At 48.5% G+C, this 63012-nt stretch overlaps 1 protein-coding gene and 1 long non-coding RNA gene across 5 annotated transcripts; both read right to left on the bottom strand.

Moving 5' to 3' along the window:
- Positions 1 to 7930: 7930 nt before the first annotated feature.
- Positions 7931 to 9207, bottom strand: LOC121037517 (uncharacterized). Its single transcript, XR_005793802.1, has 2 exons — positions 8168 to 9207; positions 7931 to 8058 (listed from the first exon to the last, which is right to left on the bottom strand). It is a non-coding gene; the product is annotated as an uncharacterized LOC121037517 (long non-coding RNA).
- A 17663-nt stretch (positions 9208 to 26870) lies between these two features.
- On the bottom strand, positions 26871 to 47360 carry PRXL2A (peroxiredoxin like 2A). 4 transcript variants are annotated; one of them, XM_040485582.1, is made up of 7 exons: positions 47228 to 47360; positions 44788 to 44893; positions 37081 to 37260; positions 35231 to 35322; positions 32025 to 32165; positions 31214 to 31378; positions 26871 to 27633 (listed from the first exon to the last, which is right to left on the bottom strand). In XM_040485582.1, exons 3-7 carry the CDS (start codon positions 37256 to 37258, stop codon positions 27520 to 27522), a joined length of 690 nt encoding a protein of 229 aa, XP_040341516.1. In that variant the 5' UTR covers positions 37259 to 37260; positions 44788 to 44893; positions 47228 to 47360; the 3' UTR covers positions 26871 to 27519. The 4 variants fall into 4 exon arrangements, with proteins under 4 accessions (XP_040341516.1, XP_040341518.1, XP_040341515.1 ...); XM_040485584.1 differs by having other exon boundaries at positions 37081 to 37243; XM_040485581.1 differs by lacking the exons at positions 44788 to 44893; positions 47228 to 47360 and adding an exon at positions 41993 to 42117.
- Between the last annotated feature and the right edge of the window lie 15652 nt (positions 47361 to 63012).

Below are 63012 nucleotides of genomic sequence, written 5' to 3'. Positions count from 1 at the left end.
GGGGGCGCGGCGCCGGGCGGCAGCAGAGAAAAAAGCGCCGCTTCCCTGCGCGGTGCAGTGCCGCCCGCGCTCCTCGGGCCCGCCCTGGCTCCGCCCCGGCCCCCGGAGGGCCCCGCCCACAGCCCCGCCCCACGCGGCCCCCGCTCGCCCCTCCCCCAGGCCGCCCGGCCTTTCCGCCCGCGCTGCCCGAGCGGCGGTGGGGCCTGGTCACCCGACTTCCCCATTGTCCCATTTTGGGGCCACCGCGAGCGCCCCACCAAGGTGTGCTGCGTCGGCGCCCCCTGCCTTACCTCCTATTGGGCTGGCCCTGAGCTCGGGAGAAACCCGCGTGGTGGGGGCCGAGGGGAGGCAACATCTCTCAAGGGGGGTAGGGGGGTGACCGTGTAGGGGTGAGCGCAGGATTAAGAAAAATGGCCGTATTGAAAATAGGCGGGGCGCCTGGCTGGCTCAGTCCGCAGAGCATGCGACTCTTGATCTTGGGGTCGTGACTTCAAGCCCCACGTTGTGCATAGAGCTTACTTAAAAGAAAGAAAGAAAATAGGAGGCGCTCCTGCCTGGCTTGGGAGACTGCAGGGGGCGGGGAACTTGAAGAGAAGGGTAGTTAAGTTAACATTTTGCATTTCTTTGCACACTGGGCAGCAAAGACCTGCTCCTTCTAGTCTTGGTGCTAAAAATACCAAGCTTTCTTTGGACCGCTTGCTGAGATTTGTTACTAAGTTCTGTCCCGGGGAGATGGCTGAGCGCAGTCTTGAGGAAGGAGGCCGACTCCAGGGATGAATTGCAGGGGGGTGGTACTAGAAAGGCTGCCCTCCATGGTCTCCTCCCACCTCTCTGAAATGAGGCACAGGCACGCTAGTGATTCTTAAAGTCATCCAAATGGAAGAGGGCTAGGTGGGCAACAGGAAAGTCACATCTCTCAAAACTGGGCCAGGGAACTAGGTAAACCACATTTTAATACAAGCAAATCAACAGGTTGAGTCCTATTTAAGGAGGAGATCTTGCAACGGAGACGGTTCAGTCCATTCCAGGTTTTTTTATCAAGGGGGAGACAAGCCTGCTTATGACATCCCAGGCAGCTCAGGGACATCTTTGGGGAATCTGTCCATTCAGTTACCTTTAAGCAGATAGTGAGTGCCTAATCGAGTACCTGTGCAGACCCTATTTTGATGCTGAGGGTACAGCAGTAAAGAGACAGCTGAGGCCTCCTGCTCCATAAAGCTTACTTTTAGTGGGAAGGACAATTGCAAGTTGAGGTAAATGCTGAAACAAAAGCAAGGAGCTGGGATAGAGAATAGGAGTCACTTTGTGTCCTTGAGGAAGAATTGTTGAAGTCAAATGCGTGAGGGGACAGCCTGGGGAAAAGCCAGGCTGACACATTCCAGGTTGAGAGCAGTATGTACTGAGGCCCTGAAAAAGGGAAACTGTGGACAAAAGTAAGCTCTGGACATGTGAAGGAACTGAAAGAAAACCATATGGCCAGAACAGCAAGCCTGGGAAGGAGGATAGGAAATCGTCCTTCCCAGGCTTGCTATTCTGGCCGTATGGTTTTCCTTCACCCCCAAGTTGGGAGGTGGGCAGGGCATGTGAGGCTGTGTCTAGGGATGGAGGCCTTTTATTAAACCATTGAAGGGTTTTATGAGGAAGTCTAACACGGTCTGATTTACAGCTGCATGAAGAATACATTGGGTGGGTGGCAGGCAGAAATAAAAGCGCGGAGACAATGAGACTGTTGTGGCAGCCCAGGCCAAAGATAATGGTGGTTTGGACCGAATCGTGGCCACACTAAGATGAGTAGTTGAGAGAAGCTATTTTGGACGTGGACTCAACAGGATACGTTGGTAGGACTGATGGGGGCCGGGGGCAGGGGAGGAAAGGGAGAAACCAAAGATGACTTTTAAGTTTATGGCTGGAGTAAGCCAGTGGACAGTGTCTCATTGATTGGAGGTAGCCTGAAGGAAAGGACTACGGCTCAGGGAGAAGCATCAAGAATTCTGTTTTAGCCATGCTGGGTTTGAGATGCCGGTCAGAGATCAATTCATTGGTCAAGTCATTCGGAGGGAGGCCTGGGCCGGAGGTGGGGTTTGGGAGGCATCATCTTAAAGTCGATAAAGGCTGTGGGATCTGAGGAAGTCACCTAGAGTGAACAGGTAGTTGCAGAAGAGAGGGTTCAAGAGGCACCCAGAAGAGTCGAAAGAGCCAGAGCAGGAAAGAAGACAAAGAGAGGCTGAGGAGGCCAGAGGAGAACCAGGAGACTGCTACAGCCCAGAGACGAAGAAAGGAAAGAGTTTCTAGAACAGACTGGTCACCTATGTTAGACGCTACCTAGAACTCAGATAAGATGAGGACAGGGAAGGATCCACTGACTCTGGCAACACAAAGGTTATTGGTAAATGTGATAAGGAGAGTGTTCATGGAATGGTGGGATGGGAGCCAAACCACTATCATGTTTGGGCAGCTTGTCTAACAGGGAACAAGAGACCGAGGAGGGGTCTCGAAACGGGTGTGGAATCACAGGAGGCTTTGGCAGAGATTGCTAGATGACCCTAAGAGCCATTCTCCCCCTGGCTACATGGCTCCCCAGAATAAAAGCAAGTTTCTCGGACTCCTTTGCAGCTAGGTATGGCCACATGACTTAGTTCCGGCCCACAGTCAGTGAGTGGAGGCATCCATATGCAACACCTGAGAACCGGCTTTAAAAGGAAGTCGTGCTCCCTCCTCAGCCCTTGTTCTTTCCTGCTCAGTGGAATACCTAAATATCCCGCTGGAGCTCAAGCAACCATGCCAGACTTTGGAGTGGAAGGCACGTGCCGAGGATGTTAGTGCAACAAGATAGAATAAATCTGGGCTCCTCATGTTTATGGAGCCACCCTACTTTCTCTGGAATACCTGCCTCTTGACTTTGTCTATCAAAGAAAGAAATTTCTGTCCTGCTTAATCCTGTGTTTCCGGATGCTTGTAGCCATGTCTGGTTTTAACTTCTATTAGAATACAGAGGGGTTTGTTGAAATGTACAAGTTACCAGAGCACATTTACAGAGGGATAGGAGTGATCCAGGACAGAAGGCAGGCGCAAGGATTCTGAAGAAAGGGAGATGGGATGTGGGCACTGATGGAGAGGACACCCCTGATGGAGGGATACCTCCACCATTATTGAGTGGGGGCTGGAGGCAGAGATGTTTCCAGTAAAGTTGGTATTGGAAAGATAGTCATTCACACTGATGATACCTGCCGAGTTCTGGACGTGAAGGAGGCGTGAGCTTAGGACGAGGAGAAGGGGAGGGCAAAGCTACCATTATGTACCACGGACTGGTGGGGGTCCTGCCAGCCCAAGCAGCCTCCGGGAGACTGCTCTCTTGTGGACCAGTTGGTCACACTGCAGCAGGGTATGTATGAAGAGGGTGAAGGACATGTCCACAGAGCCACCGTGGCCTCCACCAACCCCCACTGGGCCTCGCTTGACAGTTACGTATGCCATTCCCAGCTGCCATGTGAAACCCACCAAGCTTTACCTGACCCATTTTTATAGCAATATGGGTAGCTTCAGCGCATCAGGGATACTCAAAGCAGAGCAGGCCCATTTTATCGTCCTTTTTTAAAAAATAAAAAGAAGGGGCACTTGGGTGGTTCAGTCGGTTGAACGTCTGGCTTCAGCTCAGGTCTTGATCTCACGGTTCATGAGTTCGAGCCCCTCATCGGACTTTTCTGCTGTCAGCACAGAGCCCGCTTCGGATCCTCTGCCCCCTCTCTCTCTGCCCCTCCCCCACTTGCATTCTGCCACTCAAAAATAAACATTTTTAAAAAGTCTTTTAGGGGCGCCTGGGTGGCGCAGTCGGTTAAGCGTCCGACTTCAGCCAGGTCACGATCTTGCGGTCTGTAAGTTCGAGCCCCGCGTCAGGCTCTGGGCTGATGGCTCGGAGCCTGGAGCCTGTTTCCGATTCTGTGTCTCCCTCTCTCTCTGCCCCTCCCCCGTTCATGCTCTGTCTCTCTCTGTCCCAAAAATAAATAAAACGTTGAAAAAAGAAAAAATTTAAAAAAGTCTTTTAAAAACTAAAACAAAATAAAAAATAAAGAGATGGACAGCCCCAACTCGTAAAAGGACTGGCTGTATTGTAGTCAGTGACTTCGTTTCCAGGCCAATCCCTGCAGCTGTAATTACCAAGTATACAGCTGAATTATAGTGCAGACTGCAAGCCTGGGGTATGGATTATGGGAACAAAAACCAGTACGGGGCGAAGGGGGTGGTTAGAAAAAGAAGCTGAGAGTTTCTTCCCCTTTTCCTGGAGCTGTAGTTGGCTGTAAGTAAAATTTTCAATGGCAGAGTGTGGTCTCTATTGTCCTCTGATGTCTTCCTCACCCTTCTGTTTGGTCCAGTTCCGATTTCGGTCCCAGTGCTGCGTTTGCTCATCCTGGGCTCCACGCTGCCATACCTCTGTGTACGGGCCAAAGGGTGGGTAATAGGGAGGAAGGAGCTCGAATAGAAGAGGGACTTGGTGGGGCATCTGGATGGCTCAGTTGGTTAAAGGTCTGGCTTTGGCTCAGGTGATGAGCCACGGTTTGTTGGTTTGAGCCCCATGTCAGGTTCTGAGCTGACCGCCTGGAGCCTGCTTCAGATTCTGTGTCTTCCTCTCTCTCTCTGCCCCTCCCCTACGTAAGCTCACTCTCACGCTCTCGCTCTCTCTCTCAAAAGTAAATAAACATTTAAACATTTTTTAAAACTTAAAAAAAAGAAGGGCTTGCTGTTTGAGCTCTCCCTATTCTCAGCCTCTTGATGTTGAGCAAAATGCATCTCCAAACCTTAGATTTCTTTTTTGCAAAGTCAAGAGAATTGTAAAACCCACCTCATGAGCTTATAGTAAGAATCAAATGAAATAATGTTTATAAAACATCTGTAGGCTGTAAGGAACTCTGTTAGCTGAAAATGATGTGTTATTAAGGCCAGACTACTGAGAATCTTCACGTTAGCATGTTTTTGATGGAAAGAAGAAAATCCCACTCGAACTAGCTTGGGCCTAAGGAGCAGAGATTACTGGGAGGATACTCAGGTTGCTCACAGAATCAAAAACAGAACTTGAAACCAGAGTGACTCTGGAAACTGGAGGCTGATCCTATGGGTTGTGCAGACTGGGAGCCCCTCCAACCCAGTCTGTTTCTCCTAGTGCTCAGTTTACATATCTCCAACACGACTCTACACCTAGAGGTTGGTATGAACTAATCCCCAGAAACTTTAACTAGTCCAGTTCTGGTCATATGCCCACTCCTGGACCCATCAGTGTAGTGAAGGAGGGAAGATTCCATACTTGGACCAGGTCTGGGTCAAATGCACATCCCTGTGGTCCGTGAAGCAACATCTATATGCCAAAGAAAAGATGGTGTGTGTGAGACGTACCTCACACAATGCCTGGCGGAGTTTTGTGTGGCTGGTATTCCTTAGGCCATAAGCAGTCCCCCCAGGTTTTACGCAGAATAGTAACATTGTTATACCTGAGCTTTAGGAGGGTCCCTCCGAAGGTAGGTGTTGGAAGAATGCATTGGAGAGAGCAAGATTGGAGCAAAGAACAGACGGGAAGGACACTATTACAGTGGTTCAGGAAGTTGACAATGTGGTAATGGGAAGAGGTGACCAGGTTGAAAGTACATGCAGGAGGTAGAACTGAGGGGTGACTGGATGGGAAGATGAGAAACAGACATCGTCTTCTGGCTTCATAGATAGGCATGCTGTTCACTGAGAAGGACCCTGCGTGTGTGTGGTGACAGGTGACGACCTGGACGTCTTCCCTTGAAGTGTCCCAGGACAGAGGCAAGAGGTCCAATTTGCTGTTTAGGGTTTAGGAGAGACATCTAAGCAGAAGCTGTAAATGTGGGCACTGTTTTGGGGTGTTTTTTTTTTAACGTTTTATTTATTTTTGAGACAGGGAGAGACAAAGCATGAACGGGGGAGGGTCAGAGAGAGAGGGAGACACAGAATCTGAAACAGGCTCCAGGTTCTGAGCAGTAAGCACAGAGCCCGACGCGGGGCTCGAACTCACGGACAGTGAGATCGTGACCTGAGCTGAAGTCGGATGCCTAACCGACTGAGCCACCCAGGCGCCCCTTGGGGTGTTTTTTAACACTTTTTTTTTTATCGTTTATTTATTTTGAGAGAGAGAGAGAGAGAGCACACAAGCAGGAGAGGGGCAGAGAGAGAGAATCCCAAGCAGGCTTTGTGCCGTTAGTACAGAGCCCGATGCAGGGCTTGAACTCACGAACCACGGCTGATCTTATGACGTAGGTCATGAGATCAGGACCTGAGCTAAAAACCAAGAGCAAGAGGCTCAACTGACTGAGCCACCCAGGCACCCCTTGGGTTTTAATTAGAGCCTGTGTTCAGCTCCTGTAACAGCAACCCAATTACATTGCTTTAACTGAGTGTGTTTTGTTGATGTTTGGTACTGTACTTGTTGAAAAACTCTGATGAAAAACGTAATGAAAAGTCTAAAGGTAAGCAGGGCGAGGCCGTTCAGAGTTCCACAGTGCCTTCAGGTCCCAGGTCCTCTCTGTACGTCTGCTCTAGCTCGCCTCCCTGAGGAAGCCATCATCCACAGCCTGTGGTCACACGTTGGCTGTTCCAGCTCTACTCCCCACACGCATTCCAGACAGGCAGAAGTTACAGCACCTTGTTAGAAAAGCAAAACTTTCCCAGAAATCCCCACAGACCCCTGCTGATGTGATGGCTCCTTGACCGAGTCTGGTCACGTGGCAAGCCTTAGCTCCAAGGGAGGCGGAGAAATGTAATTTTTAAAAATTAAGTTCCCAAGCCTGTTTGAAAGAAAGGAGAGGAGAATGGGTAGTGAGTGACAAAGCAGCACAGGGATGGTGGCTAAAACCATGGCGGTAGAGGAAATTATCCTGGGACTGGGAGATGAGAAGGGCAAAGACCAAGGCAGAATCCCCACGAACACAAATTTGGAAGAGATTAAGATGAAGAGGACAGGGATCAAGGAGACTGAAAGAGTGGCCGGTGGGGTAAGAGCAGTGTCAGAAGGGTGGTGTGTGTATGGGGCGCCGGGCGGCTCAGTCGGTTAAGTGCCAGACTTCAGCTCAGGTCATGATCTCACCATCCCAGAGTCTGAGCCCCGCATCCAGCTCTGTGCCGACAGCTCAGAGCCTGGAGCCTGCTTCGGGTTCTGTGTCTCCCTCTCCCTCTGCCCCTCCCCTGCTTGCACTCTGTCAGTTTCTCTCAAAAATAAATAAACATTAAAAAAGTTTAAAAAAAAAAGAAGGGGTGGTGTGTGGAAGTCAAGGGAAACGAATGTTTCAGGAAGGAAGGAGGGATCCCCAGTTTCGAGTGGTTGGCCTGTCACCCAATGCCTGCTGTGTTGGTTCCAGAACAATCTATTTTAAAGAATCTGCAAACTTCCAAGGGCCCTCTTGCTTCTATTTGCATCTGCAGCCTCAGCCATGGGCCCCCTGCCCTCCGATTGTGTCTCCTACAAGACTGTAGAGATTTGTGGTAGGAACTCACGTGTGAACATGAGGGTCTGACTTGTGTGGTGGAGCACACTTTAATGATTGAGGCTGAGGCCATGTTATCTGTGCTGGCGATTGGCTTTCTCACCTCGTTCATCCCATCCATAAACTGAGGGTAGGAGAGAGGGGAAGGTTGTTCAGTAGATGACCTCCCAGTACCCTTCCAGCCCTGCCTGTGTGCCACCCATACTGTAATTACTTCAGATGGGAGAAGATAATTTTGCCAAAGAGGAAGTCCCCAGATGTGGCCAGATGAGACATCGGCAGGGGGGGACAGATCCGAGAGGTTAGGACAAGGACCCGTAAGACTGCCTTGGCTCAACCCACAGCTCTGTCCCTGAAAGCATGGAAATAAGGGATAGACACAGAAGTGAAAGTCACCTGACGGTGTAGAAGCATTCCTTCTGGAATAATCTCATGTGAACTGGTCTTCATGAAGGTGCGCATTTATAAAACGAATGTGCAAAGTAGTCTCAGCGAGTCACTTCAGCCCGTAAGTGGTCGAACCAGAACCACTGGCTTTATGTCCAATCTTCCACCCAAGACTGTGCCCCTGGAGAGTCATAAACATGGGGATTTGGGGAGGGGGGGGCTGTGCTCAGGCCCTGCCCACCCCGCTCCCCACAGAGGACAGGGAGAGAGAGGCACCCACACACACACACCTGCAGCAAAGCAGAGCATAGGTGGATGCAGCAGGCATCATGGGTGCCTCTCCTGGTCCCTCTCACAGCCCTGGTGAGCTTCTGCTGGTCCCATGGGAGACCCTTGCTGTCCCTGGGGAGTTTTGCTGGGCAGCTCCTGCTATGTGCGTACACTGCCATCTAGGGGCAGCCGGCTGAACTCAGTTTACCAAGCCACTGCTTGAGTGTGCATGTGTTGGGGGAGGAAAGGAGGGCTTTTGGGTCTGTGATGTCACCTTCCTCCCTGGAGCTTTCGTTCTCTTGGCTCTCCAATTTACCCACCCAGGAAAGACCATGTATTGCACTATTGCACACCCAACTCCTTGGAGTATCCTGATCTCCCTGCCCTGTAAGTGTCGCCGCTCTCCCCAGACTCTGTGCTAAGCTCCGCCCCCCCCCTTACCTCCCCAGGCTCTGTGAGGTCCTAGCCACTCCTGTGTCCTTAGACATCTTCTGTGCACTGGCCACACTTCATGTTTCTCATCAGTCTTGCTCTCTCTCCTGAGCTCCCACAGCAATCTAGAATGAAAATCTGATCCTGTCAGCTCTCTCCCCTAAACCATGAGAGGCTCTTTTCACTGAATGTTCTACAGAGGCTGGCCAGGTCTGGTCACTGACCAGACCACATCTCAGACCACAGGCCAACCTCACGCTCATTGACCAGCCTGCCACCTCTAGTATAATGGTGGCCACACAGGCTACCCTTCAGGATCAGGTGTTGAAATCTGAGAGCTCAGGAAGGAATTGCCCCTGGCACAAGGAAGGTGCCTCACGCGGGGATCTAGGACCCAAGGCTCTCCAAAGTCCCCTTGCCTCATTTCCGGACAACTGATGAGTGACTCCAGCCCCTGCCTCCCCATGGGGTCCGTTGAGGCCTCCCTTGGAATGGCCTCCCAGTTCGTTTTCTTCCGGCACCGCATCCTGCTTCCCCTCACTTTCTGCACACAAATCTCTGAATCCACTTCTGTGTCCTGTGTGCTTGGCCTCCACACATGCCATCACGTCAGCTCAGGAGATCTTCCGCCCATTCCCTTCACCTGTGTGAAGAACATGTGGGGGGGTGGGGGCGGGGGGGTGGGGGGAGGAGAAAACCACTCGGGCCAGTCCCCTAGCCAGGTTCTTCAGGACAGGCCTGCGGGTGTATCCACATCACCGACTCCCAGAGCATCATTCCCACTCTGACACTGTTGTCCACCGCTGCAGCTGCTTCTGGCCAGCTGGTCCCCAATTTGCTCAGGGCTCCTGGCCCGGCTTCTGCCCTCTGCCTCCTCTGTGAGTCTTTGGTGTTTGCCCCCACATTCGGGTGCCCCGGCGCGTTGCTGATCGCTTGGCTCAGATGCCACCACCCACAACCTTCCTTGGGCAGAACTTTTGTGCCAGTCTTGTAGGTATGCCTGGCCGGCCCGTGAGGTCCTGACTTAGAGTCTGGGACCCACCCCAGGTCCAGTCAGTGTGCCCAGGATGGACGGTTTGTGGCACAGAGATGTGGCGAGGCGCCTCCCACAGGAGGGTAGCATGCCAGCTCTCTGAGATGCCCAGGAGAGGGCAGTGATGGGTGGCACACAGGATGTCTACTCCGTCTGCTGCTGGGAGTGCTGACTACAGATAATAAAGTAAAACAAATTTAGCTCCATGCATTAGCATTTTGTAACCAGTCTTAGTATGAGGATGCAGATCCGGTTTTTGTGACTGCTGTATCCTTACTCGTTGATATTTAAAGGCAGTTGAAACATTTATGAGACTCTGAATCGTTAGAATTAGGAAGGGTATATAATTGATTACATGCAATGTTTAAGTATTCGGGGAAATCTATCTTGTTGAAGTGATAAAAATTCAGCGTATTAATTGTAGGGAGAATACAGGCATACCTCGGCTCAGGCTTTGCTCTGTGATGTTTTGTAGATGTCGCACTTTTTACAGACTGAAGGTTTGCATCAGCCCTGCACCGAGCAAGTCTGTCACTGGCATTTTCCGACAGCCTTTGTGCCCTCGGGTCTCTGTGTTACATTTGGTAATTCTCACAGTATTTCAGACTTTTCCATTATTATCCTATTTGTTATACGGATCTGTGATCAGCGATCTTCGACATCCCAATGTAATTGTGTGGGGCGCCACGAAGCAAGCCCATACACGACCACGAAATCAGTTGATACATGTTGTGTGGCTTCTAACTGCTCCACTGACTGGACGTCCCCCCGTCTCTCTGCCTCTCCTCAGGTCTCCCTGTTCCCTGAGACACAACAATACTGAAATTAGGCCAATTAATAAACCCTACAGTGGCCCCTACCTGTTCAAATGAAAGGAAGGGTTTGTCGATGCAACAAATTGCATTGTTGTCTTATTTTAAGAAATCGCCACAGGGGCACCTGGGTGGCTCAGTCAGTTAAGGGACTGACTTCAGCTCAGGTCATGATCTCACAGTTGGTGAGTTTGAGCCCTGCATCGGGCTCTGTCCTGAGAGTTCAGAGTCTGGAGCCTGCTTCGGATTCTGTCTCTGGCTCTCTCTGCTCCTCCCCTACTCTCTCTCTCTCTCTCTCTCTCTCAAATATAAATAAACATTAAAAAAAAAAGATTGGGGCAAAAAAAAAAAAAAAAAAAAGAAATCGCCATCGCCCCAGGCTTCAGCAACCACCACCCTAATCAGCTGAGCCATTAACACAGAGGCGGCCCTCAACCAGCAAGATTACAACTAGCTGGAAGCTCAAATGATAATAAAGTATTTTTTAAAATAATTGTTTTAATTCTCAATAAAATGAGGATCTTTTCAATTCCATGCATTCTTTGTTTTTATGTTTATTTATTTATTTTGAGAGAGAGAGATTGAGAGAGAGAGAGAGAGACAATGCAAGTCGAAGAGGGACAGAGAGAGAGGAGAGAGAGAGAATCCCAAGCAGACTCCACCCTGTCAGTGCAGAGCCCAACGTGGGGCTCGAACCCACAAAGCCGTGAGATCATGACCCGAACCGAAACAAAGAGTCAGAAGCTTAACTGACTGAGCCACCCAGGCACGCCATAAAGTATTTTTTGATTAAAGTACATACATTGTTTTTTTTAGACGTAATGTTATTACACCCCTAATAGACTTAAATAATAGACTATAGTGTAAACGTAACTTTTATACGGGAAACCAAAAAATTCTTTTGACTTGCTTTGTTGTGATGTTAGCTTTACTGCAGTAGTATGGAACCAAACCCACAGCATCTCTGAGCTGAGCCTACATGTCAGCATTTAGAGAAATGCTGTGGCAATTTTCCTACATTGCACATTAGACAGGTGTAGAGTTAGACATGTTTCTCTTTGTGCACAGAGCCCCTTGGGCATTAAAGAACCGCTGTGGGGAGCCCCAGGGGGTGCTGGGACCCAGTCAAGGGAGCCAGACCTGCACTGTCTATGCACCAGGGGATGGGAGGGTGTCTGTCCTGTGCTGTGCCACCTGGTCCACCTGGGGCCAGTGGGAGGGGGTGGCCCCACGCACTTGGTGGAGGGGTTGACCACCCCTGCAGCCCTCACCCCATGCAAGCCTGAAGTTTGCTCCAATGTTCTCTTGAGTCATGAAGGCTGAGGGGGAGATGAGAGCCAGATAAAGGCAGCTGTGACCTGTGCCTGGCAGAAGGTTCAAAAGCTCCTTGCTTCAAAGGGCAAGTGGCCCCGCCTACCCTAGAAGCTGGCTGTGTCTCTGGGCCCAGCTCCCCAACCCCTCCAGTTCAAAGGGTGCTGGTCTCCTCCTCCTTCTGTGTAAGAGCAGCTCTGAGGAAGAGCTTGGCAGCAGAATTGGCCTTCTCTCCCCCAAGCAAGCCTAGCACCATCATAAGGAAGGCTTGATGCCAACTGGGTCTGCTGGCAAAAGAGCAGCTCTCACACGTGTTTATCTGAATTTGCATTCCTCCCCAGGCCTCTGCCCATGCAAACCAATGGGCTTCCCCTGCTCCTCAAACCATACGAATTCTGTACAGTTTGATGTGGCCCGAGTTTCACACCACATCTAGAACCCTCTCTGAGTGGGTGAGGGTGAGGGTGCAAAAACTTCTGGTCACTGAGCCAGCTGTTGAGATTTACCAAGTACATAGGGTAGTGCTGTTTTGAGTACTTTGTTTAAAACGTTTACATGCATTTACATGGAACAAATCAGCATTTAAAGGGGATATTTTCCTGCCATCTGTATCCCCAGCCACCAGTACCCTGTTCCTAGAGAAATACTCTTACCAGTTTTTCAAGTCTTTTCCTGTCAATATGTTATGGCAGACACTGCTAGTTGAACCCTCAAATCCATTACATTTTCTTTTTTTAGAGATAGAATCACCAATGTTTAACAGGGTATAAAGCCATCCATGAGAAAGGCTACATTTCCCAGCCACCCTTGTAGTTATGTGTGGCCCTAAGACCTGGCCAATGGGATGTAAGCAAAAGTGATGTGTGCCTCTCTCAGGTTATATCTTTTTTTTTTCTAAGTTTTATGTATTTAAGTAATCTCTGAACCCAACATGGGGCTCGAACTCATGACCCCAAGATCGAGATTTGCATGTTCCTCTGAATGAGCCAGCCAGGCGCCCCCTTCCAGATTATATCTTATTGGAAAGAAGTATGTTTAGCATTTGACAAAATTCAACATTCCTTCATGATTAAAAACTCTCAACAAATTAGGTTTAGAAGGACTGTTCCTCAACGTAATAAAGGCCATATATGACAAGCTTACAGCTAACGTCATACTCAATGGTGTAAAGTTAAAGGCCTTTCCTCTAAGATCAGGAACAAGACAAGGATGCCACTCTCACCATTTCTTTTTTTTTTTTTAATTAAAAAAAATTTTTTTAACGTTTATTTATTTTTGAGACAGAGAGAGACAGAGCATGAATGGGGGAGGGGCAGAGAGAGAGGGAGACACAGAATCGGAAGCAGGCTCCAGGCTCTGAGCCATCACCCAGAGCCCGACGCGGGGCTCGAACTCACGGACCGCGAGATCGTGACCTGAGCTGAAGTCGGAGGCTTAACCGACTGAGCCACCCAGGCGCCCCTGACCATTTCTATTCAGCATAGTACTGGAAGCCCTAGCCATAACAATTAGGTAAGAAAAAGAAATAAAACACATGCAAATCAGAAAGGAAGAAGTAAAATTATCTTTGCAGATGACGTGATATAAAAAAACAGAGACTCCACCAAAAACTACAAGGACTAGGGGCGCCTGGGTGGCGCAGTCGGTTAAGCGTCCGACTTCAGCCAGGTCACGATCTCGCGGTCCGTGAGTTCGAGCCCCGCGTCGGGCTCTGGGCTGATGGCTCAGAGCCTCGAACCTGTTTCCGATTCTGTGTCTCCCTCTCTCTCTGCCCCTCCCCCGTTCATGCTCTGTCTCTCTCTGTCCCAAAAATAAATAAACGTTGGAAAAAAAAAAAAATTAAAAAAAAAAAAAAACAAACTACAAGGACTAATAAATGAATTTAGTAACCCCGCAGATACAATATCATGCAGAAAAGGGAAAAAAAGCCACTCAGATTATCAGAATCATGAATAAAATAAGAGCCATTATTATAAACTTTTCAGACATAAAGTGATGATAATAGAAAAAAAGAAAGCAATCCCATTTATAGTGGCATCAAAAAACAATAAAATATTTAAGAATAAATTTAACCAAGGAGGCAAAAGACCTGTACACTGAAAACTATAAGACACTGATGAAAGATTGAAGACACAAATAAACGGAAAGGTATCCCATGTTCTTATATTGGGAGAATAAATATTGTGAAAATGTCCATGCTACCCAAAGCGATCTACAGGTTCATTGAAATCCCTACCAAAACTCCAATGATATTTTTCACAGATATAGATAAAACTATCCTAAAACGTGTATGAAACCACAAAAGACCCTGAATAGCCAAAGCAATCCTAAGGAAAAAAGAACAAGGCTGGAGGCATCACACTTCTTGATTTCAAGCTATATTACAAAGATATAGTGATCAAAATAGAATAGTACTGACATGAAAAACAGGCATATAGACAAGTATAACAGAATGGAGAGCATATGACATGCTGATCTATTTGGGAGTTTTTTTTAATAGATTTTTTTTTTTCTGTCAAATTGAGGAAGTTCCCTTCTATGACTATTTACTGAGGGTTTTTATCATGAGTGGGTTTTGGATTTTGTCGAGTGCCTTTTCTCTATCTATTGATATGATTATGTAAATTTTTTTCTTTAACCTGTTGTGATGGATTACATGAACTGATTTTTGAATGTTGAACCACCTTATATACCCAGGATAAATCCCACTTGTCTGTGGTGTATACTTCTTTGTATACATTGTTGGATTGAATTTGCTCATTTTTAAGCATTTTTGCATTTATGTTCATGAGAGATACTCATTTATCCTTTTCTTTTCTTTCTTTCTTTCTTTCTTTCTTTCTTTCTTTCTTTCTTTCTTTAACATTTATTTATTTTTGAGACAGAGAGAGACAGAGCATGAACGGGGGAGGGTCAGACAGAGAGGGAGACACAGAAACTGAAACAGGCTCCAGGCTCTGAGCAGTCAGCACAGAGCCTGACGCGAGGCTCGAACCCACGGACTGCGAGACCATGACCTGAGCCAAAGTCGGACGCTTAACTCACTGAGCCACCCAGGCGCCCCCATTTATCCTTTTCTTGTACTGTATTTATCTGGTTTTGGTATTAGGATAATGCTGGCCTCATAGAACGAATTAGGAAGTATTCACTCTGTTTCTATCTTCTGAAAGAGATTTTAGAGTTGGTATATTTCTTCTTTAAATGTTTGGTAAAAATCACCAGTGAACCCATCTGAACCTTGTGTGTTTTAGAAGACTATTAACTATCAAATCAGTTTCTGTAACAGACATAGGCCTATTCAAATGGTCTATTTTTTTCTCATGTGTCTCTTATGGAAATTGTTCATTTTGTGTAGGTTATCACATTTGCAGGTACAGAGTTGTTCACAGTATTCCCTTATTATCCTCTTCACGTCTGAGGGGCCAGTATTGATGTCCAGTCTTTCATTTCTGATGTTACTAATTTGTGTCCTCTCTCTTTTCTTCTTAGTTAGCCTGACTAGAAGCTTACCAGCTTTAGTGATCTTTTCAAAGAATCACCTTGTTGGTTTAGTTGATTTTCTCTATTCATTTTCTGTTTTCAATTTCCTGATTTACACTCTAACTTTCATTTCTTTTCTTCTGCTTACTTTGGATTTAATTTGTTCTTCTTTTTCTAGTTTCCTAAAATAGAAGCTTAGATTATTGATTTTAGATCTTTCTTCTTTTCTAATATATGCATTCAATGCTAGAAATTTCCTCTAATCACTGCTTCCACTGCATCCCACTAATTTTGCTCAGTTTTGTTTTCACTTTCACTTAACTAAAAATATTTTCATATTTCTCTTGAGACTTCTTCGTTGACCCATATGTTAATTAGAAAAGCACTGTTCAATCTCCAAGCATTGTGGGATTTCCAGCTTTGTGTTGTTGATTTCTAGTTTAATTCCACTATGGTCTGAGGGCAGACATTGTATAATTTCTATTCTCTTAAATTTGTGAGGTTGTGTTTTATGCCCTTGGCTGTTTGTCTCGGTGACTGCTCTGTGTGAGCTGGGGGGGGGGGGGGGGAATGTGTATTTGCTGCTGTTGGATGAAGCAGTCTATAGATGTCCATTGTATCCAGTTGATGGATCTCTGATAACTTTCCTTGCTCTGAAGTTGGCTCTGTCTGAAAGTAACACAGCTACTTTTGTTTTCTTTGGATTCATGTTAGCCTGGTATAGCTTTCTTCACCTATTTACTTTTAATGTATACATGTCTTTATATATAAAGTGGGTGTCTTGTAGATAACATATGGTTGGGTCTTGCCTTTTAATCCACTGTGACAATATCTGTTTAATTGTTTAATGTTTATTTATTTTTGAGAGAGACAGAGACAGAGAGCGAGCTGGGGAGGGCCAGAGAGAGAGGGAGACACAGAATCAGAAGCAGGTTCCAGGCTCTGAGCTGTCAGCACAGAGCCCAACGTGGAGCTCAAACCCACAAACTGTGAGATCATGACCTGAGCCAAAGTTGGACGCCCAACCAACCGAGCCACCCAGGCGCCCCTGTGACAATATCTTTTCTTGGCGTATTTCGACCATCGTATTTAAAGTGGCTATTGATATGGTTGGATTAATATCTATTATATTTGTTGCCTTTTTTGTTATTGTTCCTATTTTTGTCTTCCACTTGTTTTTGTCTTTTGTGGTTTTAACTGAGCATTTTATGATTCCATTTTCTCTTTCTTAGTAGATGAGTTATCCTTCCTTTTTTACTTTTTTTAATGATTGTCTTAGAGTTTGAAGTATACATTTGCAACTAATACAAGTCCAGTTTCAAATAATTCTTTACTACTTCATGAGCAGCGTGAGTTCCTTATGATAACAAAATAATCCTAATTCTTCCCTCCCATCTACTACATGATTGGGGTCATTCATTTTACTTATACATGAGCATATATAACTGAATGTAATGTTACCATTTTTTTTGAACAAACCTATCTATTAGACCAATTAAGAATAAGAAAAATGTTTTTATTTTAACTTCACTTATTCCTTTGATGTTCTTCCTTTCTTCATATAAATCTGGGTTTCTGATCTATATCATTTTCCTTCTCTCTAGAGCAGATATACTTGCGAAAAGTCCCTCAATTTATGTTTGTCTTAGAAAATCTTAATTTCTCCTTCATTTTTGAAGGATAATTCACAGGATCCAGAATTTTATGCTGGTGGTGGTTTTCTCCCCCCCAACACTTGAAAAACTATACTCCACTCTCTTGTTGCATGGTTTCTGAGGAGAAGTCAGGTGTAATTCTTATCTTTGGTCTTTGATAGGTAAGGTATTTTTCCTGTGACGTACCAAGATTTTTTTCTTTACTTTTCCCTTTCTGCAATTTTAATATGATATACCCAGGTGTAGGGTTTTTATTGTTGTTGTTTTGTTGTGTGTGGTTTTTGTTTGTTTTTGTTTTCTATTTATCCTGCATGGTGTTCCCTGGGTTTCCTAGTTCTGTGGTTTGGTGCCTGACATTAATCTGGGGGAAATTCTCAGTCATTAGAGTTTCAAATATTTAGCTTGTTTCTTTCTTCTCCTTGTATTCGCATTATGCCTATGTTATACCTCATTTTTTGTGGTCGCACAGTTCGTGGATCTTCTGTTCCACTATTTTCAGTCTCTTTTCTTTGCTTTTCAGTTTGGAAAGTTTCTCCTGAGGAATCTTCACGCTCAGAGGTTCTTTCCCCGGCTGTGTCCAGTCTCCCAGTGAGCTCATCAGAAGCAGTCTCCATTTCTATTACAATGTTTTTTCTCTCCAGTTTTCCTTTTTTATACTTTCCTAGAGTTTCTATTTCTCTGCTTCCACTGTCTGTCTGTTCTTGCATGCAGTCTACTTTATCCATTAGGGTCCTTAGCATATCAATCGTCATCGTTTTAAATTCCCAATCTGATAATTCCAACATCCCTACCATATCTGAGTCTGATCCTCATGCTCATTTTGTCTCTTCAAACTTGGACTTTTCCCATTTAGCAGACCTTGTCATTTTTTCCTGATGGCTGGACATGATGGACTGGGTAAAAGGAATTGCTGTAACAGTCCTTTAGTAATATGGTGGTAGTAAAATTCAGTAATGTGTGTGTGTTGGCAGGGGACAGTGTTCTATAGTCCTATGATTAAGTATGATTCTTTTATTGAGCCTGTGCCTCTGGACTGTGGACTTCACAAGTGCTTCTTAGCACATCCCAACCCTCCCCAACCCCCATAGGTGGCACAGGATGGCGACAGTGGGTCGCAGTGAGGCATTTCCCTTCTCCCACATGGAAACTTAGAGCCTGCTGGAGTTAGGTAAGGTAGTCCCTCCTTTTTGGCAGGAGATATGTTCCAAGACCCCTGGTGGATACCTGAAACCATCATGGATAATACTGAACTCTATATATACTGTGTTTTTTCCAACACATACATACTTACGATAAAGTCTAATTTATAAATTAGGCACTGCAAGAGATGAACAATAATGACTAATAACAAAATAAGATGATTATAACACCATACTGTAATAAAAATGCTATGAGTGTGGTCTCTTTCTTTCAAAATATCTTACTGCACTGTACTCACCCTTCTGCTTCTGATGACGTAGGATGACAAAATACCTACGATGGGATGAAGTGAGGTCAGTGAGGTAGCGTGAGGTGTTCTCTTTTTTTTTTTTTTTAACGTCCATTTTTTTTTTTCAACGTTTATTTTTTATTTTTGGGACAGAGAGAGACAGAGCACGAACGGGGGAGGGGCAGAGAGAGAGGGAGACACAGAATCGGAAACAGGCTCCAGGCTCTGAGCCATCAGCCCAGAGCCCGACGCGGGGCTCGAACTCACGGACTGCGAGATCGTGACCTGGCTGAAGTCGGACGCTTAACCGACTGCCCCACCCAGGCGCCCCTCGTGAGGTGTTCTCTTGACTATCTGATGACATTTCAGGAGGATCATCCGCTCCTGGATTGTGGTTGACCATTGGTAAATGAAACTGCAGAAAGCAAAACCACAGATAAGGGGGACTACTGTATTTCTCTTCTGCTGTGTCAGTTAGGCTCTGATAAAACTGCATCAGGTTAGGCTCCCCAGTAGTTTGTTGGTCTTTTTTTTTTTTTAATTTTTTTTTTTTAACGTTTATTTATCTTTGAGACAGAGAGAGACAGAGAATGAACGGGGGAGGGTCAGAGAGAGAGGGAGACACAGAATCGGAAACAGGCTCCAGGCTCTGAGCCATCAGCACAGAGCCTGACGCGGGGCTTGAACTCACGAACCGCGAGATCATGACCTGAGCCGAAGTTGGACGCTTAACTGACTGAGCCACCCAGGCGCCCCAGTTTGTTGGTCTTTTAACTTTGCTTACAGTTGTCATGCCACCCAAGGTCTATTATTATTATTATTATTTTTTAAATATTTATTTTTGAGAGAGAGAGACAGAGTGTGAAATGGGGAAGAACAGAGGGAGAGAGAGGGAGACACAGAAGCCGAAGCAGGCTCGGAGATGTCAGCACAGAGCCTGACATGGGGCTCGAACTCATGAACCATGAGTTCGTGACCTGAGCCGAAGTCAGATGTTCAACCGACTGAGCCACCCAGGTGCCCCAAGGTCTATTATTTTTGAGTGCCAGGCATTGTCCTAGCTGCTGAGGAAACCAGAGTGAATGAGACCAACGTTTCTCTGCTTTCCTGGAATGTGCAATTCATTGATCCGATGGAGGATGGACTAACAACACAGAGATCTGGGCAGTGGGTTTGGTCCTGATGATGGAGCTATAGGGCCTGTGGCTACCGAGTCTAGAATAGTCTCTACATGGTAGAGTTGGAGAAACAGGCCCACAGAAGGAAGAGACCCGCCCAAGGTTTCGTGGCAAAGTAGTGGTCCAGCTCTGGAGGCTTACTTAGAGCTCTTTCCTGTAAGAAAGCTGCCCCTGACCAGTGTTGAGTCTTGTATTACAATCTCCCAAGAACTCTGGTTTCCTCCTATAGAGTGAGGGGAGGATCAAGAATTTAACTGATTTGATCTGTACTAAGGAGCATTTGGAGTAGGAAGCAGAACCAGGACACCTTGCTGGATGAAGAGTGTGGGTAGAAGCATCGTGTGCTGGAGGCAAAGCTCTGCAGACAGCTGTCCTACAGACGCATCCAGAGAGGCCTTTCCAGGGACTTGGTCTCTCCCACTCCCATTCTAATTAGGGCTGGACCAGCCCTGAGCGAGTACTTCCATAACGAGAAACGTTTCTCATCAAAGCTTTGGTTACTTTTTTTTTTTAATTTTTTCTTAATGTTTATTTTGGAGAGAGAGAGAGAGAGAGAGAGAGAGTGTGTGTGTGTAAGTGGTGAGGAGGCAGAAAGAGAGGGAGACATGACACAGAATCCAAAGCAGGCCCCAGGCTCCCAGCTGTCAGCACACAGCCCAACGCAGAGCTTGAACTCACAAACTGTGAGGTCATGACCTGAGCTGAAGTCAGACGCTCAACCGACTGAGCCACCCAGGCACCCCTAAACTTTTTTTTTTTTTTAATTTTTTTTTCAACTTTATTTATTTTTGGGACAGAGAGAGACAGAGCATGAACGGGGGAGGGGCAGAGAGAGAGGGAGACACAGAATCGGAAACAGGCTCCAGGCTCCGAGCCATCAGCCCAGAGCCTGACGCGGGGCTCGAACTCACGGACCGCGAGATCGTGACCTGGCCGAAGTCGGACGCTCAACCGACTGCGCCACCCAGGCGCCCCGCAGGCACCCCTAAACTTTTATAAAATAATAAAATAAAATAAAATAAAATAAAATAAAATAAAATAAATAAAATAAATAAAACAGATACTCTGTCCAAGGCTTAGGCATAAAAAAAGAAATTCCTTGTGCTTCTCAGATTTCACAATTGTTGCTCAGTTTAAGGCAGTGGTTTTCCACCTTACCACCATAGCGGAATCCCCAGGGAGCTTAAAGAAAAAAAAAAAAAAGATGCCCTGGGTCCATCCCCAGAGATTCTGGTTTAACTGGCAGAGGATTGGTCCTGAGCAATAGGATTTTTTAAAGGGTAAAGCAACCAGATGGTGCTCAACCCTGACTGCACACTCTTTAATCATTCCATGTGTGTTTTCACACTTTACTACATATGTATGGAGCTCAAAACAATACTGTTGAACATGTCTTAAAAATTTATGAAAATTGCATCCTTTTGAGTGTACCATTTGGAAGCCTGGTTTTCACCCTAGCGTTGTTTTGATGCATCCTGAGTTGATTTATACCTCTGGTTCATTCACTGTAACTGTTGTAGCACATGAAAGCCTTTCCTCTACCCCATCATTTTCTGTCCTCTCTACTGCAAAATTCACATGCAGTTAGTTGTTCAGGCCCCACATCGTGGAGTCATCTTTGACTGTCTCTTCCATCCCACATCCAGTTGTTCCCGACATCCTCTTAGCTCTGCCTTCAAATATATCTGATGTGTGGCAATTTCTCACCCCTCTACAGCTACCACCTGGCTCTACCCACCATTATCTCGCCTGGATTTTTGTGAATAGCATCCCAGTCTCCCCGGTGGAACCTTGGGTCTTCTGCAACCTATTGTCTCAAAGCAGTCAGGACAATATAAATCAGATCGTGTTACTCCACTTCTCAAAACCCTCCAATGGATTCCCATCTCTCTTGGTAGAATTCACCAATTCTCATCGTGACCTGCCAGAACGATGTGGCGTGCATTTCTATCATCTCTCCGCCTACCTCTCCGCACTTACTCGTGTTGCTCTAGCCACACCTGCTTTCTTATTGTCCCTTGAACATAACAATCCCATCCCCACTGCTGGGCCTTTGTATGTAGTTGCTGTTTCCTCTGCCTGGAATGTCCTTCCTCCAATATTCGTAAGACTGTGAAAATTAATAAAAGGAAACCTCACTAAGTAGAGTTAGCAGGCTAGAAGGAGGGGCGGACCGCTCAACATCAATTACAGGAAAAATGGTCAATTACAGACTCGCAACAGAATCCACAAGAGGAAAGAATCATCAATTTCAGTCCCCAACAGGAAAAGATGTATACCGCATCTCCTACAAGAAATTGACTACTTCTTGCAACTCAGCCAATGAGAAACATGGTCACTCTGAGCCCTTGCTTTTCTCCAAGGGACTTTACTTCAGAACAACCCCTCCTAACTTCCTCCTTCTTCTCCATAAAGTAACATTCCTTTCTCTTGTTTGTTGGGCTTGCCTATGGCTTTGCCACAGCTTGTGTGTCATGAGTTGCAAGTCTCTACTATTCCCGAATAAATCCATTTTTGCTGATAAAAACTTACTTTAAAGGTTAACAAGGCCTACTTTCTTACTTCTCCCAGGTGTCTGCCCAGATGTCACTTTATGAAAGAGGCCCTTCTGGCCAGCTGTCCCCAGTACTGCACCCACCCCACCACTCCTTGCGCTCATACTGAATTATGAGAAGAACTGACTCATACTTTCAAGGAGTTTGTTGGGTTGCCCTGGACCATCATTACGTAACCCAGGTATACCAGGGATAAAGCATGACCTTGAAAGGATTCCACCCCCCCCCCCCAAATCCTAGGATCCCTCCCACGATCATCCTTTATGGTCATTGCTTTAAATACAGACTAACCTCAAAAGAGACCCTTCTCATTTAAACCTAGAAAAGGATTTGAGGGATCAAACCAGAACAAGACAGGGGTGCCTGGGTGGCTCAGTCAGTTAAACAAGCAACTTCAGCTCATGTCATGATCTCACAGTTCATAAGTTTCAACCCTGCATCAGGCTCTGTGCTGACGGCTTAGACCCTGGAGCCTACTTCGGATTCTGTGTCTCCTTCTCTCTCTCTACCTCTCCCCTGCTTCCACTCTGTCTCTCTGTCTCAAAAATAAACATTAAAAAAAAAATCACACAGAACAAGACAACTTATCCTTCCCCTTCCCTCCCAAACATAAACTCACAAATATATACCTGCCTGCTTGCCCCATGGGACATAAGCAAATGAAAATGGAGGGAAGGTAGCCAGGGCTGAGGAGTGCTGCTCAGTCTGGACTTTCTGATTCAATCTACGCACTACACTCACAACCCCCTACAGCCTTTTCCTTGCAGCTCACCTTCCCTACCAGCCACCCCCCCTCCGAGCCGTCCATCACCCCAGTTATGCCTGGTTCTGGGAAAACAGGCACTGCTTTCCACGCGCCCCTCAACCCCCAGTGAAATAGTTTAATTTTAAAATAGTCATCCATGTAAAAAGAGCAGTGCTTTTGAGAAATCAGTGTATTGGGCAAGAAGACATTGAATCAGGTGAGCAAAACAGATCAGACGCCTCCCTGTCCTCCCACACCTACTATATTCACCTTTCCTCTGGTTACATCTTGGTTCAGAGACTTGATCCTCCCTGAAATGACCTCTTTATCCAAATTTCCACCTTGTGTGTGTGGGGAGCCAGAACCTCCCACATCCACGGCCAAAGAGTCCCTGATCCTTGCCACCTGAAGTCTACTTTCCAAACTCATCAGAGATTATCAAGAGCAGCCTAGTTCTGGGAAGTTCTCCTAAAAGTGTGAGTGCTGGTCTTTCAAACTTGACACTGAGCTCTTTGAGGATGGTTCTCGACCTTGACTACCATTTGGAATTGTAGCCGGATTCTCACACAGAGAGTCATGACACCGAGGCTTTTCTTTCCAGGAAGCAACTTTATTCCTGCTGGCACCACTCAGTTGGGTTCGTACCCAAAGAACTGAGCCCCAAAGCACTGAGCCCCAAACACCACGTGGTGTAGTTTTTTTTTTTTTTATATATATTTTCGACTTTGTCTCCCATATATGGTAACACACAAACATGTAGTCTGATTAAGTGGTCTCATGTTACAAGATCGTGAGGGATGTTGTCACTTATAGCCAGGTTGCCGTGAGTTTTTGTTTTCCTTTCCTTAGGGAGGGGACCCTACCACAGAATCATCCTGTACCTTTAAGAAATATTGTTGCCTGGGGGCGCCTGGGTGGCTCAGTCGGTTGGGCATCAGACTTCGGCTCAGGTCATGATCTCACAGCTTGTGAGTACGAGCCCCGCATCGGGCTCTATCCTGACAGCCCGGAGCCCGGAGCCCGGTGCCCGGAGCCTACTTTGGATTCTGTCTCCCATTCTCTCTCTGCTCCTCCCTTGCTCATGCTGTGTCCCCCTCCTTCAAAAAGAAATAAACATTAAAAAAAACCAAAAAGAAATATTGTTGCCTGGGTCCTAGCACAGAGATTCTGATGTAATGGACCTGGGGGGTGTGAACAGGCATCAGACTTTTTTTAAACCTCCCCAAGTGGCTTTACTGTGTATCCATATTGAGAACTATCAGCTTTCTAGCTGGGTAGATTTGGATTCTCTTGGGTAGTTTCTTGGATTCTCTTGGGTAGTTTGATTATGGGCTGTCAGTTCCTTTTCAAATAATGGAAAGGGAACTTGCTAATTAACACTTGCCAAAGGCTGCTGAAGCTTCAAAGCCCAAAGCCCTGAGATATTAATAACCTTTGATCTGTAGGGATTTTTAGATCCTTGCTTCTCAGAGTGTGAACCATGGACTCAGAGAACACCAAAACCATCAGGAGCTTGTTAGAAATGCAGAAACTCCAGGGGCACCTGGGTGGCGCACTCGGTTAAGCGTCCAATTCTTGATCTCAGCTCAGGTCATGATCTCATGGTTAGCGAGTTCAAGCCCCCCATCAGGCTCTGCACCGATGTGGCTGTGCCTGCTCTGGATTCTGTCTCTCCTTCTCTCTGACCCTCCCCCACTTGTGCGCTCATGCGCTCGCTCTGTCCCTCTCTCTCAAAATAAACTTTAAAAGAAAAAGAAAGTAATACAGGAACTCCAGCCTCAGCCCAGTCTTGAGAACTGTAAAACTTAGAGCACAAACGATTTTGTCCACCCGCCTCCCCCACTAGGAGACTTGAACAAACACTAGCGTAGTTTCTAGCAGCAGAAGACTGTTTCCCTAGGACAACCCAGCCCTCCCTTGAGTCCCTGCCTAGAAATGTTGAAGGCTGACAAAAGAATATACCATTTGTTTCAGCCAAACACTGACCATAGCCCTCTGCCCTCCCTTTTCTTAAAACCTTCACTTAAAAAAATTTACAACTGTAAATCCTTTCTCTGTCGCTTTGAGATGTCTGTGCATCTCCTGAAACCCAGGAGTGTCTGTTTCAAGGACCCGAGCGTCATCTCTTTGAAACATAACCATCAACACAGATAAGGCTCCGTCTCCCAGTCTCTGTGGGAGAGCAGAAGTCTAACTTGACGATAAGCTAGCCAGTCAGCAGACACAGATAGCCTAATCACATTGACCAATCCCCACCACCCACTTTCAGTAGCTTTCCACTTCTCTGACTCTGCTCAAGCCATTGTTTGTTTCCTGCCTCGCCTCCTCCCCACTACATCCCCCTTTAAAATTCCAGTCTCGGGGTGCCTGGGTGGCTCAGTTGGTTAAGCATCTGACTGAGGCTCAGGTCACGATCTCGTGGATTGTGAGTTCGAGCCCCACATCAGGCTCTGCACTGACAGCTCGGAGCCCAGAGCCTCCTTCAGATTCCGTGTCTCCCTCTCTCTTTGCCCCTCCCTTGCTTGTGCTCTCTCTCAAAAATAAACGTTAAAAAAATTTTTTTTAATAATAAAATAAAATAAAATTCCAGTCTCTGCTCTACCTCTGCACAGAGCCCAGTGGAGCTCAGTCCTACATGGAGGCCTCTCCCCTACTGCAGTGGTCACTGAATAAACCCGTCTTTCCTGCCTTTAACTAGCATCCGGCTTTTCTTTGTCTTCATTCTAACAAGACTCTTAGGTGATCTCCGTGTACATTAGGGTTGGAGAAGCACCGTTTTGCACACATCATCCCCTCAATGACTTCTAGGAACAGCCCTGAATGGCAGGCAGGAGACATGATGCGCACTGCACTAGTGAGGGGGCCAAAGGTCAGAGCTCTGCTCAGTCACCAAGGTCAAGCAGAACGGGAGCCGACTTGGTGACTCAGTCATAAAGCCGCGCCGGTTCGACAGAAGAGCACACTGTACAGGAACACCCGGCAGCGAACAGTTGGGTGAAGGAGTAAGGTTTGTCCTCGTGCGCCCATCCCCGCCGTGTCCTTGCGGGTTCTACTCTTCTTTAGTTGCAAGAGAACTGTGTCAGAATCCTGTGTTTTCTAGACACTGGGGAATTCTCGTCTGAGTGACAGTCTGTGGCTGGGGTCCCAGGAGCACGGCTTCTGGGGGCTGAGTCACTATGCGGACCCTGGTCAAGTACTGAAGGTGTTATCTCGAAGTCTGCAGGAGCCCAGCCCTTCGCAGGCCGTGTGCACACCGTGCTGCCGCTGCTGCGTGAAGTCGGACCCAGGCACGGCCTCAGTCTCGAACCCACTACCTACTCTGCACTCACTGCTGATGCCCTCCTACTTCCCAGCCGCATCTCCGACCCTGTCTCCGTTCTTGCTCTCCTGGGTAAACACTGACTCCCCCCCTCCTGGCCGGTCTGCTCCCTGGTCCCTTCTTCTCTGGATTCCCATCCCCACCTTCCTACTCCAGAGCAGACTTGGTGCCTTGAGCAGCCACCCAGGGCAGAGCCCCCCTCCGGGCTTTTGCTGACCTCATACTTACGTAACAAAGTAATGAATTAAATTATATTTCGGGGCGCCTGGGTGGCTCAGTCGGTTGAGTGTCCAACTTCAGCTCAGGTCATGATCTCACACTCCGTGAGTTCGAGCCCCGCACTGGGCTCTGTGCTGACAGCTCGGAGCCTGGAGCCTGTTTCGGATTCTGTGTCTCCCTCTCTCTCTGCCCCTCCCCTGCTCATGCTCTCTCTCGTCTCAAAAATAAATACAAACATTAAAAATAAAATAAAATAAAATTAAATTAATTAGATTTCATCCTCTCTGGCCCTTCTCCTCTTCATTCACCAAATTAGGCTGAAAGACTATCAGTAGGAAAGCAGCTACCAATTTTAAATACCAAAGTTATTCCCCGAAGGACAGCAAAATCACTAACACGAAGGACAGAATGAATTTCTCTGGTGGTCTGCAAACCTCTTAAGAGCACCGGAACTCGAGGAGCTCCCCCCCCACCACCTTTACCCCCATATACATGGAGAATGCTGATTTTTCATGTTCCATGTTCCACTTGGCACAAATAATTTAAATTCAGCCATCATGACAGTGAATAATTTTATTGTTAGGTTTATCAGAAAGACTTGTATTACAGGCAATTTCTGATAGGTAATTTTATTAGAGCCAGAGATGATCATTTCTTCTAGAAAAACAAACCTCTCAGGTTAGAACGGAAGACAATGAAAAACATAGATTTCACTTTATAATTTACTTTTATCAAGCCACACAGAGCACTTCAATTCCTTTATATGAGTATTACTTTAATGGCGTATAACAGGTCATTAATGGAGAACACACAAGCCCAAAGCCTTTATATCCTGAATCTTTCAGTCAATCAACTTTTCTTAGAATTTTGAAGACATGAAAATAAAAACCACTGTAAATAACAGCACTCACATGCCAGGTACATTTGTGAGGAGGGGCAGCAGTCAACAGTAAGCCTCATATTTTCCAGGTTTCAGCTGAAGTAACTCTCACTGGTTTCTTGGATTTTTATCAATCCTGTTTGGGGGCTGTTTTGCCTTATTGGGCCTAAACGGAGCACAATAGTAAAATACATTAATGATCTCTACTGAGAACATGGCATGAGTGGGTTTCTAACTCTCTAGGGATGTGAGTAGAGCCATTAACACATCCCATGACACAGGTGAGTGCCCCTAGCTATCCCTGAGCTGGGCAATTTCATACAATCACTTTGTCTCTGAGGCCGAAGTCTGTGGTTGGATCTTCCTAGCAGCTTCCAGAACAGAAACCAGGTTTACTTTGTCTCCAAATTCTTTTTCTCGGTGCTCAAGAAGAAGGCCCTGAAAAGAAACAAGAGGAAACATCAGTCCTCACTGTGAGTCACTCGTTCATGACACAGACAACGAGCGGCAGCTTGGGCGGCAGGGACTAGAGATCCAAATCAGGCCTGGCTCTGTTCTTGAAGGGTTCCATTTTGGGGGCGAAGACAGACCAGGGAAGGCTACCTCACAACGGCTGGACTGTACAAGCAGCACAGTCAGGAGTGAAGGAGGGAGTCAGGAGTGATTAAACAGAGTGGGGTGACCAGGGAAGGCTCTACAGATAGAAGTGAAGTAAACGAACATGCCGGGAAAAGAGAGTTTCCACAGGATGAGCTTCCAGAGAAACAAAAAGCCTCAAGGTGTGGAGGTGGAGCTCTGAGGTCAGGCTTTGGCAGGGGTTGAATGAGCATCTGAAAAGGGAGACAGACCCTCTTTTCAGTTTTCCTAAGAAACCAGAGGCCACTCCCGATACTGTGAAGCAAAATGCTCTGAGACAGAGTATACCAAGGTACCCTAAAGTGGTAAAAAACATAAAACAGCGTGTTTGAGATCAGTATCGAGGAATCCTTGTTAACAAGTTCTTTGACCCATGACATCAGGGAACTCAACCAAAACAATGAATAAATAAACAAACAAATATGTTTGCTGTACCATTATTCATACAAACTTTTTTATTTTATTAAAAAAATTTTTTTAACATTTATTTATTTTTGAGAGAAAGAGACAGAGCATGAGGGGGAGAGGGGCAGAGAGAGAGGGAGACACAGAATCTGAAGCAGGCTCCAGGCTCTGAGCTGTCAGCACGGAGCCCGACGTGAGGCTCAAACTCACAAACCGTGAGATCGTGACCCGGGCTGAAGTCGGATGCTCAACCGACTGGGCCACCCAGGCGCCCTGGTACAGACTTTTTAAAAAAACAGAAAGTCCCACCACCCTGTGGTGACCACAGGGAAACAGATCGGGAAGCTCTATTTACATGTTTAATAAAGCGGTATGTGCAGACACTACAAATACTGAGGAAGAATATGTGAGGACGTGGAAAATGTTCATGATACACCATTAAATGAAAAAAAGAGTACCTCGTTTAGTAAGACACCATTTTCTAAACTAAACAGAATAAAAGGCCTCTCAGCTCAGCGCTGTGCCGTTCTAATGGGTTATGCATGGTGGCTGAGCTGACAGAATGGCTCTCCTCACTTTCTGTGGGGTTTTCAAATTTGCTATGTTGAAAACACATTACTTCTTTAAAGTAAGTGTGCTTTAAAGATTATTATTCCAAAGGAAATCCCCACTGAGTGGCTGCTGGCTCAGTGGGACCGCAAAAACTCTGCCCTCAAGAAACACAGAGGTAGGGGCGCCCGGGTGGCTCAGTCAGTTAAGTGTCTGACTCTTGATCTCAGCTCAGGTCTTGATCTCAGGGTCGTGAGTTCAAGCCCCACATTGGGCTCCGTGCTGGGCGTGAAGCCTACTTGAACAAAAAAGAAAAAGAAGGAAGAAGAAAGAAACACGGAGGCAAGTCCTGAAGCTCTGCCCGTCCAGGCCACCTTCCACCAGGAAGGAAGAAGGCAGGGCCTCGGGAAGCACCAACAAAGTCAAACAACACACCTAGCAACACAGGGAAGGTGCCGGCCAGGCTTGGGGAGCCTGTGAGCACCAGATGAGTCACTGCCAGGCAAGAGAAGGCTTCCAGGTGACCTAAGCCCTGCCCTGCAGGCTGAGGGAAGGTAGAGGCAAGGAGGAGGAAAGAATCCCAGAGCGCCAGAGCTGAAAGAAGCTGAGCGACTGAGCCTCTCAGCAAGTGGCCTGAGTGCAAGGGCATCTGGAAGGGGTCTTTGGAGCCACCTCTGAAGAGAGGCTATGGGCAGGGGACCAGTGGGGTCTCTGGAGCAGGACGCATCTGAGTTCCCGAGTTCCATTTCCATTGTACCACTAAGCAGCTGTGTAGCTCTCGGCTGAGTTATTTCAGATCATTCATATTTCACTTCCTTACGTGTAGATGGGAATAAAAATACCTAACATCCCAGATTGCTTGTGAGGAAGATATGAGATCATGTACACGAGGACCCAGAACTAGGAGGCACTTGCTGGCAGCCATGATCACTAAGACACTTTAATGTATTTACCAGAAAGGAAGCAAATAGGTTCATGTTAAATCAGACATCAACCCATGCTAGATTCTAATACAGACAAGCAATAGCAGTTACCAAGGTTTAAAAGAAAGAGATTAGAAGTAAAGCTTAAAAATTAAGAATTTCTATTCCCACTAGCTTTTATTCCTCCCATATTGAGAAAAATAAGAAATTATTAAAAAAAACATTTTTTTAATGCTTATTTGGTGGGGGGGGGGGGGGCACGTGCAACTGGGAGAGGAACAGAGAGAGGGAGACACAGAATCTGAAGCAGGCTCCAGGCTGAGCCCGATGCAGGGCTCGAACTCACCAACTGTGAGGTCATGACCTGAGTCAAAGTCAGAAGTTCGACTGACTGAGCCACCCAAGTGCCCAGAAATTATTTCTTATTTTTCTTTAAGTTTATTTATTTATTTGAGAGGCACAGAGAGACAAAGAGGGAGAGAGAGACTCTCAAGCAGGCTCCACACCATCAGGGGAGACCCTGACGTGGGGCTCAAACTCTCAAACTGTGAGATCATGACCTGAGCCGAAACCAAGAGCTGGAGGCTAAACCAACTGAGCCACCCGGGTGCCCTGAAGGGTACGCAATTATTAATGTTAGTAGTGAGATTCACCAATGCAGACAATGCCATCTTTTTACAGATGAGGCCAAGTGTTAATGTCATGCCCAAAGTTGGCAGAGACAGGACGTGAGGTCGGGCCACCAGTCAGGGCCCTGAAGCTGCACTCACCTCACCCCACCCCTGCTCTGCATCTGGCAGGCACCTGCTGGCACTGCCTTCCAGCACAGGGGGTCACCAGAGCTCGAGGCTGCCCGTAGTCTCTGCGGAGCACCCAACCACCTGCCTCCTGGGCGCACAGGGTCCCCGTGCTGCCTCTGGATCCTCGGAGCCAGGGCCCAGAGCAGCCTGTCTGCAGAGAAGCCTGTTACGTCTCCGGGGCGGCGCCCCACAGGGAAAAGTGCTGTCGCCTCCCACATTTTGCTACTCCCCCTAATTAGGCCGGTTTCTATTCCTTCTCTTCTCTTACTTTTTTCTACTGTCCATCCCCGATGGCCTGGGAAAACTGCAAGCGAATACATTCTTGACAGAATGAAAACTCTGCTTCTGTTCAAGTGCAGACGACAGAACTTGACATCAGAAAAGCCGGGTGCAGGCCCTGGCAGTGCTGATGAGCTATGCTCCTGCGGGTGCTCACCCGCCCCTCTCAGGCCAAGTTACTTGCCTGCGAAAGTTCCGGACCATCTCAGGAAATCACTGTGATGAGTGAGGAGATTCGAGGGTGAGGTGACTCAAGAACAGATGGGTGACAAATGCTAATTCCCCTCCCTCTCCCCTCCCATGCTCCCTGGTTTTCTGGACGGAAAACCCCAAGATTCCAAGTACAGGAAGTCACCACCCCCATCAGGGTCTGGTTCCCACAGACACAGACACCCACAGATCCATACGTGAACACGAGGAATTTACCTGCTTTCCTGGCCCCACCACAAAAACTCCCCCAAGGATGAAGCCTTCGCCTTCCAGGTTTCCAGAGAAGCCTCCGTTCCAGGCCCGGAAGAAGTTGTACCAGACACCCAGACGGACAAATCCCATGAACACCATCTTCCGCTTCTGGGGACCGTAGAACTTTTTCTGCAAGAGCGAGAAAGACAGAGCCCCTTTGAGCAGCCCGTATGCCTGCCGCCCCTCAGGAGAAAAGCTTCCCGACAGGACGTTCTCAAAGGCGCAAAGTCTGCTGCTTCACGTCCCCTCCCCGGCCCTAACACACACGCGGCTCCTGCCTGGCTGCCCAGGGAAAGACAACCCTGCCAGGGCCAGCTTCCAGCCGTGGGGTGGACCCACGCTCGACAAACTCGAGCCCGCTCTGACTCTGACCCCTTGCTAGACATGTGGAGGGCTCTTGTGTCCATAGGGTGGGAACAGTCCGACATCCTGCATGGGTGAGAGCAGAGACGGCGGAAACACGGCTGCAGTGAATTAAGGGGCTCGTGCCGGCCCTCACCTGCACGGTGCGAGAGCCCAGCAGGGCTGCGGCGATCTCCTAGGCTTCCATGCCCAGGTCACAATTCAGGAAGGGCTCAAGTATCACCCGAGAGGACACCCGTCAAGTGTCCCATCATGCTCTGCCCAGAGGGCTGGGCGAGCCTCTCTGAGTTCAGGGTGGCCGGAAGGGAGGCCAGCCTCCGGCTCCAGGCCAGACATACCCTGGGCCGATGAACTCCCCACACCTGAGCACAAGCCCCACCAGTCCATGTCCACAGACCCACAGCACACGGACCTTTTCATCCAGGAAGATTTCTCCTTTGAAGTAAGGCTGGAAGTCCTTCACTTCAGTCCTGATCTGCTCCTTCACCACTGCGTACAGGGGGACTCCCAGCTCGTCCAACTTGGGCTTCAGGGAGGACAGGTCAGCAGCCTCCTGCAGAAGACAGGGAACATCAGGGGCACAAATTCGGGTGGCTCTGCAGCCAACCGACACCCACTTCCCTACAGGCCCAGAGCGTGGCTGGCACTGAATGCAGAAGAACAAAAGCAACAATGCCCAAAACAATTGCGGCCTGTGGAGCCCAGCGTAAGCCTGTCCCAGCTGGGCACGAGGCCTCCATTGTAGGGTGTTAGGTCCCCTCCTCAGCCCAAGCTTCTGGTTTTCTCCATGGTGGGAAGGAGAGGCAAGCCTCCTGTTACAGGCGTCTAACCATGGCCTGGGGAGCAGCCGATAGCTAAGAGATTGCACCCAGACACGGTCCTCCACTTGTAGCAGCGATGCTTCTCCCCCACCTCATCTCCCAGCCCCTCCCCTGCACTAGACCAAACTAGCGCAGGGGCCTGACAGAAACTCCCCTCTGTCCGGGGGAACAGCTGTCTCCGTACCGTCGCTCAACGGGCTCCCCCGACTGCAACACCCTTCCTTTTTCTCCTGCTCCAATCACCACCCCCAGAAAGCCATCCCTGCACTGAAAGTTCTCCCTGGCTAGTGGAGCCTGGACTAGAGCCCCAGCTCTCTGTGGGTACCCAATCTCTCCTGCTTGCGGACTTCTTCAGAACTGAGTCTGTGTATATACCACCAAGTTGGGCACTGTCACTTAAGTTCCTCACTGTGTCTCATAGTTAGAAACTACATCTTCCGTTTCTTGTAGCCCTCCGTGCCCAGCACATGGCTGAAGACGCGGAAGGTACTAGGAACCAGGTGGAAAGATCCGACAGGGAAGGCAGATAGTGGGGAGAACACAGCTGAACTGGTAAGTACAGACATCCTGATTCTCACGAATTACATGCCGGATGAAGAAAGGAAACCACGTGCATCATGGAAAATCTTCACTGTTAACAACAAATCCTTCCCATTTGGTGTCAGAATTAAAGAACTAGCAGCCCACTTGCCTCCAATACAATACAAATGCGGTCCCGTATGGTGGCAACTACCTTTAATCTTTTGTTTTCTAGAACACACACACACATACACACACACACACACACACAGCTAATGAAGCAGAATTCACCATGATTTATCAAGAGCTTCAGTGAGTATTTTCTGCAAACCTTGCCCTACAGTAGAGAGGACTACAGGTCTGCTGTGGTCAAAGACCACCTGTGTGTGAGACGCAAGGGTTTACTCCTTCTTCCTGGGCCCTTTACTCCGGCGTGTCACTGCACGGAGCCAGGATGTGGAAACTCAGTCACACACCTTCCACACCTCCACTCTGGGCCACCCAAAAGAACCCAGGCTGCCACCCACCACATGTTTTCCACAAAGTGCTCTGCCAGGCGGAGACCGGGGCACAGGCAAGCAGGTGCTAACTAGGGAGGGCACTGGCTCTTGGCATCTTTTGGGTTTAACTTGCCTTGGGAAATCAAGTCACAACAGGTCTCCATGTTGGTATCTGAAGGCGTCACAGATTTTGAACCAAAAGCCCTGACTTTGGGTTTCACTTCCCATGGTAGGAGGAATGATACCCTCTCAGGATGTCCACATCCTAATCTCAGGAAGCTGTAAATCTGTTTTGTGACATGGCCAGGGGGGGTTAGGGCAGCAGATGGTTGCTAACCAGCTGATCATAAAGGAGACGATCTTGTGTTTTCTGGGTGGCCCCAACCCAGTCCTTAAAATGTGTTAGAGGAAAGCAGAGGTCAGTGTCACAGTGTCGCAATGCGAGAAAACCTGGTTGAGTCATCACTGGCTATAAAACGGAAGAAGGGGCCGGGAGCCAAGGAATGTAGATGGCCACTAGAAGCTGGGAAAGGAAAGGAAATGACTTCTCCCCTAGAGCCTCCAGAAGGAATGCAGCCCTGCTGACACCTTCATTTTGGCCCAAGGAGACCAATTTCAGAATTCTGACCTCTAGAACGGTGAGCTAATAGACTTGTGTTGTTTAAAGCCACCAAGTCTGTGATAATTTGTTACAGCAACAGGAAATGGACACGCCTCGCGCAGCAGCGTGACTTTGTCACCACCTCTGTCCCTCACTTTCTTCCTCTGGGAAACAAGCTGTATTTTCCAGGGATACCTGGAGGACACACTGAAGTGCCCCGAATGGGAGGAGATTCTGTTAGCCCAGCCACACGAGCAGGACAGAGATCGCAAGGCTGAAAGGAAAGCCTCAGGCTCGGGGAGAACAACTGGATGGAAGATGGCAACGTGGACAGGGCCACGGCCACCACGTGAGAAGCGATGCTGTCTCATTCCCAGTTCTCCCCCAGGCAGGGCCGGCCTCAGAACCTGGGTCTTCTATCACTGTGTGACCAGGACAGGTCACCAAAGCACTCTGGCCCTTGGTTTACCTACCTGTGAAGTGACAAAGCTGGGCCCTACCTCCCCACATCAAGCTTCCTCACTTACTGAGCGGGTTGACGATGGCCTCCCTGTGAAGGGCCAACCTGGAGACCACCCGCTCCGTGAGACCCAAATTTCACCAAACTCAGGCCAACCACACCCACACCGTCGGCATCACCGAAATCCCGCTGGGCTCCCCCCCATCCAGTGCCACGAGCACACAGTGAGGCGGCAGAGGAGCCATGGCTCTCAGCCGTCCACCAGGCACTCCACGTGGGCTTCCCAAGGAGAGGGGGATGGGTGGGTCCCTTCTAAAGGTGCGACCTTGTGCTTCCCACTGCAGGTGAGGGCTGACCGTGCCCGTACCAGTGAAAGTCCAGACGCCGCATTTCAATAAGCAAGTCCTGTGCTGAGCACTGGGAACACACAACTGGACCCAGTCCCCATCCCTGATTAAATGAGAAGATGGCCCCGGACACAGATTGTCCATAAAGGCTTGAGAGAGACAAAAGAGACTCAAGTGTGTTTGCCAACCCCAAGATATGGTGAATTTTCAAATGAACACAAACAGGGAATAAGTCAAAAGAAATACCTAGAGCAAATAACAGTGCTGATCGAAGGTCAGAGTGGGCCTACTGGCCCTTGGTCCTGTCTGGGAATGCACTGGTCCCGCTGGCTAGGGTGCTTTTCTCCGCACAGGGCCTCCGTGTACTCACCTCTCGACAGAGGAAGCAGCCTGGCCTGCGTACAGCCATAATCACCGCTCCGTTCTTTTCCCAGAGCTCCTTTGCTTTGAAAGTCCTTGGTTCTGAGGAGAAGAAAAGGCGCTTCAGCACCATCTCCTCCCGGCCCGGCCCCAACCGGAGGCCAGCTCATACATGGTACCAGCCCAGCAGATGACTTGGAAATACCAAACAGGAAACGGAGGAAATACTCACCCGTCAGAGGAAAATTAATACAGTGTAAGGGTCCTACTATACCCCCAAAAGGGCCCTCCCTCGTAAAAATCTGTTTGTACACTTGAACATTCCAGACAGGAACATTTCTGGAAAACTGGCAAATTCCTTTGCTGGTATCGGTAGATGCTGTCATGATCCTTTAGGACAGACACATGACCAAAACCTGAAAGAAATCTTGCACTTTGATCGAAAAACCCTAACTCTTTAAAAAAAAAAAAAAAAAAGAAAGTATTCAAAGGGATTAAGTCAACAGAAATTTCTACAAGAAAAAACATTTTTTTTTTTTTTTAAACGAAAAAACTGTTTGACCTAAATATGTTAACTGCAGTATTATTCACAGGACAGGGCAGAAGATGACCAACGAGGAAACGCCCCAGGGCAGCATGGTTCTGCGGCTCTGGCTGGTCCGTGGTCAGACAGGGCCTACATCTGGCCGTGTGGCCTCAGGCACGCGCCAGCTCCTCCCGAAACCCCGTCTCCTCATAAGTGTGGACACTCAGCGGCTACATGGAGGCTGCAGGGGGCATCAGAAGGTGGGTAGAAAAGTGCCCACCGTCGTGTCTGCTGACAGCGTTAGTGAGGGCTCAGCAAGCAGGAGCCCCTGTTGCAGGGGCTCCGAGAAACCTCAGAGGGAACCACGTGCCTCTGGGAGGTTATGTGAGGAAAAGGAGCGGGGTGGGTCTGCAGTCAAGTGAGACTGGGAAGCCTCGAGTTGAACGCAGCAAACGGGTGTCCCTCTGCAGGGCTTCTCGGCCCTCCTCCGAGGCGATCCCCCCCGCGACTATCTTCCTCACTTGCTGAGCGGGTTGACGATGGCCTCCCTGTGAAGGGCCAACCTGGAGACCACCCGCTCCGTGAGACCCAAATTTCACCAAACTCAGGCCAACTGCACCCACACCGTCAGCATCACCGAAATCCCGCTGGGCTCCCCATCCAGTGCCACGAGCACACGGTGAGGCGGCACAGGAGCCATGGCTCTCAGCTGTCCACCGGGCACTCCACGTGGGCTTCCCAAGGAGAGGGGGATGGGTGGGTCCCTTCTAAAGGTGCGACCTTGTGCTTCCCACCCCTCCATGTACTTCCCACCCCTCCATGTACGTCTGCACCGCAGGTGAGGGCTGACCGTGCCCGTATCGGTGACAGTCCAGACGCCGCATTTCAATAAGCAAGTCCTGTGCTGAGCATCAGAACAAGGAACTGCATACACAGTGTTTTTCAAATGTGTTTGACCCAGGAACTCCTTTTTTTGTGAAGCTCCAAGAGACTACAAGAGAAAGCGAAAAACACTCTTGGTAAGAAAAAGCTAAAATGTAAAATATCATGTCCAACAAGATCACAACGGCATACTGTGTACACAGGGGAAGGGATGTGCAAAAGTAAAAATGATTACTGTGTGGGGGCAATGGGATTATCGGTAAATTTTAAAATGCTTTAGAATGCTTTAGATTTTTCCTAATGTTGTTATAGTGCCTTTTCAATTAAAACAAAAACAAAACAAAACAAAAAAAAAGTGAGAGAGAGCCAGGGCCCTTTTATGAGAAAAAAATGAGGAAGCCTGCATCCCAGCACCTTGGAAAAGTACTGAGGCCAGTGGGGTCAGGGCTCACCCTTCTCCAGCGTTTTCAGGTCTATGTCCTCCAGATACTCCAGAGTCGCTCTCCGGGACTTGGGCAGAAACACGTCCGTGTTGGCCAGGAACAGTGCCAAGGCAGCCGCCCCCAGGGCCCCGGCGCCAATGGACCACATCCCCATGGTGAAGAAGCTCGGATCCTGGAGGAAAGACATTTCTGGAGATTGAGAGGAAGGAGATGTTACTGCTCTCACGTCGAGAGAGAGCTGGAACCTGCTTTCCGGACAAGCCTCCCTCGGGCAGCCAACCAGGAGGCCTGAAGCAGGGAGAGGGGTGCGGCCGTGTCAGAGTCGGGACCAGACCAGGGCTGCGGGGCACCTGCTGGCGCAAGAGCTTGGGGGATACAAGGGACACACGGAGGTCCCTGCCGCAGGGAGCTGGCTGGTGGGTCAGGCACGAGAACAGAGATAGGACAGCCCTCTAAGATGCCTCTCTGGCTGTTGCTTCTCCGAGGCCCAAGGCTGCAGCCTCCCGACTGTGTGGTGTGTCCGTGCTGGGTCCCCTGGCGGCAGCCTCCTTCCTCATTCCCCTCTGTGTCGGTGCCTGCTTTTCCCTCACAGTCTGGGAATCTGGGCTCCTATCTCCCTGGGGAGGGGCAGCCTTCTCTGCCTTGATCAAAGGATACTCAGTACACCAATCACACTGTTTTGTTATCTTATCCTTCTCCCCCTTTGGTTTGTGACTCCCTCAGAAACAGAGACCATACTATTCCTCCAGCCAGACAGTGCCCAGCAGGGCCTCACTCCTGGTAGGCAGGCGATCTCAGTGCATTTCTCTCAACGGCAAACAGCTTTATATTTCCTCCATTAAACAGATAAAACAGGCTCACGGTGAAAATAAAACAGAAATCAAAAAAGAATACATAAAACCATAGTCGGCAGCAAAGTAAATATCCCCTGAATATCTACCAGCTATGAAACGACACAGTTCAACGGAGAGGGCCACTACTGAACACCAGTGTCCAGCCTGACGTTCTCCACCCTGTGAACAGAGCTACACAGATGTCTGCTGAAGGAAGGGGAGTGGACCGAGAGAGCGGGCGTCGTGTAAGAAAGGGCATGGCGCCGGGCGTCTGCTTCAGAGGGGCTGCCAAAAGATGTCTGCGTGGGGCACGGGGCTCTGCGACTGAAATGGGAGTTCCACTCGGGTCCCGTAGAACCCAGCCTTGTTCCCAGCTCAGTCCCGGGTGCCTCCCTACGGCTTCCTCCGGGTGGGGAGCCCTGTGCTTCTGTGCGGGAGCCCCTGGAAGCAGCCCACCCCTTGGGTAGCAGGTACCCCAGCTGGCCTCCCTTCTCCTGACAACTGCTTAAAACACGTGTTCTCATGGTCCTCCTGCCAACCCAGGGTCTTATACTGGGGCCTTTCTCCCAAAGTGCCCCCATGATGTGTGCCGAGATCACCGGGTATAGACCGGTGGTGTGCGTGCGGCCCACCTAACCAAAGACTTGCGTCTCCCCTACAGTGCTTGGCTGGGGAGGAGATTTCTCCAAAGGACTGAGCGGAGTCCCAGAAATCCACATGCCACCGCCCAGGGGCAGGCTCTGAGGGGTCCACTGCCATGAGGTGGGGTTGGGAGTCATTTGGTGGTGATGACTGGGAAGACAGGGTAGGCCAGGCTTGTGTTAGGCCAATGTGAAAAGTTCAGATTTGAGTTAAAAAACAAAAGGGAACTTCCAGGCAGGGGGTGGGGGTGGAGGGTGGCGAGGAGGAATGACCAAATGAAAACAGCATTTCCGAAAGAGGAATTTGGAAGGGGAAAAAGAAGGGAGGCTGGTGTGTGTGCTGGGGGAGGGAGGCTGCTGAGGCACCTCTCTCACGAGGGACAGGAGCCCAGAGAGAGGAGTTTCTTCCCGCTTCACCACCCACTGTGGCCCCCTGGCTGGAAGCACTGGCGTCACACTGCAATGCAGACCTCACCCCTTAGTTCAGAACTAAGGAGTCATCAAGCGCATTTTCATCAGACCAGGCAGTGTTCACATGCACATGAAAGTTTGAGGAGCACTGTCTCAGAGCAAAGAACTCATGGTTTTGCACTTGGTTGGCAGGAAGCCATGGAATAAAGAACAGTGACAAGGGCAGGCTGGCTTGGGAGAGCTGCGCCCTCTGGTCTCTCAGCTCACTGTGGGGGACAGAGGGGCTCACCGGTGAGCACAAGTCCATGCCTCTGCCTGGAATGTCCTCCCTCATCTGTTCTGCCCCTCAGGACTTGGACGCCTCCTCAAGAAGGCTTCCTGGATGCTCTGCCTACCCTGGCTGCCACCCGCAAGAGATGCTCGGTCCCCCTCACCTCGCCTCTGTGACACTTCCGATGTGCTCCACCCAAGATATGGACCTACATACCTTTGACTCTGTCCCTCAGCTTGTGTCTGAAATGCCATGCCCAGCACGGTGCCTGCTTGGTACACAGCGGGCTCTCCATAATTGTGCGCTCGGATGAACTCAACGGAACCAAATGATGACGACAGCGACTTATGGAAAACCCAAGTTCTTGGGCCAAGCAGGAAAGAACCTTCCACAGGCCGGCTTCCAATTCTTTTATGAAGCAAAGTTACACATTACTCGATTATAATTCGCAGAACAATTGGGGGAATTCACGGAACAACCACAGCTCTCGCCTGCCTGCTGTAAACAGGAGACTCCCCAGAGCCTGGAACAATTTCTGCACCTTTACGTGCATCCCAAACATCCCTGGATTTCTGACATATGTGGATGACTCAGGAGCATATGGCATGGTTTCTGATCACAGATCTGATACCAGCTCTGAACAGTTCACAACCACCAGCTTACATCCCCCCTACAAGGGACTCGCTTCAACTCTTGAAACACTTCAGTGCACTGCAGGAAGTCCAGGGATCCTTACATTCAGCTCTACCTCCCCCCAACACACCCCTGCTGCTCTTAGAGGCCAACGGGCTCCATCTTCCCACCCACAGCCAGTCAGCCTGTTTGCTTGCGACTGCAAGGGAACAGGACTCAATGAGACTCAACATCTATTTCCAAACATTTATTCAGCACCGACCTATTTGATAAATGGCAATTTGGGAGGACACACAACTAAAAGATACCCAGTCCTCGAGGACACACAGGCCTAGCACACAGATAACAGAAATTCAAGCGGCAAGGTGAGGCAGCTTGGGCAAGGTGTGAACATGAAGCGATGGGGAATGAAAGCCAGCTCCATCCGATCTGGGAAGCCAGAGAAGCACCCAGAAGGAAGTGGCTTTGGAGCTGGCGTAGGACTCGGGGCGGGGGGGCAGGATGGAAGGGCTGGGCCCCGTCTGGGCTGAATAAGCCTGGGAGAGACCAGGCAGGCTAGCGGTGGCTATCAGTGCTCAAGGCACACCAAGAAGGCAAACTTCCATGAACCAAAGGCCCCCGACCCCCCTACCTCCAGTTCAAGAGCTGGAATACAAGATGTGGGATTCAAAACCCCCAGGAGTATGGTTTACCACCCCACCCCCACCTCAGGCCCCCACCCAGGAAGTCTGAGCAGAGAACCGTCCCTTTGAGGAGCATGGACCTCACTCTCAGGCCTTCCAGCACTAAGATGTGAGAGCAGCAGTAACTCCAGAGGGGAGTCAGGCCTCTCCACGAACATCCGCCCCCAGTGGGCCTCTGGCAGCAGGCTCTTCTGCGAGGGGGGGGTGGGCGGTGGGGGGAGGGGGTTGTGCTGGAGGAAGGGGTGAAAATTGGCTCCTGGAAACACCTAGAGAATGTGCAGGCCCAGCCCCTCGGCCAAGCCCCCCTGGGCTACAAAGCAATCCCCATCCCGGCACGTCTTGGAGCAGGTAGCACTCCAACTCTCTGCTGAGCGAGATTGACTGGGAATCCTGAACCACAGCGATTCCCACGACAAAAAGAGGGGAGGGGGCAGGGGACCTTACTCTCCAAACAGAACAAAGCATTTTCACATGGGCCTCCAAGGCCAGTGCGAGAGATGGGGAAGCCCGTAAACCAGCCTTTATTTAGTGTCATTTGACACTCATGGCCTAATTCCACTCACTCAACAGTCTTATGGCTGACAACACTGAATTCAGAGAAGCTCAGGACACTCTGCAGTGTCACAGAGCCGGCAGGCAGCAGTACTGGGACCTGGACCCAGACCACTGGGTCTCTCGAGCTGCGTACGCTGCCTCCCCACACATTCATTTGTGGGTTTCTGAGGGTCAAGGGGCAGGATCCCCTTTGTCTTAAAGAGCATTAAAAAAGATGGACTTTTTTGTTTCAGTCCTCAAATGCAGCCAAACCATTAAAGGAAATTTACCACATGACAGATGTCCCTTCTCTGTCCTCCCCGTCCTACCCCCCCCCCCCCCCCTCCATTAAGGGAAAGGTCAGTTTCCCTAAGAGGTAATAGCAAGGTTGTTTACGGAAGCCAGCCCCAACCTGCCCCAGCCCCCACCTGCCCCGGCTTCAGTACTTCTCTCCCACTGCGGGACTTATCTCGTCCAGTCCTCTCCCAAAGAAGAAGGTGAAGAGTGATAAGCCCACAGACAAACAACAGCTGTGGCAGCCCAGAGCAGCAGCTCTGGTGAGGGAAAGAGCACGGTGGTCAGGGGACAAGACCCAGCTGGGCTCCCGAGGCCAAACTGGGGCGATCCCTCCCTCGGCCCCATTTTCCTTATCCCAAAATGAGGTGGGGGGTGGTTTGCCAAGGTGGGTGCTGAGGCTCCTTAAAGCACTCCAGTGTCATCATGTGGGTCTATCAAAAACAGCTCACTTTGGAGCCTGCACATATCTTGGGTCTGTATCAGAACTCTATCCCCTGCTCCCCCATTTCAGCTTCTAGAGTGTTTCTTCCCTGCAGCCCAGGACTCCACAAGCCACTCCCTGCCCATGGCCCCTTCTCCCCAGCCTCCGTGGTGCAAACCTGGGAGCGGGGCACTCACCATCTGCAGCTTGCACACTCCAGGCTCCTGCCGACAAAGAGGCTGACCCAGCAGGAGCAGGCAGGAATCAGGCTGCAGGGGAGGGCCGGAGGCGGGGCTCTGGAGTCCCGCCTATGGCCCCAAGCTCGCTCACTCACACGACAGACAGGACCAGGCCACCCAGAAACCCTGGGGCTCTTTCAGCTGTTAATACTCAATCTCCAGAAAACATCATGGAGAGCTGCCAAGGCCCCCAGCCCTTCAAATAGCTGAACAAACTTTGAGTCACTTGCAGTCATGCAGACCGTAACATTTACAAAGTGCCAGCAGACCCTCCCTGCTATCCGGTGCAGACTAAGGAGGTGAAGCCCTCAACGGGGCCCATGCCTCACACTAACTGAAATCCAAGGGAGACGTCCCCTTTTCCACTCGCCCCGTTCTTCACCCTACACCCAGGCGGTCAGCCGGCACCACTGAGGCGCCTCACTAGCTATCTGTCCTCTAGGCCTCCTAGACTTCCCTTCTTGTTCCTCTGCGTAGGTGACTCCTCTCACCCCCACCTGTTCCCGGGCAACCTCACCTACTCCCAGCGCTTCACCCCCGCCCCTTGGTATTGACTTCCAGGTTCCTATTACTGTTCCCAACTTAAAGTTTGCACTTGGGGGTTCCGTAGGTCATCTCTGTTATACCACATACAAAACTGACATCCACTACAGTCCGTTTTTCTTCTGGAGTTCCCTAGCTCAGTGAATGACAGGCACCCAGCCGACTGCTCAAGCCAGAAGCTGAGAGCCACACTCATTCTCCCTTGTCACCCGCATCTAATCTGGCCTGTGCAACGTGTCTGACGCTCATCCTCTCCTCAGCCTCTCTGTGCTCAGGACCCTGTTACCCTGTGCTGGCCTCCCTCAGTAACCACAGCACAGAACAGGCTTGGCTTGAGCTAGGTCCCCTACCACTTCCTCTCCATGCTGCAACCAGAGTGACTGTAAAACACCTTGACCTGCTCGCATCCCTGCCTTGCTTCTGGGCTCTCACAACTCCTCGGCACAGCTGACGGGACCCTTCACAGCTTAGCTGCGGTCCACCATGCTGACCACTCCCTGTGCAAGAACGGTAACATGTCTTGTTAGGCCTCCAAACTGTGGCTTGTGTCGTTTCCTTTGCCCAGAATGACCCTCCCCCGCCCCGTGCCAACTATGTAAAGGCCCAGCACAAATAACACTCTGTCCCAAAGCATCTTCCTGAATGCCCCCACAATCAACTGTTCCCTCACCTCTGACTATATAGCATGCATGCTCGTGGAGACACATACAGACCTTTGCACACTGCACAAGCAAACGGACTTAGTGTATTTTAGCTATTGGCATGTCTGTTTACACAATATGCTGGAGCAATCTGAGGGCAGGGCTGTTGTCTCATTCACTCCCACATCCCCGACATTTAACACAATTCCTGGTAATCAGTAGGTATTCAACGTCTAACGAAATTATCTGAACGCTATTTTTTAAATTCCACGTTGGAACTGATTTGGAGTCACCCAATTTCAGCTCCGTACCAGAAAGTAATTTTGGACAGGGCTGGCTTGACCTTAAATAAAACACTCAAGCCTGGGGTTTAGGTGATCTTAGGTTGGGTCATAGTTCTGCCGCTCGACGGCAAGACGATCTGACGTAAGCTGTAAAGACTCTGTGTACAGACAGAGGAAGGAACTAGCAAATCTATGAGGTTGCCCCAGTTCGGATGTCCAAAGACGTGAAAGTAACCGCACAGTTGCAACTCCAGAGCTCTGATGTCCAGAAAGCCATGGAGGCACCTGCTGCTACCGCTCTCCTGCTGGGCGTGCACATTCTCACTCTCTGCTTCCCCAGGCCTAATTCCTGCCTGTTCAAGGAGCCGCCTCTGGGCAGGAACTGATAAAGTCTTCATAAAACAAAGTATCAGCATTGGGTGGGATAATTCATGCCTGAAACAAGTAGAGACAACATATTCTATATGGAGAGGGTACACCTGCCCAGCCCAGCCCCACCCAGGGAATCCTTCCTCCCCAGAATGAGCTGGTCTGAGATAGGCCAGAAAGGGCTGCTGAGGAAGACAAAGGAAACAGAGTGCACATGGGTCTCCTTGCCTCCAGCCCTCAGTGAACGAGGCTGGAAAGGATGCTTCATCTTCCTTCTTTGCTCTCCCGTCCCCTCTCCTTCCCTTAGAGCTCTGGTTCAGCCCCTCCTTCACTGAGCAAATGAGGAAACTAAGGCCCAGAGAAGGGGCTAGCTAGTCTGACGTCACATGGGGGAGGGCTAGTCAGTGGCTGTGCTGGGTCTGGGTCTTCCAACTCCCAATCCATGATTATTTATCCTCCATTGGACACCCCTGCAAAGCTGGAACAGTGGAGTGTGGGGAGGGGGGTCAGGGTTCAGGAAGGCAGGGGAGCGGTAAGGTTCCTGAATCTGCTTGCTGGCCTGAAGAAGGCTGAAAGCCAAACTGCAACGGAACAGGGCCCGGGAAATCTGTGGCTAGAGAGTATACCTAAATTTCCCAGGCCCAGTGCTTTGCAAGCAGCTTATAATCCAAAGCCAAATGTTTCTGTAAGGGTCACACGGCTCATTCTCAGCCGAGTGGCCACTGTGCACCTCTCCTCCCCACAGTAACAAGGTCCTGTCAATTCTGGATGACACAGGCACAGGCTTGAAAATACCAGTTTAGCAGCCTGGTGACATGGGTACCGCAGGGCCCCATGAGCAGTAGGGGATGCGCTCCCACCCACCCTTGTCATCAAGGACCACGGACCTAGCCACCTGCAGTGAGCTCTCGCCTACCTGCCTCAGTCTCCAACTTCCCGCTGGGCTCCTCGGGGTGACTGTCTGCCCAGCTGTGGCCCAGGCGTCCTCGCAGGTGCCAGAGTCAGGAAGTTCTGAATAGATGCTGAAAGCAGAAGAAGAGGATAAAATCAGTTACTGGGAAACTTTGAGACAAAGACAAATCCTCTAATCAGTGACTGAAGCTACAGAGGTGCCCCCAAACGTGTGGCCATTCTGCCCCTTGCTTGCACGGCCCCCTAACTGGGCTCAGGACACCAGCTCTATCAAGTCATACAGGGGTGGCTGGGAGGGCAAGGACAATACCACAAAAGACCCTGGGCTTTTGGACAAAAATCCTGGGTTTTCATTCTTTGAGAGGTCACCTTGTCCCTCAGCATCTCTTTCCTAAAAACAAGGGAACTTTTAAAGAGTTATCAGGAAGAACACACACACACACACACACACACACACACACACACACACACACACATCTACACAATAAAGTACCGCAGAATTTAAGGTATTATCTTTCTCTTCTTTGCAAGGCTCAGATTCACTTGGGTCTGAGGGCAGATCATTTGAAGAACACAAAACACTGAAGGACTTCTCCAGCTGTGCTGCCCCAGCTGTGTCAGTACAGACCTGCCTCCGGGGCAAAGTTCTAGGTCTGGAGGGAAACCTGGTGTGTCTCAGGCCCCTTTGGCCTAACTGCCCACTCTACAGTGCTGTGCCCCTTCTGCAGCCTGTCTGCACTAACAGCACCAGAGAAGGCAAAGGGCACTGTCCATGTGTTACTGTCCTGTGTCAGAGGCCACTGAAATCAGAGATGAGGCTGGGTCCCTCAGCCTCTGGACAGTTATTGCCACACAAGCCTCAGCAGAGCGAGACCTGGAGCGTCTCAGCTCAACATTTCACAATGAGACAAGAACTCAGCTTGCAGTTTCAAGATCCAGAATTCTAGTCCTAACCAAATTTTCTGAGAACCAATTAAGGGACACAAGCTGATAAGACAATCATCAGAAATGTCTTCTGTACCCCTAGGGAACAATGCATAAGATCTCAATGAAAGGGCATACCCTTAAACAGGCAGGGGATATGGGAAGAGCCACACCAAGAGGAACTGAAATCTAAATCAAATTCCTACAGGTTGGAGAACCTGAACAAGGCATTGTTTTCGCAACAATAAAACGGGAATGATTCCCGAATTACCTTCTACAGGGTTGTAAGAATCCAAAGATTAAATGTCCGGATGGCGCTTTGTAAGCTATCTTACAAAGAGTGACGTACATATGATGTATAACTCTTACTCATTTCTAGATTAGTCAATCATCGCCCCAAAAATGTTGTTTGTACATGAACGAAATGGAGGGCTTCCGATGACTGGGTATGTTCCAAGGAGTCAGGGTTTGCACTCTAGATCCCCATTCTCGGGCTCCAGGACTGGGCTGGAGCAGAAGCATGCAAACTAGCATCCAAGCTGGCTCCTGGACAATGCTTTTCAAAATAAATCCTAAGCGATTCTTTTCTTTTTTTTTTTTTTAAATCATCTGCCAAGCTCAAAGGAAAATAGATTAAAATAAACAAAACTGAAGTCTAGGTAATTGAGCTGCAGGAACATCATTCATAAGGAAAAAAGGCCCAGAGTCCGCTGGGTCTGAACCCCAATCCAGCTTCTGGACTCCCAGGGGGGTGGTCCCTCCCCAGAGCCCTCGTCAGGCTGGACCTTAACCATCTTTTCTCCATCTCCTTCACCTCCCCACCCCTGCAACAATCTCGAGACTGTCAGATCGGTGCCTTGTTGGTCTTTTCATTCCTAGACTTCAGCACAGGGATCTTAAATGTACACTTTGGACTCTTTCCAACTCTGTCAGGAGTGTGTAACCTTTAGGGGAAGGAGAGAGCAGGTGTCTCTGAGATTCTGAAGAAAACCGTGGCCCCATAAAACACACGACCCTATGAAAGCACACACCCTAAGGCAAGGGCAGAGCCGGGGTCGCTCACCTGCAGCTTTTCCGCCCCCTACCCCCGGACAGCCCCCAGGTCCGCCCCCCGCGGGGCAAGAGCGCCAGGGCACAGTCCTTTTTTTCAGGTCTCTGTCCCAACAATTCAGGCAGGTCGGTGTCATCAGCCTTACTCCAAGCCAGGGGCTGGGAAGGGGGTGGGGGAGTCTGCCAGTCAGACCAGCGCCAGTCCTGGCCCCAGGTCTTCGGACCTCCAACACGCGGTTTTTCCGCTGACCGCTGAAACCGGGCCGGGCGGGAACAGCATCCGTCGCGGGAGCGGGTGGGGGTGGGGGCTGCCTGGGCCCGGCAGGTGCGGCCGCGCTCGGCCGGCTCGGCGGGAGCTTCCCGCGGACTCTGGGGCCGCCCGAGGGGCAGGCCTAATACAGCCGGTGTCTGATCCACCCGCGCGCCGCCGACCGAGCCTCGCTTCCCCGGCCCTGCCTCAGTTTCCTCACCTGCGCCGTGGCGGGGCCTGCCCCTGCGGATGTCACGTGCGCGAGTGCAGCTCGCACCACATTCCCCCGCCCACCTGCTCCCAGGCCCGACGCCTGGAAGCTGGCGGGCCGAGCCCTCCCCCGCCCAGGCGTCCGAGCGTTGGCCCCCGCGCCTGCGCTCCTCGGCGCCTGCGCCGCCTCCCTCTCCCACGTGACCAGCCCTGCTCCTCTGGGAGGAGCACGGGCTCCGCCTCTCCTACGGAGCCCCGCCCCCTGTGGGCGGAGCCCCGGCAATGCAGTGGTCCCATCTCTTAAGGCTCTGGCGATGCCCAACACCGTCGAGCCCCGCCCGCGCGGAGCTCACCTTTGACTCTGTGCGGCTTTCAGGCCGCTCCTTCTCGGTCCCTTGTCACCGCGCTAGCCTAGTTCAATTCTTCGCGAGTGGTGACCCTTGACGCCCGACTCCTTAGGAGCACTGCCTGGAGCAAAGGGAGGCTCTGGACTGCCTTAGTTGGATCTGAAAGCACCTGCCCTGTAGCCGAGGACCGAGGACACCTTTCAGCTCAGCGAGTTTTTGAGCAGTTTTTTAAATGAACTTTTTGTTTCCCTTTTGGTATAGGGTTGAGCAATCTCTACGATTTACAATGCGTGTCCCTTCACGCTTTAGGACAAATTCAGCACTGCTAGCCTCTGACCCCGCGGGGCACACATTCTCTTTCACCTCACAATCCCAGCCATTGGACACAGGATAGCGAGGGGTGGAGTGTGGCCTGCGCACTGGCTCCTGGGATGTTGCCCGGCTCCTCACCGAGTCTGAGTCACATGGTCTAGTTGGGCCCACACTTACTCATCCATTCATTCACTCATTCTTTTACTCATATATTGTGTCCACGCTGTTTTATGAAAGTGTGGTTGGGAGAACACCTTTTTAGAGACAGGAAGAACTGACTCACAATACACTTAAAATATCACCGGGACAAAGGGGTGATGGGTCACAGGGCAGTGTGCAATGGAGCCGCAAAGCAGGGCTGCCACGCCCACCTGTCAGAGGTGGCCATCTGCCTGCAGTAACCACCCCAGGTCACCTGGGAACCATCTATCGGGGTACAAAGTCCAAAAGCTTTCCTGATTTACCTCCCTGATCTCGCACTGTCTCCAGGTTCTTTGTAAACTTATGGACCTATAGAGTCTATTCAAGAGACCTCTCCTTAACCAGACTGTGAGTTATTTTACTCAACCATGGGACCCAGAGTCTGGCCGAGGGCCGGCACCAAGACATGCCTGGGAAGCATTTTGAAAAAGAGGATGTTTCTGGATTGGGGGTGAGAAGGATCAGTTTGCGTGATCGTGCAGGCTTCTTGCAGGAGTAGGCAGGTATTTGATCTGATTTCAAGGCCCAGAAATACTTGGTATAATTTGTTACAATATGGGTAGAGTCATAAGAAGGCAGTTTACCGCCCCTCCCCCCCCAGAGGAACTTTCTCACTCCTGCCTCATTCCTCCTTACCCTATGGGGAGGGGGGGAGAAGGAGGCTCATTTTCTCCATCCTGAAATTGGATGTTTGATTAACAGGAAGGCTGCAAGAAAGAAGGGCCACTTAAACAAAACAGGAAGACATTTCCTTTGGGTATGGGTCCCCAGAGACTGGCCATTAATGACAGAACCATTCAGGGGTCAGGGGTCACAGAATCCTGAGGTGGGAGGCTCCCTGAGGTCTCAGCTGAGATATAGTTACCAAATGCAAAAAACCATGATTGTATTTACACTTCTGTAACATTCCAAAGCTCTGAACTTCAAAAGTCGGGCTAGATCTGATAGCTAATTAACACACTCCTCACACTCCCAATTTGTCCAAGAAAGCACAGGCTGAACTCATTAAAAAGCAGTCATCAGACCAGAAGAATAAGCTATGGGCAAGTAGGCACAGGAAAGAAAAACTTATAAAGCTCAAGGATTAAAAACAAAAACATGAATCTGTCAAGTTTTAAGGAGAAAAGTAACTCTAGCTTTGTAAAGACCATGAAATAACCTAGATTTTGAATTGAAGCAGGTAGAAATTAAGGTCGACTAGGAGCTTTGTGATAACTTCTGTAACTTATGTATGTTATCCTCTTGACAGGGGCTAGGAAAGTGTTTTCTCCTTCCTGATCTCATAGGCCAGGCAGAAAACATTGCTAGCAGGAGGCAGATGTGGATAAAGACTTGGGATTCTTACAGCATCACAACTACTTCTACATTCAGCTAGCTTCATCTGTTCTCTCAGCAGTGATCCATGCTTGCGGTATAACACAATTTTTAAAGTTGATTGGTCCTGCAGTGTGTCTGGGCTCAGTGAGAACAGCTTGCGAAGCAGGTAGCATTAAAGTGAAAATAAAGCAAAAATGGGTGCTTGACTTCATTGACTTTCTCAGGCCTAAATTCCCATTCTGTGAATACGTGAAAGTCTGATCAAGATCTGGAAATGTATGAACCACATAAATGTGCACGTATCAGCTACAAATATCTTTTTACTTGCCAATATCCCTGAATTCCACTCTTCCTCATTTCGAAAAAGTATCTAAAGATGCCCTACTTCCCCAGTGTGCTGCACAGCAAAGCCTTTAGGATCTTCTACATGAAGTCCTCAAGAGACATAAACAATGGCTTAACAGGTGAATTGGTGACTGACTAGGGGCTGAATGGTGGGATCATTCCATTCCCAGGTTGGGGAAGTAAGACTGCCTCACACATCATCATTCGGTCTATCCTTTGACATTTAATGAGACTTCATTTGGCTAGGCAACTTTAGTTTGCAAGAAACAGAAAACTCAGGGGTGCCTGGGTGGCTCAATCGGTTAAGCATCTGATTTTGGCTCAGGTCATGATCTCACAGTTCATGAGTTCGAGCCCCATGTTGGGCTCTGTGCTGACAGCTTGGAGCCTGGAGCTTGCTTCACGTTCTGTGTCTCCCTCTCTCTCTGCCCCTACCCGGCTCTCTCTCTCTGTCTCCCCCACCTCAAAAGTAAATAAACATTAAAAAAAAGAAAATCCAACTCAAACTGACTTGAGGTGATCTTGGGTTCCATAATGACACCAATGATCCAGGTTCTTTTGCTTCTCTGCTTTGTTATCCATGTGTTGGCTTCATGTTAAGGCTGGTTCCTCTTGTGGTCATAGGATGCCCACAAGATCCAGTATGGAGAGAGGGCAGTTAGACCCAGGAGTGAACAAAGCCCAGAGCCTCACTCTGGTTGGCCAATCACTGTGGCCAGGGTACTCCTGAACTCTGATTGGTCTAAGTCTGGGTCTCGTAAATGATTGTGGGCACACTTAACAGGGAAAATAGAAGTGAAATAAAGGTATTAAGGTGTTCCTAAGACAGCATCATATACAAAGTCTTACTCTTCTCTATCATTTTTGGACTCAGAATCACTGATGTTTGCGTTTGTCCCACAATATTATCATTTGGCTGTTAGGAACACTGGTGATGGGACGTTTCTAAAAGAGTGCTCCACTATTGTCTTCTGCTCAAAGTCGGCAAGAAGTTTTGATTAATAGATGTTTGACATCTTAATGATAGTCTTTCAAAACACATTAATTGATGACACCACCTCTCATTGCTTTGGAATTTATCTATTTCAAAAGATTTGGCAAATTTTCCATTGCTTTACAATCCTTTTGCATGTATCTTGGTAGCAAAACATAACAGATTTTTACTTGGGGGGGGGGGGGTGGGGGTGGGGACAGCTTTCTTTCTTAGTTTTATAAACCTCTTCATTGTTGCTTTGCAAGAAAATCGGAAATGAAGTCATTTCTCTGATGACAAATTTCCTTTACTAATATCGAATTTATGTTCTACTGCTGTTCATATGAATTTCTGCATTCACAATAACTTTTTCATTTCAGTGCCAAATCATAATGTAATCTTTTAGAAGATTTTTATACAGCAATTAAATTCAACTCATGGGGCATAAACAATGTGCATTTGTAACTGAATGCAACTTTGCTAATACAGAATTCAAATTTTGTAAGGAAACATAAGTGTCTGAGAGCAGTTATGAAAGATAGAAAGAACAATGAGGCAAAATTTGCCTTACCAAATATCAAAATATACCATAAAGTCACTGTAATTCAAATTAATATGGTTTTGTCTAAAAACTCTGCTTTATCTATAGTTATAGCCAATTTCTCAATCCTGGTATGAATTTCCTTCTCCCTTTTTTTTGCTGGAATTTAAAAATTGGTAGAACCAGATAGTAACAAGGGGATTTAGGGTAGGGAGACTGAGATTTGTCGCATGGGCAGCCAATCAAGTTCACATGATTGAGTCCCAACAAAGAGTCTGAACACCAACGCCGGGGGGGGGGGGGGGGGCGGCGTCCGTTGCCAATACTCTGCGTATATTGTCACCCATCACCCAGTAACACTGTTCATGACTCCACAGTGGGCATCTGGAAGGTCCGAGTCTGATACTTTCTTAAACTCTGCCCTCTGAATCTCTTTTTTAGGCTAATTTTACTGTGTATCCTTTCCCAGTTAAAGACTATAACCATGAACGTAAAAGCTTCCAATGAGTTCTGTGAGTTCCTCTAGCGAATTGCCAAACCCAAGTGTGGTCTCAGGGGCTCTGAACTTGCAGTTGGTGTCAGAAGTCAAGGTCACTTGTGGATTGTGCTCTCTCAAACTCACCGTCCTTGATAGGTTTGGGGGCATCTGGGTTATGCTGGCAGTCAAGAACTTTTCTATTGATTCTGTTTATTAAATTATATTTTTCTGAAACATTGCTCATTTCAACTAAGTGTTTTTTAAGTTTATTTATGTTGAGAGAGAGAGAGCGAGAGAGCGAGAAAGAGTGAGAGCAGGGGAGGGGCAGAGAAAGAGGGAGAATCTCAAGCAGTGTCCACCATGTCAGCACAGAGCCCACATGGGGCTCGAACTCACAAACCCGTGAGATCATGACCTGAGCCAAAATCAGGAGTCGGACGTTCAACCGACTGAGTCACCCAGGCACCCCATCAACTAAGTTTTTTTTTTTAATTTTTAAAATGTTTATTCATTTTTGAGAGACAGAGCATGAGGGAAGGGCATGAGAGAGGGAGACACAGGATCCGAAGCAGGCTCCAGGCTCCGAGCTGGCAGCACAGAGCCCGATGCGGGCGGGGCTCAAACCCACAAACCACGAGATCATGACCTGAGTCGAAGTCAGACATTTAACTGGGGCACCCAGGCGCCCCAACTAAATTTTAAGATATGCTTATTTAAAGTTTTCCCTAATAATTTTCTGAAAACTCTGCCTTGTATAGTTACATCCTGTTTCTCAATCCTGGTATCAGTTTTCTTATCACTTTTTTTTTCTTGAATTAAAAAATTATTTTCAGCTTTAATAAAATACAAATTTTTATCAAGCTATAGTGGAGGTAAACCGAGTTTTAAGTGTTCAATTTGAAGAGTTGTGACAAACATATACAGTCATGTACCATCAGCAAGCACCTCAGTCATCATAAAGAACATTTCTATCTCCCCCTATAGTTCTCTTATGTCCCTTGGCAGCCAATCCCCTTCCCCAGATCCACTTATCCGCTTTCTACACTTCAGTTTTGCTTTTTGTGGAATCTCATATAAATGGAATCAGGCAGTATGTAGTATTTTGCATGTGGGTTCTTTCACTTAGAAAAATGTTTCTGAGATTCAGCTATGTTGCAGTGTGCCTCAGTACGTTGTTCTTTTTTGTCACTAAGAAGTATTCTGTTGCACAGATAGGCCAACATTTATTTATCTCTTCACCAGTTGATGGATGTATTTGGGTTGTTTCAAGGGTTTTTAGCAGTTGTGAATAAAGCTGTTGTGAACATTTGTGTACAACCTTTGCTTGGACGTATGCTGTCATTTCTCTTAGATTGATATGTAGGAATGGTCAAATGCTAAATGTATGCTCGACTTTATAAGACCCTCTCAAACCGTGTTCCAAAGTGGCTCTACGATTCTCATTCCCGCCAGAAACATGTAAGAGTTCCGTCTGCTTCACACCCTCCCCAATATTTGGTATTGTCAGTTGTCTGTGGTTTCCTCCACTGACAGTACACTTGACTTTAGACTCTTAAAGCCACTCTCAGTGCTTTAGTGCATAGGGTCCAATCTCTATGAACATCCTGCAGGAATCCAGAGACTGAGAGAACTTAGAGCCTCCATCATGTTGGGTGTCTCTATTCCCATCTGTTCTGTTAGTCTTAGAAATTTCAACATCCCTATGCATCGGGCTTCTCCAGCCTTTCATACTGGCTTGTATCTTCTTCCCAAGGTGGTGCTCCAGTAGGTGAGTATGGTCCCCTCGGTTGTCTGGAAATGGAAAACTTTTACTCCTCACTCTCTGTTCCCAAGATCCTACGTCCTCAAATTCCCTGTCTAGGGTGAACAGGAAGGAATCACTGACATCAGAGAAGGGTTTCTATCCGTGTCTCTATCCCTGTGAGAAGGATCGTGCAGATAATATTTGAGCTGGGTATTGAAGGCCCAGCCGGGCCTACCTCTCATTTAATTATTAGTTGTTTTATTTTATTAAAAAATTTTTTTTTCTTAACACTTATTTACTTTTGAGACAGAGAGAAACAAAGCATGAATGGGGGAGGGTCAGAGAGAGAGGGAGACACAGAATCTGAAGCAGGCTCCAGGCTCTGAGCTGTCAGCACAGAGCCCAACGCGGGGATCGAACTCACGGACCGGACCACGAGATCATGACCTGAGCTGAAGTCAGACGCTCAACCGACTGAGCCACCCAGGCGCCCCTAATTATTAGTTATTATTTTTAAAATCATCTCTATTTTCACTGTGGATGGGGAGGCACTCAGAGATCCCAGGCACAGAGAGACCGACCTATCGAGGGAGACAGGTGGCTCCATTCATTGGGGGGCTTCCCAAGACAGTCTCAGTTTCATTACAAAAATGTTTAGAGGGAAGAGCATCCCAGAGAGAGTCTAGGTTTACCTAACACAGTCCAGATTTGTGTCTCTTTTCGTAGTGTCCTCTTCAGTGTAGTAGTGTCTCAGACAGAAGAACTGTGTTTGGGACGAACAAGGCATTGTGTCCCAAACCACAGGTAACCCTCTTTGGACAATAAAATGGCGCCACTAGCCACTCAGTCCTTCTGAGAGAAAATGAAAGTCTCCTCCCTGCCTCCAGTTACCTGGCCGTACGGACTCTTGCTACTCTCTCAAAGTATCAAGAGCATCCTCTCACTGGCACACTGTCAGGACACCCAGGGACCTATTTGGATGCTGCTTCTGCATCCCAGGGATGTTGGTGAGCTTCCAGTCAGTGGCAGGAATGACCATGGCTACTGCCTGAAGGAGCAAGGCAGTGGGCATTCTCCACACTCACCTCAGCCTCGCCCATGGAAACATCAGCTCAAAGCTTTTGCCTCGCACTGGTAATTCAGTGCCTCCTGTCTGCAGATTGCCATCACAGTGGTGCCTGTGTCACCCTTGAGGCAATACCTATTCTCTGTCCTTGGCCCTAGGCACTCAGGCCCCCAGAGAAAGCCGTGGCTGCTCTCTGGTCAGACGCTTGGGCACCCGGGGGGCCAGGAACGGGACTGGCTCTGCACAGGGCTCCTGACAGGGGTCCCTGCGGGTACCGTGGCCCTGTTCCGGAGTGCCCACACTACATTAAGAGGACTTCACATGTCTTAACCTCACGTGCCGTGTGTTATTCAGCCATACTTCCATTCTTACATGTTTCCAAACGTGAGGAGATCTTTGCACCCATGCTGTTCCCCCAGCCTAGACTGCCCTTCCTCGTGGTTTTCTGCTGCAATACTTCTCTTCATCCTTCAACGCCCCGCTCAAGTATTATCTGCACGATCCTTCTCACAGTCTGCCGGAGTTAGTTCCGCTCTTCTGGGCTCCCATGCTTGGTTCCTTCTTCTGCTAGCACAGTCCCCCCCCCCCCCCCCTCCCCCCCCCCCCCACCGACTCTGTCTGCCTTCCCCACTGGACCAGCATACGTTGATTATGGAAATGAACTCCGCAAGGAGAGGTTCAGTGGATCAGCCGAGTTTCATTACAGTTTTCTCTAAAGAGGATTCTGTGATTAGTGATTGAAGTTACTTCTGCACCACTGCCAGCAGGCACACCTTTGCTAAAAAATTAATCATCTAACAAACACCCACCACCCCACTGAGTCACGGTGCTGGAGGGGCAGCTTCCAATATTTAGGAACATTCCTGCAAGCCTGATCCTTGGCCAGACCTTTCAACCAGGCTGCTCAGGAGAGAGAAGCAAACTTTTCTTTCAAAGGAAAATGTGTGGATTCGAAATGTTTTTCCCTGGGGGTACGGTATACATGACTGAATTTGAAGGATGTTTTTTCTGGCATAAAATCTTCCATATTTTCCAACAAGTCAATGCATGGCTCATCCAACAAGTGATTTATATTAATAGATACCCATGATCTGCTGAAAGGGTTTCCTGGATAACGTTGTGATTGAAGTTCATATAATTATGCGACAGAATGCCAGGACTCTCTCTGCAAGGCCCACATTTAGCACTGTTCTCGTTCCTTCCAGTGGCCCAGCTTTAGGAATTTGTCGAATGTCAAAATATTAGTTTGGAGTGTCCAAATATCCTAAAATAAACATCGCTCTGCGTATCTGAAGTGTTAATTTCCATTTGTTTACTCTTCAAGAGGCTCTGTGTTTTTTGCTTTTGTTCTTTGGGTTTGTTTTGTTTGTTTGTTTTGTTTTGTTTTTTAAATAAAGCAGTCATAAAACACGCAACCAAACTCATTGCGTCTTAAACCTGTGAGTCAAGCAGGGTCTCAGAAAAGATATTTGCAAACCCACATTTATAGGAGCATTATTCACAATAGCTTAGAGGAAGGAGCAACCCAATGTCCACCAACGAGTGACCGGGTAAACAAAATGTGGTATACATACATACACGGGAATGTTACTTGGTCTTAAGATGGAAGGGAATCCGGTCACAGGCTACAACATACGGATGAACCTTGGGGACCCTGTGCTAAGTGACATAAGGCAGTCACAGAAAGACAAATATTGTACGATCCCACTTATATGAGGTATGCAAAGCAGTCAAACTCCTAGAAACCAAAAGTAAAATGGTGGTTACCAGTGGGGCAGGGGAGGGGTAGACATGGGGAGTTGTTTAATGGGCATGGAGTTTCGTTTCTGCAAGATGAAAAAGCTCTGGAGATCAGTTGTACAATGGTGTGAGTATACTTGATATTTTGAACTATACACTTTAAGATGGTTAAGGTGGTAACATGTTTTGCAATTTTTTTTTTTTACCACAATAAAAAATGGAACGACAACAACAACAAATCAATCTCTGAAGGCTCTTCAGGATCACCTGGTCTGTCCTACTGTTTTACAGATGGCACACACATTTGCCCAAGCTCTTCATCCATTTGTTCAAGGTGACCTGACTCACAGCTGGCTACTTCCCGTGCTTTAGCAGCCTGCTTTTCCAGCAGGTCTGTTGAGTTTCCTTCCTCCTCCATTGGGGAAAGGAGGAACCCAAAGCCCCGGGGTGCTCCCAGGGTAGTGAGGAGAGGGCCTGTGAGGCCCTAAATTCTCATCAGTACCACCCTATCTTTTCTCGTATCATCAGCCTCCCAGTGGCCCATTTTTCTTGGGCCTAAGTATACATAACTATGGAAACCAGTCAAGTGCCCCTTTGGGTCCTGAAGATGACACAGCCCAGAGTGTTGCCAAAGAATGGCAGAGGGAGCACACCCAGTACCTGGGAAGCCTTTTCCCGTGCCCTGGATCTGGAGTCACAGGCCCAGCAGTCACCACCCTGTCTCAAATCAGAGATTTTCTGGCCTTGCATCCTGGTTGTTCGTTGGCTTGAGTCTGCATGCACCTTCCTACTCAGGCTTAAGGAGACCACCAGAACCTTCCAGACCTCCAAAATGGTCTCACCACAGAGATTTAGCATCAATGAACACCATACTCTGCTAGGTATTCGAGGCCATCTCTGACCTAACCTTAATGTACTTTTCCAGTCATATCTCACTGAAAGCTAACATTGCATAATGACTTTCGTTAGAAATTGGGGTCAGGGTCACATTCCAGTTTTAACAGCCTTTCTCTCCGAAACCGTAATCACTTATCTCTCTGAAACTGTCTTAACGAAGAACGGAGATGATAGTATCTAGTGTGTAAAATTATGACGAGATAAGGCGTCCCAAACCTTCGCCCTGACTCCTGCACAATGTCAGCAGCCCTGGAAGCATCTGGAACTGGAGCCCTTGTCGGTGGCACAGGGGTCCTCTGCTCCGGCAGAATTGGCTCATTTACCAGATCCAGACACGGTCCGTGCATTCCAACCTCTGCCTCTGTCTTCCTTTGCTCTTCGTTTCTAGAACTTCTTCCCCGGATCCCACCAAGGCCCAGGTCATTGTCACCCCCTTCTTGAATCCTTCCCTGACCTTCCCAGCAGGAAAGTACCTGTACTGGTGGTTGGCTTGTGTAGCTCTGGGCTATAATTAGCCATAAGGAAACTGGGTTGCCCTGTGTTACAGGGTCTTGCTAAATGTGTCCCCAGGGGTGGTGGAATGCAGGAGGCTCCAGTAACCTGAGATAAGTGCTTCATCTTTCTCCAGAAACTTTGGAAAGTTCTCTGAGCAAATGCCACAGTTCCCCTCTTCCCAGGGAGGTACCTTTGTGACTCAGTTTGTCAGCTACGGCAAGCCTTAGAGAAGAAAGAGCCTTATCCGGGGGATGTTGCATGGACATTTCTAGTGGGCTGCAGGCTGTGTTCTCATTTATCCAATAAATGGCACCCTGGGTGGTGGGCTTGGTTTCCCTCTGCACCACCTTGGGTACATGGGCCTGACCTCTGCCCCTCCATCCCCTGCCTGTGTTTACATCCAAAAGTCTCGGTTAATTTCCCTTTCCTACCTCCTGGGCAACTTCAACTTCTCTTGCTTTGGATTCTCTCGAGACTTGCGGTTCCTCTCCTGATACGTGTTTCCAATCAGCTTTGAGTAATTATTATTTGCTGTATGATTTGCTCCGTGACTGGATTAGAAGTTCCCTGGAGACAAGGATTATGTTGGACCAATTTCTCTATGTGTGCAGAGCCAAGCATGGTACGGACTCGTGCCTGGTATTGGATGGTTTTGTGTTATCTGTTACCACAGTGGCGACAGTAACTACCAATCGCCATACACTCATGACCTGTCTGGCCAGCTGCTGCATTTTACATACACCGTCTCAGGAATCCTCACCTCGGCTCTGTCAAGAAAGATTTACGGGGGTGCCTGGGGGGCTCAGTCAGTTAAGAGTTCGACTCTTGATTTTTGGCTCAGGTCTTTGTCTCAACGGTTTCCAGATTGGTCCCCTGGTGGGGGGGCTTGCGCTGATAGCTCAGAGCCTGCTTGGGATTCTCTCTCCCTCTGTCCTCCCCGCCCCCCTCCCCCCCCCCCCCACTTGCATGCTTACTCTCTCTTTCTCAAAATAAATAAACTTCAGGAAAAACAAAAGAAGGCATTACTATCCTCTTTATTTTAAAAGGGTTTTTTTTTTAAACATGTTTATTTATTTTTGAGAGAGAGAGAGAGAGAGAGAGACAGAGCATGAGCAGGGGAGAGGCAGAAAGAGACAGACAGAGAATCTGAAGCAGGCTCCAGGCTCTGAGCTGTCAGCACAGAGCCCGGCATGGGGCTTGAACTCGTGAACCGTGAGATTGTGACCTGAGCCAAGGTCAGATCTTAACCAACTGAGCCACCCAGGTGCCCCAAGCATTACTATCATCTTAGAGAGGTTAAGTGATCTGGTTAAGGTCATAGTGCAAGGAAAACATAGAGATAGGGTTATAATTCCTCTGGAATTCATGGATAGGTGCACGGATGGCCAAATTAAACACACTCGCAGACACATCATGGCTTTTGCAAAATTTCCATCTCATGCCTGAAACCAGCCACGCAGCCTGAGGACAACTGGCCTCTGCCAGACGACCTGGCCTAGCATCCTGACGTGGTCTGCCTGTGTGGGGGCTGCCATGGGTCCAGATCCAGGCTGGGGCTGCTAATTTCATAAGCTACTGCCCTGTACAAGACGATCTGCACAGTGGCTTCGGTGCCTTCTCCAGCTTCATCTTCATGGTTGGCCTCAGTTTACTCTGTAAACTCCAGGAGAGCAAGGGCTTTCCCTCCTAGGACAGTGCCTGCACCTGGGGAGGTGTTCAATATATAGCCACTCTTAATTACAAGTTGCCCCTTCTATAGTAAGGTCTACTCATAATTTCTTAAAAACATTTTGTTAACATTTGTTTATTCTTAAGAGAGAGAGAGAGAGAAAGCGTGAGCAGGGGAGGAGCAGAGAGAGAGGGAGACACAGAACTGAAGCAGACTCCAGGCTCTGAGCTGTCAGCACAGAGCCCAATGCGGGGCTCAAACTCATGAACTGAGAGACCATGACCTGAGCTGAAGTCGGACACTTAACTGACTGAGCCGCCCAGGTGCCCCTCTACTTATAATTTATTTTTTTATTTTTTTAGAGTTTATTTATTTTTGAGAGAGAGAGAGACAGGGCTCAAGTGGGGGAGGGCAGAGGAAAAGGGAGACACAGAATCCGAAGCAGGTTCCAGGCTCTGAGCTGTCAGCACAGAGCCCCACGCGGGGCTCGAACCCACGAACCGTGAGATCGTGACCTGAGCAGAAGTCGGACACTTAACCGACTGAGACACCCAGGGGCACCTACTTAATAATTTCTTAATGAGAAATACAGAGGCTAAAGCAGGGACATTTTACACAAAATTAAGTGGTAAAGAAACCTCCATGGAAATAAATACAAAAAGGAACCCGGTCTGCAATCCATCAAAGATCTGTTCATCTAGGCCTGGTTCTTTGTATAAGCAGACACGTGGGCCAGATCAGAATCCCCGCTGAAAGACCTTTCAGACGAAAGTTTGTGAAGTGCTTCTGACACCACATGGCTGTGCGAGGAAACACAGGCTGGGGCTTTTGTCAGCACAAAGGGGACAATGGTGAGGGCGTGGCAGCGACAGTAATATCACAACTACGGGTTTATTCAGTTATTATTTATTTATTTATTTATTTATGATTTGTCTTCAGATTTTATTTTTGTAATGTTTATTAATTTTTTAGAGAAAGCTCATATCAGCAGGGGAGGGGCAGAGAGAGAGGGAGAGAGAGAGAGACAGTGCATCTGAAGCGGGCTCTGTGCGCACAGCAGTGAGCCCGAGGGGGGGCTCGAACTCACGGAACCCTGAGATCATGACCTGAGCCAACGTCAGAAGCTCAACCACCCAGGCGCCCCACAACTACAGGTCTAAAATTACCTGAGTTTAGCATAACAACAACAACAGTAAGGGCAACAGCAGCTGATATATTATGCAGGAGTTCTTATGCGCCAGACACACGACTCTGTGTGCTATATGTGAATTAACTCGTTTCAGTGTCACTGGGGCCAGTGGAAGCCAGAGGTGGATGTTCGCAGGTCGAATAACCAGAGACTGACTTCTTGACAATGAGACCTCTGAAGGGACTATGACTCGTAGGAAAGAGAAGCTTTAGTTAATGGTGGTTACATTAGTGACCATAACAGTAGCCATGGGCAATGGATAATGGCCATTGCAAAGGCCGTTATAATAATTCAAATCTGAAAGGCAGCGTTATGACAAGAGAACAGTTTCAGGGGGTCCTCCCTGTATTTCAGCGGAGTAATGGTTCACTCCTGATTACGTTCAGAAGAATAGGTAACCAGCTAAACCGAAGAATGGGGTAATCTCCGTCCATGGAGACGGGCGTTCCCCAAAGTTGCAGGTTGAGAAGCTGAAACAGAGAGGAGGAAGGCCTGCTGAGCCTCTGACACGTACCGACAGGTTCACAAGACCACGGGGGAGGACACCAAACAGTGTGACACTGGATGGATTCAGTCTCCCCAGGAGAGAGATGTGACACCACAACGAGCAGGCACATGAAAATCTCAATAACCAGAGAGGTCAGTTCTCCACCCAGAGAAAGGACTGGTAGAGAAAGTAGCCAGGAAAATTATTACCGTCCCGTTCTGGAGGTTGGTGCAGACGAATCCTGCGGCAACACAAACACTGGAGAATGGAGCATCCCATCAAACAGTCACGGAGAAGGCTAAGGTTATAAATGCACGTTTCAGGGATGCCTGGGTGGCTCAGTCAGTTAAGTGTCTGACTTCCGCTCAGGTCATGATCTTGCAGTTTGTGAGTTCAAGCCCCGCGTCGGGTTCTGTGCTGACAGCTCAGAGCTTGGAGCCTGTTTGGGATTCTCTAAATCTCTGGCCTCCCCCTGCTCTCTCTCTCACTCTCTCTCTGTCTCTGTCTCTCTCTCACACACACTCACTCTCTCTCAAAAGTAAAATAAAAACATTCAACAAAAATGATGTATATTTCAGACCTCTAAAAGTAAAGAAATTGAACTGCTTAGGTTCATACGGATAAATTTTACTTTAAAAAAAAATAAATTTTATTTTCCCAGTGGAAATATTGCCTTATTTCTTTTTAATTTTATAAAGCATTCATAAAGAAGTTTAAGTGATACAGAAAAGTACTCAAAACATAAAAATTCAGCAGCGATCCTAGCGCTCAAATGAGCGTCTTTCTATATAGTTCTCCCTGCACAGACACATAAACATGTGCCCTGAGATAATACATTTGCTATGTCATGACATATGTTTCTACATGATTGCTTTTAATGGCTGAATTAGAGTCATAGCGGAATGTTTTCGTGATGAATTCGGTAATGCGACTTGTTCTTTCTATCTACCTATTTGAAATACACAAGATATTAAACACCAAATCAAAGCCCTCTTTTTGTGATCCTCTCTTAAAATTGTCAGTCTATGTTTCTATGTGTTCTCTTTTGTTCTGTGAAGTTATTCAGGAAATGTTCCTATCTTTGTTTTACGAAAAAGTTGCATGCTAAGCATAGTGGAACCTGGGACACAATACCGCGTTCTGCCAGTTACCTAAAACAAAACCCTTAGAGGGGAAAGGTGGGCAGGCAGGGCTTGGAAAAGTTCCCTAAACCTGGAGCCCCTCCCCTGCACCTCTGTCCCGTCCCCATCCTCTGATACTGCCCCCTGGTGGTGGAGATGGGCAGTCAAACTTGTGCCTGGTGCAACGTCTAGTCTGTCTTTTCCTCCTTTTCCCCTTCACTTGGGTACTAGAAGGACACTAATCAGACAGGAGCAAGAAATACTAAAAGAGAGAGAAGCTTTATTTGTAGTTATGTAGATTCTGAGCCTTATTTCATGAGTTTGGAATAAGGTAGAAGAACCCGATCCTTTTATAGCATCTTTTCAAACCCCACATCTTTCTCTCCCCCCACCCCATCTCTGTCTCTGTCATGCTCACACACACACACACACACACACACACACACACCCCATATGAGCATTTAACCATGCTACCTCATTCCCCCTATTGGTGGGCATTCTCATTGCTTTAGGTTTTTCATTATTATAAACACATTTTGCTGTACAACTTTTTAACTACATCTTTACACATCTTGATAAATTAACAAGCTCTTTCTCATGCCTCACTTCCTTTGTAGGAGCAGAGGGACTGCCGGAGGCATAAAGTGGCAAGAAGTTCTTTTCTCTACTGCTACCAGAACTCCCCAAAGGCTCAGAGCTCTGCCTTGGGATTCTGGTGAAGTTTCAGCCCTTGGAGGTGGCCGTGGAGGTGGAAGGGAGGAATGGTTGGTGGCAGGTTCCTTCAAACCATTCTTTAGAGAGCAGAGGGAGCAAATTCACTGAGCAGGAGAGATACTACATGGCATCGTACGTGTGCTGATGTGACATATCACT

Source organism: Herpailurus yagouaroundi, unplaced genomic scaffold (genome assembly GCF_014898765.1).
Source record: "Herpailurus yagouaroundi ecotype Mexico unplaced genomic scaffold, PumYag 163, whole genome shotgun sequence".
Lineage (NCBI taxonomy): Eukaryota > Metazoa > Chordata > Mammalia > Carnivora > Felidae > Herpailurus > Herpailurus yagouaroundi.
Note: the sequence above shows the minus strand (reverse complement) of the source record. Positions and strands in the feature narration are given on the sequence as shown.

What these genes read in the sequence shown, in the direction of transcription:
- PRXL2A (XM_040485582.1), bottom strand. Translation starts at nt 37,258, where the DNA reads ATGTCTTTCCTCCAGGATCCGAGCTTCTTCACCATGGGGATGTGGTCC. An exon ending in CCTGAAAACGCTGGAGAAGG is followed by an intron (nt 35,323 to 37,080) that starts GTGAGCCCTGAC and finishes TCTTCTCCTCAG; the next exon opens with AACCAAGGACTTTCAAAGCA. An exon ending in TGGTGGGGCCAGGAAAGCAG is followed by an intron (nt 27,634 to 31,213) that starts GTAAATTCCTCG and finishes GTTTCTTTTCAG; the next exon opens with GGCCTTCTTCTTGAGCACCG.